Source organism: Ammospiza nelsoni, chromosome 14 (genome assembly GCF_027579445.1).
Source record: "Ammospiza nelsoni isolate bAmmNel1 chromosome 14, bAmmNel1.pri, whole genome shotgun sequence".
Lineage (NCBI taxonomy): Eukaryota > Metazoa > Chordata > Aves > Passeriformes > Passerellidae > Ammospiza > Ammospiza nelsoni.
This window is the reverse complement of record NC_080646.1, coordinates 4,710,519-4,781,178: the sequence shown is the minus strand read 5'-3', so window position 1 is coordinate 4,781,178 and position 70,660 is coordinate 4,710,519. Positions and strand designations below refer to the sequence as shown.

The following is a 70,660-nucleotide window of genomic DNA, read 5'->3' as shown; positions in this document are numbered from 1 at the left end:
CCAAAGAAAGTAAAGCATCTCTCCCAGCTCATCTTCCTGATTTCTCTTAGAGGATAGAACAGCTCCAAAGTAGATGAGAGCTGTCACCATCCATGACCCCTTGGGGTGAGAACTGTATGAAAACATAGAAAAGGTGTTCTTAATGCAGAATGACATAAACTACAGATGAAGTACGTGTGAATACTTTTGTGTAAGGTGACTGTATGAATGTACTCTGCAAAATGCATTTTGGATGTCGTTGAGAATAGTAGTGCACACAATTCAAAGTTACCAGGAATATTAAAACAGGTGGGAAAGGCACAGAATAGACAAAGGAAATTGTAGATAAAGGCAGGAAAAAGGGAAAGATGATAGATGTGGAGACAGCTAAGAGGATGACAGGTGAGACAGGCAGGATGAGGTAGGACAAACCCAAATGGTTCATTAGATGGAAAAATGTCTCTCTGGCATTGTACCTTTAGTTTGTTTTTCCACAGTGGTGTTACAGTTCTGTTTCTACTGCTACTACAAGTGCAGCACTGAAGTTCTCCTGATTAGTTTTTCCCCCCTGTGTAAGATGTCCTTTATGCTGTGATGAGATCATTTGTGTATTAGTTCATTTTAATCTTTTCAGAAGGAATCCAGGAACTGCGGTGAGGTCATGACTGCAGTAATGTCAAAAAGGATGGTTTTATACAGGAGGGGAGGAATATTCCTCTCATTTAGCAAAACTCTAACAGAATTTGTGGCTCTCAAGTGTGTTGGACAAGTTAAGGTTTGGGATTTTTTCTGTTGTGTGTGTTTGCAAAGGACAGGCTGCTTCATACTCTTGTTTTTCCCTAAGTATTGCATAAATCTAATAAATTGTGCAGACAAAGTACCCTGTTAGAACTTCACCTGAATAATCCTCTAGCATCATCCCGACCTATGGCACCTCCCAGTTTTACAGTTGAGAGCATGGTAAATAAACCCAGACTCCTCTGGTGGCCTGAGTGTCCTCACATCAGACCTTCTGTACCACTGAGAAGGCAGCTGCCTCACTGAGAGCATCCTTGTTCCCATCTCAAGGTGAAGAATCCTTGGGGCATGCCCCAGGGCCATGGTATCACTCTTTAATATGATATATCTGTGCCTCATGGGTCAACTGAGCAATGTCAGGCATGAATTTGGACTGTGACATTTCAGGCAATGACCCAAAAATAAAAGTGCCAAAATTTCACTGTTACTCTGATTTTCACCTCCAGTCTTTCTCACTCTCTGTGGAAGTGACAAGACTTAATGATACAATTCTGAAAGGTCTCTGGATGGATTTAATACTGGAAAGAGACATGTAGACAGATGGAATCACGTGCCTTGCTTTGCCATGGCCAATGTATTATATTTTAAGGTGTTCTAATGAACTTTAAAATTATTCCCCAGCATGCACTGGTCAGAGGGGTTCTTCTGAGTGTGCCATCTTCCTGGATCCTTGAGATCATTCCCTCTGGATCTGTTGGATCAACAGCAGAGTGGTGATAACAAATACAGTGCTGCTTTAACTGTGCTTTCCCCCTCTTTGCTAAATGGATTTGTGCATACCAAGAATTGCACTGCTCCTCTTTTAGCAACTTCAGGGCATCAGTCATGTGCTCAAAACCAGTTCCCCTCTCATATCTAGAGACCAAATGTCTTGGATGATCCATGGGACACAGAAGACGCCACAGGCTTAGTTTTGCTCCAGGGGTTTGAGAGATTTAGTTACCCAGAGAGGAGTGGGAGATTAATGGTGCTCGTTGATGGTGACAGGGACCTGAGTGCTCTAAATCCCATCACAGGCAGAGAAGAACCCACCTCTACACACTCCTAATATGCATAACTATGGAAAGCCTTTTAAATAAAAAAGACTAATTAATAATGCCTAGTGGTCTAGGTGTCTAAGTATGAATTGTCAGGGATTTCTGCAGGCTCAGGGAGGTGGGGAAATGGGTTAACATTGCATTGTTTCAAATTACAGGGTTTTAGATTGTTTCAAACGAGAAGCAGAGAGGGTTTCCACGCCAGATTTGAGACTTTTATTCTCTTTTATTTGTACTCAAATTTCGGCTTCAGCTCACATTGTCATTCTGCCCAGGCTGCTTCCCAGACCAGCTAATTTGTCTACCTGTGTTCCATTTTAGGCCTTGGTTTTAATTTGAGGATGATTCCTGCTAATACCAAAGACTGGATAGGACATCCATTAAAAGTCTACACAGCAATTGAAATGGAAAATTCCAAAAGAAACCCTATTAGAGTTTTTCTCCATCAAATCAACATTACAGACTTCTTATGCATTTCTTAATTAGACATTGATATTAACTGGACTGTTGCATGATTTAAATCTAGCTCTTAATCTCAGCTATTCTATGCTGCTGTAGTTTTTATGACATCCAACCAGCGACTGCTTTATGCATTAATCTATCTGGAAAACCACCTTCACATTTTTTTTGTCTTTTTTTAGAAGAATAAAGGCCCCAAGAAGGAAATGAAAGCTTTTGGGTTCAGCCATTAGTAATTTTCTGCTTAGTATTTGAAAAATTGCTTATTTTAATTGCTTCATAGAAGAAAAAGATATCAAAGCTAACGTTCTTTCTCTCCAAACTTTGTAATTATTTCTCTCAGACTCTTATTTGAAATGCCTTGAAAGGATTTTCATTGAAATGTAGATTTCTTCTCTTTCAAAAGTACTTTTATTCCCCTGTGCTTCTTTCCCCTTTTTTTTTTTTTCCTATTGACTTCCTCTCTAGATTTAGAGCAAAAACATAGTCTCCAATGTCTGGACACTGCAGCATGTGTCACACAGATGTCCCCAAAGTGACATCTTCTTTAAACCTAACCTTCCCATGGCCTACAGACTGTGCTGACAATTTGCCTTAGGTCTTAGTCTGGTACCCTTGGGCTTCCTCCAGGGATAGTAAGGAAAAGTCATAGGTATTATAGGGGCTTGCTCTGTCTACTCATGCTGAAAATTATTGTGTGATTTGCTAATTAATATCACCACCAAAATTAGGAATCTAATGGAAAAATTCTGTAAATATGAATGAGGGTGTCAGTGAGCTGAGGCCAAGGCAGATGTAAGCCTTGTATAGTTTTGGGTTCTGTTTCCAGCAGCATAAATCCTGAATATCCTAATCCAGAAGGGAATTTACCAACCAAACCCTGTAGTTAATTCTGCATTGTATTTAAATGTCAGTAGCACAAAGCCTGAGGATCATGTCGGCCTCCACAGTAATCCTTGATACCAATACAGCAATAGTAGCAAGAAGTTCTGTATTTCACCTATACATTTTCAGAGAGCATTATTTACTAATAGATTATGATCTGGTCAAAGTGATCTATACATTCATTACATCTGGAGTGGGCTTTCATAACTCACAGGACCTGAGAATGAGGCAAAACTCACACTTGTTTATGGTGCTGCAGCTCTGCTCAGCAAGAAAAGGTGCAGAGAAAACACTGTCCTAAGCACTTGTGGTCTGCTCTGGGTCCCAGGTGATTTCTCATGCCAGCTCACAAATATCTTTAAGAGCCTCAGAAGAGTGGGGACGTGGCTGCCCCAGAGCCACCTCAAAATGCAGCTTTGCAAATCAGTCACCCCACAAGCCTCGTGCAGCCACGGCTGGGGTTATCTCCCAGGGGAAATCTTCCCAGTGGAACAAAACATTTTGAGAATAGAAGATGGAAATGAAGCTAAAGCATTCTCAATATCAGATTTTGCACACATTTTTTTTTTGCAATAACACAGAGGGAAGAAAGAGAATAAGAAAATGAGTTAGAGGGAGATGGAGAGAGAGATGGTCTATTAAGCAAAGCTACTTTTTTACTCTCTGAATTTACAGTCCTGATAGACATCTCTTTTCAAAATTACTCATTTTTTATATTCAGATACTACAGCTTTCAGGACTAGGTCCTAGATTTGTCTGGACAGATTACCCTCTTATTTCCACAATGAAACTTAATTATCCTTTTTATGTCTTCAGATACTTCCAGTTATTTCCTGAACTGTTTCTGGGGACAGAGAGCAGCTGATGGGTCAGTCAGTAAAGTAAATACTGTGCATCCCTACTGTTTTTAAGGCAAAAGCCCTTTGGCCCCATGTCTTTTTAGAATATTTTGAGGGCTAGCACATATAATTTGCTCAGATCTACTTTCCTGAGCTTTTCTTCTTTTTGTGACTAGGCAGAGACTCATCATTTTCTCACCACCTTTCTGTGTATTACTTGGAAGCATCTAAATGTGACTAACTCACCTGGAATCCGTAGAGGGATATTTGAATGCGTCATCCCTGAGACAAGAATAACTCCTCCTGAAATCCAGGGTGGAATTGACTGCGTGGCTTCAAACACCCCTTCCTGCACCCCTGCTGCTGCAGCAAGAAGGAATGCATCCGAGTGCTCAGAGCCCAAATGAATAAATAAACTGGCTCAAAGCAATGGCAGGAGCACACAGGGGTGTGGAAGTTGCTGGTATTGAGTAGTTTCTGGATTTTAGGACACTCAAGGTTTCATCTGTAAAGAAAACTATAACACATAATCCACTGTCACTGCATTCTGTCTGAGCAGAGCTAACACAGAGCAGTCAACATGAAAATATCACCTGAAATAACCCAGGACCTGCAAATACTGAACAGAAAATTATAATGAGTATCCATTCAGACTTTGAGAGTTATTTTTTAGCTTTTTTCTTTATTTTTGAAGTCTCAGTTGTTCAAATTAGAAAGTAAAGAAGCGTTACAACTAATTAAAATATAAATTGGCTAGAGAAAATCACCCAAACCATCAGGAAGTAGAGAGAGAGCACAACTGAGCATGTGTTATAGAATCCTTTATGAATTAAATGCTAAATTCTAAAGGGCTGACCTGGCAAAATAATATTAATATAAATAGAGCAAGTGTTGCTGTGGTACCCAGGTATATTTTACTGGGTTGAACAAGTGGTGGTCAAATGCAGTTTAGCTAGGCTGGGATGAACAACAGACTTTGTATGGACTTTACATATTGTATTCACCCCGAATTAAACAAAATTTCTCTTACCCTGGCACAGTATTCACACTGCAGTCACATCTCTGCATGGAAGTTCCTTCTTCCAAGTCAAACTTGTGACCCCAGCCTGAAAGCAGGAACCAGCATGGTTCAGTATCACTGAGTCTGTCATACCAAAACCAGAAATTAAGATGTCACTGAGGTATAAAACACAAGTTTCTCTGTCACACCCAACCTACATTTTCTCCAGATGAGCTCATCGTCCTCAGTTTCCACTATCCTCAGAGAACAGATAATCTGTTTCCTATAAATACAATAAAGAGTGCTTCAAATGACATGACATTTTTTCAATTCATCATTTCGGTGATTCAAAATAAGTGTGAAGGGAAAAGATGCTGAAAGCAACAAGCAGCAGGAGCCCAGGACTGAGGAGCTCAGGAGGCTGAGTCCCCATTTTTGCTGGGTTTTGATGGATTCTCCCATCTCAGACCTGTCACCTGAACCTTCAGCCTGGGTGCATTTACCTCCACAGGGTCCTGCAGCCCTGTGTGCTGCACAATGATCTGGTCCTGATCTCATCTCTGCCCTCACTCCCTGCAACTGGAAAAACAGTGATAAAAAAATAATAATAAGCCCAGAATAATTATGTATTGTCTTTTTAGTGAAACAGGCCTTGAGCACTGAGAGCTCTCCACTGGGAGAAGTCCCATTTAAAAAATCTCCCTGGCATAAAAATGAATCAGATCCTGTTACATGAATGGCCTGTGTTTACTATTCTATTCACTTACCTTCTAGTCGTTCATTTTCTGAGCTGACTTGTGCCTCTTCCTCTGTTGCCAGCAGGAATTGGGTAACAAGAACTTGCTGGAAATGGAGTGGTAAACAAATAAACAAACACAGAGAAGGACCTGCTGACTTGGCAGATGCACTATTACAACCATGATGTAAAACTATCAAACAACAAATGCAACTTCTGAAAGTCTCATGACTCACATCACAAACAGCGAAGGGGAAACTGAAAGAGAATTAATGAATTTGGAACAACACTGGATTTTCAGATCATAGGAAAATCAGGACAAGTCTGGGTTGAATTCTTGGTCTGAATCAAATATTCTTCTTCCTGTAGCCATCAATCACTACATCCATTATCTGTAAAAAAGGCATCACTTGGACTACCCCAATAGCAACGACCACTCTACTATAACCAAGAAAATCAGTCAGCATCTTTGCTCTAGGGTAAGGAAAATATTTGGACACTTCAGGAGTGCTCATTTCTCCTCCCAAGAGCCCAAAACCTCTAAGTGTGTTACCAGGGCTCCTTGCTTCATCTGTTTCAATTTTGAAGCTCTTGGAAAAGGTAACAGTTCACAACTGCTGCAATGGTCTTGCCCCAGGGAGATGGACAAAGCAGCAGGGCAGAGGCAGAAACACCACAAGGAACCCAACGGATGTTTTCTTGGGAAAAAGGGGAGATTAATTAAAGGGGAAAATCTGCTGGCCATTAAGTGTCCTGGAGCAACTATTGTGACACTGAAGCAGTGAGTTTCTGTGTGGCTTTAAGACATCTGCCCTGAGGAAACATTTGCAATTGAAACTGTGTCCTCTTTTTCCCAAGTCTCGGATTCCCATGGGCCAGCAGTTGCCCTGCTAAATGAAATGCTTCTTTAGGGAGACTGGCTGGCCCCAGGGATTGGTAATGCAATATAGAGCCTTTCATCTCTCACCCATGAACCCAAGTCAAACAGAGTTTGGTAAATGGCCAATAACCCCTACCATTCCAGGGCTGTTTGGTGACCTGTGCGAAATGAGGAGGGTCATCTCTGTGTCTGTTTACTAGAAGGCAAGTGTCAACTTCACCATAAAAAAGGACACAGTTACTACTCATTATCACCCAATTTAACATTCTGAAGACAAGAGAACGAGCCTGGAAAACTCAGCCATCTTCTGACCCAACCATGGCGGTCCCAGTACATCAGGGCTTGAGGAACATTAATGAGGACAGCTGCATTGTAGCAAACCAGGCTGTGCCTCTCCTGCCAACCAGAAATCCAAGTCTGAGCTACTCTCAGCTGCGTGTGATTACAGTCCTTCCCAGATCCACATGGAAATCCACAGGACTCTGTCCAGTTTTTGGGTGCATCGGGCACTAAAACACAACCATGAAGTTACACAATGCTGCAGGCTTCTGCAAATCTGCATTTATGGTCTTAAAAAGGCACAGGCAACTTGCACAGGGACCCAGAATCCAGCACTGAGAGAGTTAATGTGCTGAGGAGCCCTGCACTGAAAGGCTCTGTTCCCTCACCCATGGTGAATATAGTGTTCTGGTTACCAAAATAGCTGTATTTGGAAGGGTTGAAGGCCAGAAGCTCATTGCAGTACCCACTCTTGCCCTATGCACCGCTTATTTTAAGGTCAGACCTTTAGCATCAGGAATCTGTTAGAAGAAAGAGGAATCGCTTTAAAAGTTGTTGCCACTCTGGGGATTACCCTGGAAGGTCTGAGAGGGTAAAGGAAAGGGCAGGGGCAGATAAACACTTGGCCACATGAAAAATCAGCTGCCCCTAAATTTCAATACATCTGCATAAACCTCCCAAAACTGCAGCCAGCTTGTTCTTCCTCACAGTGTTCCCAGTCACCAGCCTCATTTTGCAGCCCTTCTCATGCCACAGCAATGCTAACTCTGTCATTGTCAGCTGAGTTACTGTTTAATCCCTCCTATCTTGATTAATTGCATTAAATTGGTATACCTATGTTAATTAAACAGAAGACGGCAGAGGCAGCTTTTACTTCTTGTTCTTTTGTGTAGATCATTTCCCAGGGCTTCACAGGTTGTGGAAAAATAACAATACAGACACACCACACATCATATTTCAGCACAGCTGATAAAGCTATTTTACCCATACAGTGGTCCATGATTCTTTTTGCATATCACAGTACAGGTTTAATTACCACGCTGCTGCTGCATGGCAGCTCTTCTTGCTTTTTCTTTTTTTTATTTGTATTATTTGCAAGTCATAATCATGTTTTCCTGTCATCCCCGAGCAATGTGCATGCGTGCGTACAGGCAAATGCCAAGCCTGGAAAGGAAATTTGATGCGTGTCCATGAATTAGAGTTTTCAAACTTTGGCTGAAGATTAGTACATGTAAACATAGCTCTGCCCCCTTCATCTTGGATAATTGGTCACAAATGCTACTTGACACTTCTCAAATCAGACACTTTACATACTTCTGAGCATAGCTGAACTTTTTTGGCAGGAATTAATTTGCTTTGCAACTTAGCTGCTCGTTCCTGGCCCGATCCCTGATGCAGTGATTTCAGGGCAATGTTCTGCCCGTGTGAGGCAGGACCAGATCTGTTTGCCAGCGCCGACGAGCCCAGCTCTGCTGACTCCCTCACAAAAACAATTACTGCAGCTAATGTTCTGCCCTTTGCCAGCCTTGATTAACACTGGGATTTTTACCTTCAGGCCCCTCTTTCTCTCCCAATGACTGAGCAAGTTATAATGCATCAGGGGACGTCTCAAAAGAATGGGGAAGGCGATGTAGCATCCCCAGAAAATGCAACTTTTGACACACCAAAACCCTTCCACAGCTTTATGGGAGATGGTCCCAGACACCATCCAAGGAAACTCTCTCACTTTTTTTTCCTGCCCTTCCTGCAAACAGTGCACGCTCCAGCAGAGAGGGGAAATCCATTTCTGGAGTAGTGATGGAGTTTGAAGCAGGCACAGAATTTCATGCTATTAAAGAGCCCCCTGTTTGCTCTGACAGTTCAGTGTGTTTACTCACCCTGCACCAGCACTGAGAGAGCTGAGCAGACCATATGCTCACTTAGAAGGGCTGCCAGGTCTCAGGGAGCATTGCTGTGCCTGTTCCAGGAGGGGTTTGGGACAAGAACACATTCCATAAAGGATTTCACTAGGAATATTGCATTTTATCTGGTGATTTATTTCTGTCCAGTCTCTGCACTAAATGGCAGATTATCAGCATCTCCATGTAGATCTATGAATAACCAGTGGAAAATCTCATTTGCCCTTTATTCACTGGGGTGTTGATAAGCTGCAGCATATTAAAAATATTTGTCAGTTTGTTCTTCTCAGCTATCAAGTAGGGTCTGTTCCAGCATGGCTGCTTCACCCAGAAAATGGAGAGAAAATGACGAAAAAATGTCAGTTCTAGAAGAGGGTGACCATTTGCATGAGTTATTTTAGGATTATTGCCTTGCTTCTAACTAAAACCTAAATCTGTAAATTATATTGAGCTCCTACCTGCAGAAGCAAAGGGTGGAACTTTGTGCTGTGCTTCAGGTGTAGAGAGGAGCAAATCCCTGGTGGTGCGCTCGTGTTTCCTTGGTTCTCAGGGCTTCCTGCAGCTCAAAGCACTGATGAGGAGTAGCCAGGACAGAAAGAGTCCCCACCTCTGGCCTCTGGTGCTTGTGCCATGACCAAGAGCTGAGCCCAGGGCCAGGGAACCAGCTGCATCAGCCACCTTTGAGGGCTTGGTCCCCCTGCTTTCCAATCATGGTCTTGTGATGGTTCATCCCTAGAAAAGAAGGGTAACTCCTGTTACCAGAAATATGGCAGATTCACTGTGGAGAAGCAATAATTTCCCCAGAATTCAAAAAAATACATGGCATGTTAGTACGTCTTGAGCTTTTATAGGTTCATACTTTAAAATAAACAAATTGATATGTATTTTGCTCTCTTCAGTTTAACTCTGATGTTTGAATCACTGTGGGAGGGGTGGGTATGGTATTTCTAGGAGAACAAGGCAACAATTGGCCAAGAGACAGCACAGCTCTAAAGTCTGAGCTAAGGAGGATGCTTGGTTTCCATTACTATTATCTATCACTATAAATTTAGCTTTCAGGTCCTAGACATTTTAAAATAACATGTCTAGTGTTGGAATAGGAGACTATCAGAAAAAGTGAATTACAGGTTACAGGCTTCCAGGATTTGCAGTAAAAGAACTATTACTGTAATTACACCTGTGGAGTCCTCATTTATGTTGTTATTAGGGGAAAGGGATGGGAGAATTAGGATGTATGGAAAGAAAACATTGCAGAAGGGGAGCTAAATAGTTTAGCTGGGACAAAGAACTATGATGGCTCCTGGTCACACTTGTGTTTTCAGCATGTGAAGTCACCATGTGCATGTGGACCTGAATTGTCCAGGGATTTAGGTGAAACCACTATGGATCACCAGTATCTGGTACAAATGGACACAAACCTCAGCCCCCAGAAAGGCCCAGCCTCACACTCAGCACCCAGACTGGGAGCTGATACCTTTTTGTACCATTGAGCATCTCCATGATCTCTGCTGGGTGCAAATGGGGATTGACCAAGTGACTCCATGAGCTCCGTTCTTCAGAGACAAAAGTCCTTCCCATCTTCAAAGAAGATCAAACCCAGATCCTTGAACATTTGAAATGAGACTAGAATAGGGAAAAACAAAATCTTTCTTTTTAGGGGAGAGGTGAATCTGCATTTTGTCTCGTTATTTTGTCAGGGCTGAGTGGCCATTATTAGTCCATGGGTACTTGCTGGTGTAAATCCACTGTGTCATCTCCTGGATATTTTTACTTAAAGTCAGCAAACTTGTGCTTCAGTGGCCAAAGATTTGCTTGCTTAATGCCTGGTTTCATCAACAAATTCAGGCTGGCAATGACATCCTACTTGTCTAAGTTAATATACAGCTTTGCACTGTCCTTTTTTTCCTTCCCATTCAAACTTATGGCTCTGTGTTGGTGTCTACCAAAAACCAACATCACAGCTGAAGAGAATAAAGTGATGAACGAACATGAGGTTTGCATGTACATAATTAGAAGTCCGGCTGGGTAGATCACATTATTTAATGTATCATCATTATGTTTGTATTTTAAAAGCATTTTAAATATATTATTTCTTCTAATACTCCATCTCTTCAGTGCTCTGACAGCAGGGATGAATCGTGCTGTGTTTTTTGGTGGAGATTTGTTTTCTAAACATGATGGAACTATGTGGATCCACTGTAATAAGTGAGTTGTCCCTGCTTGAGGAAACTCTTGTGTCAAGAGTAAAATCCTTGTTTGGCTGTGCTGCAAGAAGCAGGATGATATTTAATTATGACAGCTGAAACTCATCTCCAAGTGCAGACAATATTGATTTGTTCTAATATAGAACAGGTGGAATTAAAAAGCTGGTTTATTTAGAAATTTACGTATTCCTAAAATGTCTGTTCAGCTCATTTTTAAATTTGATTTCTTATCCCAGGTGAATTCCACTGCATTTCTGAATCTCAAGAACTGCCTGTGCCTGATAACAGCTGATCGAAGTATACCAGCATAATTCAGTTGTTTTGATTGTGAGATTTTTGTTTGCTGCTTTATTGGACAATGGTGTTTGCAAAAGAGAGGTGAAGAGAACCAGAGATGGAATTACAGCCCACAGTTGGTGCATGAGACTTAATATTAGGATAGGACCACAGTCTATAAGGTCAGTGGCACATGATACCAAGCTAGCAGGCAAAATCAATGCCTGGTTCTGTAAAAAAAAACAGCAAGGAGAATCTGTGCCAGCGTCCCAGCATGACAAATGAACTTGGGCAAGTTGAAGATAATCATGATTATTTAATATTCCACAGCTCTACAACTTGATACTCTGTGGACAAAAGATCAGAAGTCTGCTGAATCCAAAGTTTTGAATCTTTGGGTCAATATACTTCTCATGTCTTCAACATTGTTTAATTTAGGAGGAAACAGTTCTGAGCTAAGATAAGATCTCAGACAAAATTGACGTGGACTCACAACATGGCCTAACATAACAATTTAATCTATCCTGTGCTTCCCCTGAAAGAAGGCTTAATAACTGTGGTATGATTTCACCTGCTGCTTCTAACATTTGCTCATTCTTTTTTCCTGAGCAAATTTGGATTATCAGATGGCGAGCAGCTTTGTTCATAGTAGACAAACTTGAATTCATTTAGGATTAATAACAATAGGTTCAATCTTGGATTCAATGGCAGTTCTTAATGAATGGAGTCTTTGGAAGATAAATGTTTGTTTGTGTGAAAAGAGAAATAATTAATTCTCCATTTTTCTGGGTATGAGGTGATTATAGTGCATATCACAAAATGTTTTCCCTGTGTTTCCAGCCCTGGGTGTAAGAACTGCAGGAATGTTCCCCAAGCCCCAGCATTGCAGATATGAGCCATTTTGACCTTGTCATTTCAAAATCTGAAGTTTTGCAAGGAATTGCTTGTGTGAGAAAAAAAAAAAAATGTATCTCTTACTCACAGTGCTCTCAGGTGCTCCTGGTGATCTGATGCAGGGCAGCGAGGAGGGAGGAAGGGAGGGAGGGAGGGAGGAAGGTCCACATCACTGCGATCCATCAGCAGCCATGGGTCAGCACAGGGTCACTTGCATGAAGGAATCAAGGCTGGATTTTGGCCCAATCCTCACCATTGTCTTAGACATGGGCGTCTTCCAAATTCCTGTGGGAAATCCCACGTTCTTCATCACTGTCCCTGTCTCTTGGGAAGCAGCCAGAGCCCACCGTGCCCGGCCAGGAGAGGCTGTGCTGCCCGGCACCCGGTACCCACTGACCTCAGGAGGAATTAACAGGCTTCAGCAAACGTACCCTGCAGGCAATTTTACCCTGCAAAAACATCACCCACATTGCTAGAGTTTAGGACAACAAATTAGAGCTTTTAATATGCACTGGCCGCTTTTTTTTTTCACCCCCCCCCCCCCCCCATCCCCACACCACCACCATCCCCCCTCCCAGCCCAGTAACATCCAGTTGCTTAATTCCATTTGAAATCACCCGGGTTAGGCACCTAAATAATCTTGTCCTTCATGCCTGTCAACATCTTGAGGCACCTAACCACCTTTAGAGATGTGGTGTGAAAGCTTGTGAACGATGCAATCGAGGAGGGAAACAAAAGACAAGTATCCCTATTTGCTGCCCAAGAATCCACAAAGAATGCTGCTTCAGCTCTGCTCTGATTTCTAATTAGATTATGAGTGATGTAGGACTCTGAAGCCAAGCTGGAGTTTGTGCTAGCACTTTGCATGTATGAATGACAAAGGGACACCACTTTCATATTGATTTAAGCAAGCCAGTGGAAGAATGTTTAAACATCAAGTGCTTGATGTCCCAGTTTGCCAGAGCACCTGGAAATATCAAATTAATTCCAGGTGTTCTGCCATTAAGACGGGCTTGCTGCTTTTACAGCCACACATACAAAATGTGGCTCCCAGTTCCACAAATAAAAACGGAATGGTTTCTGCTCCTAATGCCTCGATAACTCCGACATATTGCAAGTTCTGGAAAGAATTTTAATCTACATAGTTTTTTTTTTAAATGGGGAGGGGAGCGAGGGGGGAAAGATTTTAAATATGCTGCATACAATTTGTGATGGTCATCTCTAAAATGCAGCTCCATTATCCTTTTCCATTTGGAATGAATGAGGCTAATTAATTTCAGGCCATACTTGATGAGGTCAGCACCATACGAAGGGTGCGTGCTAGACATTGCTAATCTCTTTCAGCTGAGAGTGATGAATTAAAGATGAAGCATTCCTTTGCAGGCCTAATTTAGAATGTATATCAAAAACCTACAGCAAATAATACTATACCCTACAACAAAGGAAAACTTGTTCTCTCAGGCTCCCATGTAGGGTTGATTTTAAAGGCATTTTCATTTCGCTTTGGAATTCCAGCTGTGGATGGGTGAAACAGTTCAGAAAATTCAAGCTTTCTCTCTTTCTATTGCTTTTATGGACAAAAGTAGGCAAGGGGGGGCTAAGGGGAGAGAGAAACTGGTCCGTGTTTGATCCTGTATGTCCTGTGATTCTGACTGTATGCTCGGCATTTGGGAAACCAAGCACCTGTGACGTGACACCCCCCAGGGCCACACTCACATCTTGCTGTTGGGGATTTCTAGGTCTGAGGGGAAAGCAGCCAAGGGTCCCCTCTGGTTCAGCATCATCCCAAGAATGTTTTGTTGGACATTGCTGGGTCACCCAAAAAGGACAGGATCTTCCAAGCCTTACAGAGCTGTCCTTCTCCCCAGGGATAAACACCTCCCTATGCAAAAAGGTCCCATCACATCTAGAAGTGCAGATAGCAAAACTGAACGGAACAAATCACTGTGAAAGCAGCCAGCTCTGGGAGCAGGACAAATTGCTACACAGCTCCCAAACTTGGCTGGAGTTGAGGCTCAGCCAAGCTTTGCCACCTTTCCCTCAAGGCAAAGCCACCCACAAAGTCCATAGGGGTTTCCCCCAAGCAAGGGACTGCAGGATTTGTCCCTGTGGGCAGCAAGAAGCTGAATTGTCATTCTGGTAAAACAGAGACTTATGAAATCTTAACCCAGCCTCACAAGGAGGCTGCAAACAATAGACCAGCATCCTCCCCAGCACTTCTCTGTTCAGTACCTGGCAGTTCCTTGGAATTCTTGACAGGTTGCTGCAGCGCGTGGAAGTTCCCAACTGGTGGCCATAAGCGGCTGCTGTCTTTGTATCCCAGTAGTCCTCATTAGAACAAAGCTGCTTCGAATTAAATCCAATCTACATGCCGAATCAATCTTTCAACCCTTTGATTGCTTCTGAAAATATTTATACTTCTTAATAATGCACATTTTGTCCCAAAGCCTGTGATTAAACCCAGACAAGGTCCGGAGAAGCCTGAAGTATATGGGGAAGGGGTTATTTTGGACAGGAAAAGAAAGATAAAGACACAGGTTTTTCCTATTGTGAAATCATTAGAGTGTATAAATCTAGCAATTGCAGTTGTATAAGCATCAGAGTGGGGTTGTAATAAATACAGATTGGAGTATTATAGTAACCAAATGGAGTTTATGGATTATGTTCACTAGTTCATATTTCTCAGCTACTACAACCTAACTAGCTTCATGCTGCACTCACCTCTGTTAATATTCTCTATTAATATTCTCTTTACGTGTTTGTGGGGGGAAAAAAAAGTTAGGATTCAACTGCTGCTCTGTGTAAAACAAATATGTTTAAAGAATCATGCCCTCCAAAGAAAAAAAATAAACACAGGGATGCTGCAAAGCGACCGTGTTCGAAGGGCACAGGCTGTGTCTGGCTGAAATCGCCCCATTCTGCTGGAAGTTAATAACTTCCATCTGAGTGGGATCTGCTCCTAATGCAGGGCATTTGCTGTGAGAAAATTGGGGTGTAAAAACGAGGAAAATAACTTCTGCTATCCCTTACCCTGGTGGATTTTTAGGGTGGTAAATAATAAGCTTTGGCTGGAGATGAGAAGCACACAAAGGCTTTGAAACCGGGCTGTGTGGTAAACAGTGCGTTATTCCCTTCTCAAAAAACAAAGTGAATCACAGGTGAGACATGAGGAGATGAAGGGAAGGAAACATTCCCTGGCTAAGAAATAACCCAGACAGGGCCAGATCCTCCAGAGTGGGGGTCTGCCGTCGATTAAGAAGGTGCTGGTGGCTGGGGACGCAGATCAGATAAAGGCTCTGTACCTGTCTCCCTCCCTAAACACAAATGACTGCCCTTGTCTCTAAAAAAAGGGAAAAATTGACTTTGGAAAACACACCATGATAAATCTCCTTGGATATAGTATGCAGTGTCTGTGTGAGTGGGAAAGAAATCCTAGAAACTAAAAATATGCGGTGCTTATTTAATATCATTGTCATCAGCAGCATCAGATGGTAAATGCAGGTAATATTCTTCAGGAGTGGGCTGATAAATGCTTGTGGTAGTTTTGCTCATGACAGTTTCCCCTTTCATAAAGGAGAGAAAGAAATATTCTCAGCTAAAATATTATTCATTGACTCTTTCATCACATAGTTCATTATATTAAGTTGTTATTTCCTAAATATGTTAGGGGGTGGTAATATTATTATACATATATCCTGAGTCGTGATGGCTGTTTTGCATTAATGTATGATTTGGATGCTCAGTCTTTAAGGTAGAGAGAAGGGGTGTGTTTATCATGACCATAAATAAGGGGAGAGCAGAGATTGTAAAAAACCTCTCATAAATAGGGATGGATCCAAAATCTAATGACACGCATGAAAATCCATTTTGGATCAGACCCCCATCAGAACTCTGTATTATATAACCAGCATTTTCTGAGTATCTTCTATTGTTTGACAGCCCTGATTTCACACTGAACTTGGAGTTCATTTCTGAACAGAAGCTTTTTCTATAGAAACTTTTAATCATATCTTTTTTTGTGAACACACACATACCATCGAGGATATTGTCTTATTAAAGAGTTTAAGCCTAAAGGTGTATGCCTACTTTTAAAAGAAATTTTCTGATTGTAGATAACTGCTCAATTTGATTTAGTGTCCAATGATAGTGATGGGGTTGATAACTGAGCATTCATCGGTAATTCATCTTGTGCTAGTAGAAATTTACAGCAAAGCAGTGCTTTCCCAACACTGACAAGTCCTATTAATCTTCTTCAGACACATTTCAATAGGTGTCTCCATCTGTGCCCAACATCTAAACACTCTGGCATCACTGGGGACTTGGAGACACCTTCATTTCAGGTTACACTTGTGAAAATGTGATACTAGATTGTACTCTATTTTTAACCTAATTCTCTCTTTTCATTCAATTAGCCTTTCTTGCCTGCATTTTTCTACTCATGTGTAACATCCTTTTCCCAGGAATAGCTTAAAAATGAGATTTAGTTACTTAAAGAGACAGAATCTGCCAGGGCAAGAGCAACCAGGAGCTTAGCACAGAAAAGCAGAATAACAAAGCTCAGGGACACAGCGTGGAGACTGAATTGCCACTCACCAAACACGTCCCGAGCAGCATTCCCACAATATTCCCCTCCTGATGCACCTCTTGCAGGCACCACAGGGTTAGGACAGGTCTGAAACCAGAACTCAAAACAATTGCAGGATGTTTGGGTGTTGAAATCCCAAAGAGCTCTGTTTGTTCGTGCTGCACGGGGATCCCCACCATCCATCCCCACTTCGCTTTACATATACAACTAATGCATGAACAAACACAGAGCAGTCAAATTACAGCAATAACATTTATGGGTGGATTATGTTCCAACTTCCTCGCTTATTATTAAAAGCGAGTAAATTGCGAAGCACATGGAAGAGGTAGGGTGCAAATGCAGGCGAATTTCCACTCTGAACCAAATGTTGTTTTTTCACTTTCAAAGCTGCGATGAGTTTGCGAGCAGACGCAGCACAGCTTTAAAGCTTACTCATTCAAAAATGTGTGTTTGGGTTCCTCTTTTTTTTTTTTTTTTTTTTTTTTCCCTCTCTCTCCCCTCCTTACTCCATTTACGTTTTGCCTTTCAAAGAGGAGCAGATGCACACCATTTGGGTTTGGGTGGCTCCTACTTGCTCTGAACTTTCTTCTGAAAAGAGCAAACCGTGAGCCGTGCGTCTGCTCCGCGCCGCAGAGGCAGCCTCAAACTTTGCTTCTGGCTTTATGAAGTTCTCTCGTGAGTCGTATTATAGATCTAAATGACCTTATTGTAGGTGGCAAGTTTAAATGTGCCATATTAATAACTTGTTATCCAAGACAAATTAAGTCCTTATGTGTCAAAAGCACTCTGTTCTGGATTACCTACAAGACAAGTATTTATTGAATAAACGTTGGATCCAATTTCATTTTAATGTGACTGACTGTATGCTGCAGCCCCTTAGAACGAGATAAAAACACTGAAACCTACAACTGTGTTGCAACATTACACCTAACTTGTCTATTTCTATTATTGTCTTTTTAACATGGGATCTCAAAAGTGTTTGGGGGGGTTTAAGGATTTATTATTATTATTATTATTGTTATTATTTTTTCTGAAGAGCAAGGAGAGAGATAGAAAAAAAAAAAGACTGGCATTCAGCCTAAAGAGAAATCATTGAAACAAATTAATCCTATGCCGTTTAAATTGACATGGTAATCCATCATCAGCAAAGGGAAACTCTGAAAGCAATCTAGAATCTGCAGTGTTCTTTCACTGGCCCTCAGGCACAAAGACAGATAGTAAAAGAGGAAGGGGGGGAAAAAATCATAAAAGTTAGCAGCACCTTAGCATAGGGAAGGGCTAGAGAAAGCAGCTTTCACTTTTTCCTGCTTTCAAGCAGCCAGCTCAGAAAGCAGCGCTGATTAACCTTCAGTCACTGCCTGCTAAGGTTTGCTTGTGTGTCTGATCATCTTCAGCTGCTGGGATGGGAGTTATTTCAAATAGTGCAGAGCCCCCGTCCTGTATAAACTCCACCATTGAAAACTCTGCCAAACATCAACTTGGGCATTTCTGCTTACAGAGGGCCTTTTATTAGCCTAAACTTGATCATTCCAAATGGACAATAAATTCTATCTGCAGAGCCCTGCAGAAAATAGCTGCACTATCCTTGGGAGTTTAATAGGCAGGATTTTCATAGAGCTAGCATGAAAAAAACTGGGGGGGTTTATTTGGGTTTGGACTCAGGGTATTTTTTTGTCTATCCCCTGCTTTCTCAGTGGGGCTAGCCACTATAATATATGTTTCCCAAGAGATTTTTCAAACTAGTTTTAAATATCTAAAGTGATGAGACTTTGTGCACCTTTAAAATTTTATTAGACTTATGGTCAGAAGAAAACATAAACCTCTTGGGCCTTGAAAGCCCATTGCAATACAGCCATTATCCCTATAATGTCAACAGAGCTACAAAATTCTCTAGAAATAAACCTTTTAAGAACAGCTTTCCCTGCTTCATGTTTTCTTTTAAGGTCAGTGGTGCATCACTTTTTTGGAAAGCGTTTCTCCTCTCTGGCCAGGTTTAGCAATGTGAAATAGAATGTATATTACTAAATGAATAGGTTTAATTTTAGACACTGAAAAAATAAATAGAAGAAGAGAGCCAGGGCAGGAATAATACCTTTCAGTTAGAAACAGACATAGTAGAAAGAAAAAGTCAGAACTTTAGTGCCAGGGGCAAAGGGGTGAAAGGCTGGCTAATATGAACCATATCCAACATCTGCCCTATTTTAATTTAGCAGGGATAAAGTTTCTTCTTTTTTTATTATTAAGAAAACTTTATGTGGCAGAGAAACCCATGAGCTATGTTATCAAAACTGTTTTATTGTCACACTGAAACTTAGAACTATTAAGAATTGGCGGGGCAAAGAGATAAAAACTCCCCTTCTCTCTCCTTTTATACTCTGTGACAAGCCTGGGCTCGGGTCCTGCTGACTGGGATGTCCTTTTCGTGTCTTTATGAAGTACTGCACTTGGGGCTCTAATATAAAGGGGAGGTTAATTGTTCAGGATGGGTCCAGATGATTGATTCTCCAGGTTTAAAAAAATAAATTAATAAATTTTTAAAAATCTGAATATTTAAAACAAAATCCTGATGCGGTGGTCGCCCTCAGAGTGAGCGATGGTGCTGGGGCACAGCAAGTGTAAAGAAGGGCTGGGCTGAGGACCTGTATGAGAAACAGCCCAAATTGCCAGGCTGGAACATGATCTCATTCCACCTAAAAGTTTTTCACCTCAATAGTGCAAATTCCACTATAAAATAACAAAGTGTACCAAACCACATGTGAGTAGCTGTAGGAGTAAGAGAGCAAATTGGTTTCTGACAAAAGAGGGATGAATACCTTCGGATAATCTAAAGTTAAAATTTGATTGAAAGCATAACATTCCTCTAAGCATCAATATGCTTAGGATCCAAAATATGGTTATTTTATTACCAGTTAATACTTAGATCAAAGCAAAACACTGTAGCTGGAAGGGACATTCTCTCTGGAAATAAAGTTCCATGTAATTATTTCCTATTAAAAACTAAAACTGGTCTTAGATTCAAAAATTTGGGCTTCCTTACATATGATATAATGCAAGCTTGTCAAGAGAGAGCAGATGTACCATTTTTCACTGTTTGCAGGTATCTCTTTGATTTAAAGTTTTCGGTTTAGCTTTAACCCTTTGAATGTGAAAGATTCTCATCCAATTTACCTCGATCAGACCAGGGGGACTGTTTTGGATTATATAGACTCATTTCCTTATGATAAGAAATTAGGATTTGATATCAGCTAACATCATTTTAAATAAAGCCTGCAACTGTAAAGAGGTAAAATCTAAAGAAAATGATATGGCGATGGGTAGGCAGCTGAAAGTTAAATATTAAATTGTAAACAAAGGTTTTACTCTTGGGCAAAACAGCTCATCTTAATTCAGTTCGAGACATGGAGTTTAAAATATGCACTCAAAATACTTCCAAGAAAGCTGCAACCTTTCAGAGGAGAGAGATAAGAATGTATTTTAATTATGAGGTTATAAATATGCGATAGATTTAATTTTTTTTTTTACCAACTCCTAACGTGCTACGTAACATTGTTCAGATGCAGTTATATATTTATCTGTCTGTCTCTATTCCTGTCCAGGGTTTTGCTTTTATTTTATTCTTTCTCTTTTTTTTTTTTCTTCCCTCCTGATAGCTCAATCTCTATTTATGGCATCGTTGAGACAGGCCCTGGGAAAAAAAAAGAATCTATCCTTCTGTATTTATAAACCACCACAGAATAAATAGGGAATGGTTCCTTTTTACAGCTGAAGGGCTGGTATTATAAGTAGCAATATGAAATATTTAGACACATTATTTCAAGCTTCCCGGCTGCTTCTGATTCTGCTAATTATTTTTGATCTGTCAGTCAGAAATAAAAAAATAAATAAATAAAACTTTAAAGAGTTCATTAGGACTGCGGAAAGGAAGAAGAGTCAGATATAAGGCAGCAATTATAATTTGGTTTTAACATGTTTTTTTCATTTTTTGCTGACTCCTCAGCCACATTGTTTGGTAGAAGGATGGCTACAATATACTTCTACATTAAAGCCTGTTAAATAGGGAAGAAGCTGAGACATTCAGCTGGGATATTGTTTGCTAGCTCAATTAGTATCCCAAGAATTTGAAAGTACAATAAATGTATCTGAAGATCATATCTAAACATACTTACCAAAAAGTACCCACCTCTCTCAGCAGTTCACATATTTCTGCCTTCTAACTGGGAGGGGAGAAAAAAAAAAAAAGAAAAAGAAAAAAAAGGCAGTTCGATGTGTAGGTTAAGACTGGCGTGTGGTAAGGTTTGTGTGACATACAAAGAAATCTGTATTTCACTCAACAATTTCATTGCTTAAACATATAGTTTAGAAGCATCTTTTCCTTAAACATGTGGTTCAATAACATTTTCTTCAAAGGAACAACTCAGTGTGTTAAAAGATTTAAGAACAAAGAATGTGCTGCAAAATGCAAATTCCTCCAGTGTTACACTGTGTATGCAATTATGTATGTAGGCAGATAGATATAATTTGAGAGTTATTAACTTTCAACATCAATGATGTACCCTGAATCAATACAATGTAACTACCTATTAAAATATAAACCAGGTGTGTTCCCAGGCAAATATAGTCTCAGAAGCTTTTCTAGATTTTTTTTTTTCCTTTAAAGATTACAGCTCTACTGTGGACAAGAAGCTCAAGAGATTGGTGCTGGTCCTAAAGATGGAGATTGCTTTGCTTTTTGCTGATGGTTCTAGAATCTTTCATTCCCTCCACGTTTAGGAAAAAAAAATTAAATAATAAATAATACTGAAATGGTGTGAAGGGGATGAATTGTCTCACAAATATCCATATATTTATATATTTATACGTCTCCGGATGCATAGGAAAGAGAAAAGTTCCCTATTTCCATATTTCCTTTGGCTGCAGGGAGAGAATGAAGGGAGCAGAAATGATTTTTAAGCTTTGCCCTGCCGGCGGATCGACCCCTCTCGCAAATCCCTTTCTCCCGGCCGCCCTCCCTCGCTCACAGCCCCGCGCAGTTAACCTTGGAGCGGCGCCGGGCACGGAAGGGTTAATGAAACCCAGCTCTTTGCGACCTCCAGGGTCAGACTCTTCCTATCTGCAATCTAAGGAATTAGGTAAGGAGGTTATAAGATTATAGTGAAAGGAGTTATAGGCCCTCGTAGCCTCACACCTGAACATATTGGGCTAATCCACTGGGATTCTTAAAAATCGCTTCAGCTATGGAAAACTGTTAATTAGGCTGGGTCTGTCCCGAGGTTTCCTGTTGCATTACAGATCCAGCCGAGCTGCCTGCGCTCCATGGGCTCGCCTGAAACGTTCATAGTGTGCCCAGCTTTCTGTCCCTTCCCCACAGCTGAAATCACCACCAGCCCCTGATTTCGGGGTCAAAAAATAGCAAAGCTGGGGGAAAATTCAACCCGGGAGATGAACAAAAGTCACCCCCCTCCGGTCCCTGAGCCCTGGGTGCCCGGCAGGCTATTTGCAGCTGTTTCTAACTTCAGTGTTTGTTTACAGTAGCAAAATTAGCACTTGGAGGAGAAGTGAAAAGCTGTTTTCACATCAGTTTTACTCCTCGGTTCCTAGCTTGAGATGCCTTTCCTCCCTCCCAGCAATCAGCATCATTTAAAGTGCGGTACAAACTTTCTCTCGCTACTTTGGCTTAGTTCTCTGCAGTCGCATCCTATTTTCTGCTAAAGAAAAACACGCGGGGAGAAGGTAGCATGTGAACACGGGCCAAACATCACCGATTCGAGGCAAAAAAATTATAATCATAATCCCGAGCATCCCCCCAGAACGTATTTCAATGTGGCATGGCAGAGCCCTGCCCTAGTCCCAGCTTTCTGCCCTTTGGCACTCAGATATTTGCTTGTGTCCAGCAAAGTTTTCTTTAATCCGCCGAGACACCCCAGGGCTGTACCTGAGCCACGGCTAAATTGCTCCCTACAGCCGATAAAATCCCGCAGCAGCAACTCCCCAACTTCAATGCTTAAAGCAAGAGCTGGTTTTAGCCATTTTGTCATTTGCAGAAATGCTGAAATTTTTAATTTTTTTAATTTTTCTTTTTCCTATGCCACTTGTGGTCACTCTCGAATGGCAGTAATCTGTAGATTACATATTACGAGCCTTGTCATTACGTGGATAAAATGAGGTGGTTAAACGCTAAAATCCATTTTACTCACCACATTTGCTTGTGGGGAGGGAGGGGGGCGGGAAGGAGAGGGGAGGACAAACTTGTAGGAGAAGGGCTGAAACCCCTCGGATGGGAGCTGGATGTGCTGTCAGAGCCCTCTCTGCCTGTGGGTACACGGGCTGGGCACCCCTCAACTTCACCTCCAAGGCAGGCAGGCGCCCGATCACTGCAGCCCTTCTCCCTCGCTCCTGAGCCTTTTGTCCCCATTTTCGTGGTATCTCAGCTTTGCTCCACAGAGGCGACTTTTCTCTGCCTCTCCTGGATTTGCTCTGTAGCATTTCTAGGCTCCTACTCTCCAGCTCTCCCCCCGTTCGCCTCTTTCATCTGTGTCCCTGATCCCTCTCCAGCTGATGTGATTCTTTAGAAATGTGGGTCTTATCCCGTCCCTACCTTTGCCGGCTCTGATTAGATATTATTTTTTCATTGGCTCTGCTACAATGGGTTCCTCCCTTTAATCTTTCGGTATATTTTCCCCCTCCCGGTATAACCAAATCCATGAAATTCACAGCCTCTCTCTTTGACACGACTGGTTCGTCTAATCACTCCATATCGATTTCCCTAACTCTTTTCATCCAGCTGAAGACACATTTTAAAACACTCCAAGCCAGAGTGTGCTCTTTGCTTTATACACACTAATAAAATGATTTACCCTTCTCTCTCTGCTCTCCTCACAGGAGAAAATCGTTCAAGTCGCGGCTATTTGTGTGTGATCAGTAAATATTTAGTGTGGCGACATCCTCAGCTCCTCTCCTGATCAATACGCAACCCAACAGGAGGCGGACTATTGTCCGGGTAGTGACTTGCTGAGATCTCCTTTAGATGAATCCTTTGCCCCCCATACTGTCTGTTATGATTTATCCTCGAAGGTGACCAATAAAGCAAAACCGAGTCTTTAAACCCGTCTGTTTCTAACCTGTTTACCGTGCCATTAAAGCACCTAAGCGAGGAATGGCTTCTTCATCCCCGTCTCCCACATCCCTGGCATGGGCTGGCACACGCAGGGCGCTGCTGGAAAACGGGGATCAGAGCGGGCAGCTCTGCACCCCTGAACCTCTGTTCCCCTTGTTCCCCTGCAGGAAAAGCCCGGCCGCTCTCTGCGCTGCGGTGTCACGGCTCTGAGAGGGCGATTCCCCGCTCGCAGCCACCCTGCAGCACCCCCGGGCACAGCTCAGCCCCAGCCGGTGCCAACGGTGTGCCCAGGGATGGAGGGTGCCCCAGCAACTTCCAGCCCGCCTCCCTCCTCCTCCTCACCGCATCCCGCGGCTCTGCTGCCCCAGGAGCAGGCTGGGGCAGGGCTGCTGGGGGCTCAGTGGTTTGTTGGTTTGTTTGTTTGTCTGGGGTTTTTTGGTTTGGGGTGGTTTTGTTGGTTTTTTTTTGTTTTTTTTTTGTTTTTTTTGAACGACATGGAAAAGCTGCAGTGAAGGAAAATAATAATAATAATAATAATGGAGAAGAGCTTTAAAGCACGTTTCCTGTGGTTAACCATAACGAGAGCTTTCCCAGAGTGATAAAATGGGCAGCAGGAGAAGTTCGCGTGTGGATGTGTGTGTGCTTTATCCTGATGTGCTCTTTCACTGCTGGCAAAGCCAATGCCTCCCCTTGGAACACCCCAGGAGCTGCTGCGCCCGCCTTGGTGTCCGAGGCAGCAGTGGTGCCTGCCTGATGCAGCCTGGGCGCCTCCACACAATGGCCACGCAGTGATCTCTGCATCGCCTCTGTGTGCTCGCTCGCACCATGCCCTGCAGCCCACAGAGGTGCCCAGATATTTATTTTATCCCCGTGCGTGTGCCTTTGCACCTCAGCTCTGGGTCGGAGGCGTTCATCTCTGCAAATGGACATTGCCTGCACAGGCGCCGCATAAATCCAGGGCTGTGTATTACAGATGTGCGACTGTTATTCAAATGTAAAACCAGCTACATCCACCTGTTAACTTTGTTTAGAAACCACTTTCACTAATGGCTTTTCTCTAACTTATTCAGCCCGTTACTCGAGTATAGGAGGCAATGGAGGGGAAAAATCCATATGAAACCCTGCTCACAGGCTCTCTTCGAGAGGACACTTTCCACACCTTGCCTAGACAGGGCTCCTATAGAGCGCTTATCTCTCGAATATATCTTTATACTAATGCATACTTAATTGGTCTGTCTTGACTGTCCATATAAAACAATTTAATTAGGGTGCTTTCTGCTTTGGAAAGAAAGAAAAAAAAAAATCTGCCCAGCATTTATTGTATTTAGCACCAATACAGGCAGAAAATGTTGCACAAGTTTTTGGTTGAAAGAGCACCTATGTGTCCATTGAAGGGCGTTGATCCGAAAAGACAGAGAGGACAAGTAAAATCGATTTGAAGCAACCCTCTCTGTCCCTTTCACACCATTCAGACACTCCATTCCTTCTAAGACAAAGACCCAGCGCCTTGGGAATGCTGGCAAGGCGGGGGGGGAGGGGGGGGGAAGGAGGAAAAAAGGAAAAAAAGAGGGGAGAAAGAAAAAAAAAAAAAAAGGAAAAATGAGCTTCAGAGCTTCAATCCCCCCAAGCGAAAGGGAGAGCTCTGAAATTCCTTCATATTGCTGTTATTTACCCCCGAAGATATGTTCAACTCCAGGATTTTCTTCAATTCGGCGTCTAACACTGCTGCTGCGAGGAATGTCCCTGGAAGGGGAGGAGGTAATTATGGCTATTAGTGCTGCGAGCCCAGCCGCAACCTTGGTCACTCGCAGGCTTTTAGGGTTAAAATAGCCCTCACCTCTGACCCCTGCGGAGCAAAGTTGTAGCTATTGCCACAAGTTGGGCCAAAGTTTTCAAATCCAGGGCTGGGCAACACCGGAGGGGGCAAACTTCTCCCTGGAATTATTTTTGGTTGGGATTTAAATCATCTTTAGTCTATTTAATTGCCTTTCCCTCCTCCTTTGGCCAAATAATCCCTTTCGGAGAGGTGGGGGGGATTTCAAAACGCCCTGCTCTCGCTACCTTTCCCACTGCTCTTTCCATTTAGGTTTAATTTGGCAGATTGTTTTCAAGCATGAAAATGGTTATCATCAAACTGAATTACTGGGTCAGCCTTCCATTCAGAGATCTCAAGAATAAAAGGGGGGACTGGGGGGGATGGTCGGGCAGGGGTGTCCCCCCCTTTAGGCTTTCCCCGCCATGACCCGTTCAGCTTTACAAAAAAAAATATATATATTAAAAGGAGCATTTGGAAAAATGAAGAAAGGACAAAAAGCTTGGATTTGTCTCCTGTGCTTTCTGCACACCTTCACGATCCTCCCCTGCAAGGGGGGATTTTGGAAGGGGGGGCGAGGGGGTGCTCAAATTGAGGAGGGGAGGGAGCCCACAGATGCAAGTACCCCTCTGGCAATAATAAAAATTCATTCAAGTGGGCTATGTCTCCATCTTCCATGTACTGATTAGACTTAACAAGAGTGGAAACTTGTGTAGACCATATTTATGGTATTAACAAGCAGTTAAAAGATTTATCCTTCTTCTGATCAATATTGTTCGTGGCCGGTCCTTCCCCCCCACCCCCCGGGCCCTCCCCGAAGGCTGCAATGACAATCGCCTTCATACTTTTTCATCACCGATCGAGGTGGCAAAACCCTTTTGTAATTTTCATTAGCCCAGTAAACATGCAATTAACATGCAGCACTGTGGTTAACTTAATTCCTGTTTTAAGGCAAGGACAAGCAAGAAATGGAAGAGCGTTTGTTCCATTTGTCAAGTATGACACACTCCCTACCCTAACAGTTTCTTAAAATAAAAGCTCGGCTCCCCACCACCACGACCACCACCCCTCTTTCCAGAAACCCCCCACACTGATACACACACACACACAAAAAGGAGCAGGAATCCATTAGTTGGAGAGTATTCTCCTGCCAAAGGCGGTATAATGTATTCCAAATTTTCCCAAGCCCTCACTGTACCGGGGTCCCGTTCCCCCCACTCCCCCCTCCCATCCTGGGGAAGGGGGCTGACTCGCTGATATTTCTCGTGGGTGAAAGATTCAGCCTTTTCCTAACCGTATTTTTTTTTAATTTAAATAAAATAAAACTAAACGTGCTTCCCATGACTAAAAGTTGCCATGTTTGTGAAGGGGGTGGGGAAAAATGTCTCCAAGGGTTTCAATTAGCAACAAATGATTATTGCAACGGATTTTTGGTAATGAAAAAATGTGGAGTACCTCTTTCGAGCTGGGATCTCAGGGGCAGTGAGAGAGAGAGAGAGAGAGAGAGAGGGGGAGAGGGAGAGAAGGAGAGAGAGAGAAAGAGATTGCTGATTAGCTCGGATTCTTTCCCAACTTGCTTTAGCGTGTGCTTGCGTTCCCTGCCGACCCTACACAGGACACTATATATTTTTTCCCCTTCGGTGCATGTGTTGATAGTCCAGCCTGTAGTTGTTTGCGGTTGGCTTTTTCTTTTCCTTTTCGTTTTTTTTTTTTTTTTTTTCTGCCGGGGAGGGGGGAGGTGGGAAAGGGGGGGAGGGGGGGCTGAAATCCGTCGCATCCATCCTACCCCCACAGTCATTAACTTAGGAGATTTCCCTCTCTTATTTTTTTTTTTTCCTCCCCAATTGGAAGGGTGGGTTGTGAATATTTTTCCCCTTATTTTTTTTCCCTATTTTTTTTTTATTTTTTTAAGTCTCGCCTTTCCAGCTCCAAACAAGGTGTAGCGAGACGCTCTTCCTTCTAAGGAATGAAATGAGACAAGGATCACTCAAAGACATCTCCTACCTTGGGCTTGGGGATTTTTTCTTAAAGGCAAGGCGCACATTCCTAAGCAGCTGTGTACAAAGCCCCCCCTGAAATCTTGTCTGTGTAAAGTTAGAGTGTGTTCAGGGTGTTTTTTTTTTTTCCTCTCTCTCCCAAGGCTGATCGCTAATAATACATCGAAAGCACTTCCCTTTAGGTTGTGGGAAATCTATTCCCTTCACCTTGCTTCCTTTTTTCCCCCCCTGAAGGCTGTAACTTTACTTTTTTTTTTCTCTCTCTCTCTTTTTTTTTTTTTTAATCAGTTTGCACAATCGCTTAGATAAACACCAAGAAGGAGACTTCTCTTTAATTACCCAACGCACATCTTTCTGGGGGGCAAACAGCGGTCTGAATTTTTTTTTTATTTGTTTGTTTCACCTGCCAAACTAAAGGAGAGGTAGAAAAAGGAAGATGCAAGCGATTTGGGACCTTGAACAAGGCAAATATGGTTTTGGTATGTTTACTTATAGTTTTTTTTCTTCTTCTTTGACACTTTTTTCGGGCAATGTGTTGTGATTCTTGTGTTTCTCTTTTAAGGAAAACAAAAAATCCAAAAAAGCAAATGTTAGCTAACGTGCGTCTTAAACGATCGTTTCTAAGGTTACGTGGGTTGCTCTAAGGAGGGGAAGAGGGGAGGGGGGCAGACCCAAGTATGTGTAATTGCAGCACCATCAGTTTAGCACGTCCTTTAAGCTAAATAAAGCAAAAGCAGCAAACAAACAAACAAGCGAACAAACCCAAGGACCGGAGCCGCTTTCCAGGTCCGAGGCAAAGCGCCTGCGAGTCATTTCCCCGGGAGCAGCGCCCGCTGCCCTGCCCGGCGCCGGGAACGCTCGGGCGGAGCGCGGACCGACCTGCTCCGGAGGGTGGGAGGGCAGGACAGGGGCTCTGAACTTAAGTGATAGCTGTTAAACTGCCCGCGATCGCGCCGCTCCGTGCAGCTGGCAGCGTTTATTTGGGGTGGGGGGAGATGGGGAAAAAAAGAAAAAAAAAAAAAAAAAAAAAAAAAAAAAAAAAAGGAAAAAAAAAAAAAAAAAAAAAAGAGGTTGTGGTGAAGGTAAAGCGCCGAGATCCCCTCTCCCCCTCCGGTCGCTTCCCTGGCTAAGCAAGTACAATGGAAAGAAGCTGGAATATACTCACCATCCGAAGGTGTGGTTGGCAGTTCGGCTGAGGCTTTAAGGCAATTATTTATCCTTCTTATTTTTTTTTTTAAGTATTATTGCAAAAGACGTAGATCTGACTTTAAGCGGCAGAAGTGTTTTGCTCTGACAACAGCAAGCGAGGCTCGGATCCTCGTTAAAAAAAAAAAAAAATCACAAAACAGGATCTCCCCCCCCCCCCAACCCAATCCCTTACCACTATCCTTTAAAAATACCTATTCGGCACAGCTCTCGCAGAAACCCTGATGCAGAAATCTTATAGTCCGGTCTAGAAGTGCCCAAGCCAATTAATTTTAAATCCTTAGGAATTAATCAGATTAAAATGTACAGAAGTTTCATTCTCGTATGCATACGTGAGCCAAAAGTCGTTTCCCTTTAAGAGATCCTTTTCTTTTAAAGTTGAATTTTAGGCAGATAAGAGACTTACACTAGGGGGCAGCCAGATACTGTACTTGCTCCAATCTTAAGCAATTTTTTTTCCTCTCTCACAGCATATGCTCTGATTTAGCACTGTAAATTTTTCAGAGGACCCAACTCTGACAGCCCCTGGTGATTTTCAAAGTACCACAAGCCAGTGGTTAAAAATTGCATTGACTTGGAAGTTCAGAGGCACACAATAGGAGCCACTTTCCCTATTCATGGAACTTCAGTGTGGTGGAAGAGAAAAACACACACATACTACATTGAGGGAGAAGAGGAATTCATTGAATTCTGTTAGACGTAACTGCTTTCCACTGAGTTCAGAGCGAAACTCGGTATTTGTTCGATGCTGTATTCATATTGCGATTTAATCTAGAAAGAATTAGAGGACTGTTAGGCAGCTTTCTGCCAGGAAAGCAGCTTCCCCCTCCTTCCTCCTCTCTTTTTGAAACCTAAAGATTTACACCGGCTCTATCCCCAACTCAATTTTAGCAAAATAAATCCTTCCACTCCCTCTCATTAAAATAAATTTACATCTGCAGTAAAATGGCAGGAGGGATGCGTTTGTTTATTTGGAAAACCAACACGGTCTCACTTTTAAACCAGAGCATTTCTATTGTCATTAAGCCTCGGAGAAGGACAGTGGAGAATCTCCCCCTTCCTTGCGAAGCGCTCAGGTTTCGAGGATTATTTAGCGAAATTAGCTGCAGTTCATTTTTACATTCATCTCCTCTGTCTCAACCCACTCGCAGGGGTGTTTTCAAATAAATAGCAAAGCATCTAATGGTGCTAATAGATAGTTATATCGCTGCATCCCTCGAAGAGCAAATAGTTAATCTGGGGCATTCTTCATTAATGCTTGAGCAATCAGCGTATACGGCGGCTTTTAAGCGTATATCAATGGTTTTTCATTTTTACGATCATACGTTCAAACTATTAATATTGTGCGTCCTGTTAAAACCGCTTTCTCTTGTGATTTCTGCATTTGTTAGGACGGCGTTTATGTTTTTTCATATGGTGAATTAATCCTGTTTACTTTGTCAGATTCGAGACAGGAAAGGTTGGTGTTGGGTTGTGCTTTGGGTTTTGGCTTTTATTTTTTTCCTCAGGAAATCCAACATCAGCAACAATCTGTGGCTATTCTGTATTTTGAACCCCCACCTTCTCCTACCCTCCCCGAAAGGTCACCTCCTCAGCTCTGGCTTGTTTGGAAACCATAAGGCAGTTCCGCACATTTTAACCTGGAAAGATTCCTTCCCCACTTTCTGTCTTCCCAGTCCCTCCTGGTCACTGTTTCGGGTAAAGGTTATTTTTTGCTCCGTGAGGATCAATGGGAACGCTGCAGCCTTGTCTTTGAAATTGAGTCGCAAAAACCTCTTCGCCCGTGGGGTCTGAAACCCGCCAGGTTTCCCGGCAGGACACCCTCAAGTCGAGGTGCTTTTTACAACTTTCCAACCATCTCCGCACCTGCGGCTTTAGCCACACGTTTTATTTCTGCGGCACAAGTGTGTGGGCATGTGGCAACATGAAAAAGTGTGTGTGAGCAGGTGAGGGGCAATGAATCCCTGACAGAGTTGTGCCCAGGTCTGTGTCCCCGCGGCCGTGCTTGGTGACCGGCTGGGATGCGAGCGCTCACAGACGCGTGTGTTCGCAGAGGAGGAACGGTCCGGCCGGGCATTTATCTGTCTGTGCTAACATGTTTTCTATTTTATCTCTCCGTCCCTTCGCTTGTTCGAGTGTCTTTTGGCCATTTTCACCGGCAGACGGACTCGAGTCCCCGCTCCGCTGGCCGGTAGCTCCATTCAGCGGGAAATAAACACGTCCCCGTGCTTAGCTCTGTTACCTGCTCGTGGTACAGAACGGAGGTCGCGTTACAGTGTCGGGGTACGTGCGGTCACCAAACCCCCGAACCCGCAAAACCCCGAAATAAAGTTAAAGGGGTCGAGGCGAGCCACGCCGTGGCGATGCCGTGCGGAAGGCTCGGCTGTCACGCTCTGCGGAGCGCCGTGCCGGGCTCCGGAGCTGCTGCAGCGGAGCCGCGCTCCCCTCGCTCCGGGGCGAGCGGGACCCGGGAGCGCTCGAGCGGAGCCCCCGCGCCCCGCCGGGGCCGGGCGGTGCGAGCGGCCGCTCCCGGAGCGCGGGGCACGGGCGCGCTCGGCTCAGCGCAGCCCGGCCCGGCTCGGCGCGGCTCCGCGGGCGGCCGGGGCTCGGCTCGGCTCGGGCGGGCGGGACACGGGGCGGCCGCGCCGAGCGCAGGTGCCCGGAGCGGGGCCGAGGGGCTCTGCTGTGAGACCCCCGGCGGGCTCCAGCCCGCACCGCGCTCCCCGAGCGCTTTCGGACAACCCGCGGCCGCCCCTTCCCCGCAGCGGCGGCGGCGGCAGCGCCGGGGCTCGGCTTTACTTTATTCCGTGGAGTTTTACCTCGGTGTAGCGCCTGCTTGCCGCTTTGCACCCGGCCGCCCCCTCCGACCCCCGGGGCCGTGCCCCGGCGGGCAGCCCCAGGTGAGGCGGCGGCGGTGCCGCGCTCCGCACGCCGGGCTCGCCCTCACCCCTGGCCCCGGCGGGGCGTGAGGGCGCGGGGCGGCGGGCGCGGGGCGGCGGGCGGCGCTAGGACCGCGCGGGCGGCGGCGGCGGCCATGGCGGGCCGCGCAAGGGCGGCGCGGGCCAATGAGGGCCGGGGGGCGGGGCGCGCGCTCCTGGCCACTCAGGCGCCGGCCCGGTTGCCTTATAAGGCGCGCGGTCGCCATGGCGACGCGCGCTGAGTTGCAGCAGCCGTGTCAAAGTTCACTCTCCCGCCAGCGGGGCGAGCGGCCGGCGGGGAGCGCGCTCGCCGCTCCTCGGCCCACACGCCGCCCGCACCGCCCGCCCCGCCCCGCGCCGCCCCTCCCCGCCGCCGCCAGGGGAGGGGAGCGGGGGGGAGCCCCTGCTTCTTTTTATTTTGGGGCGGGGGGGGGGGGGGGAAGCGCTGGCGCGCTCTCCCCGTGGTGATTTTTTTCCCCTCCTCCCTCCCTCCCCGGCTGAGGAGCGATGCTGCGCGCTGGGTTATGATCCTTCCCTCTCTCTCTCTCTCTCTCTCTCTCTCTCTCCCTCTCCCTCCTCCTCCTCCTCCTCCTCTCCTCCTCCTCCTCCTCCTCCTCCTCCTCCTCCTCCTCCCGCTCCCCTCTTTTATCATCCTGGCTGGCTGGGCGCTGCTGCGCTGGCGAGTTGACTCCTTCCCTCCCCCCCGCCCCGCGGCCCCCCTCCCCCTGCCCGCGCCGTGAGCACCGGCGGCGCGGAGGCGAGAGCCCACTTGCGAGGCGGCAGAAGCAGCATAAGGCAGCGCGGCGGCGGCGGCAGCGGCGGCGGGAGCGGCGGCGGCGGGAGCGGCGGCAGCGGCACCCGAGCGGCGGCGGGAGCGGGAGCGGCGGCGGGGACGCGGCGCGGCGGGAGCGGCGAACCGGCGGAACGGGGCAGAGCGGAGCAGAGCGGCGGCGCCGGAGAGGAGGAGGAGGAACAAATAAACAATCATAATAATAATTCATAATAATCGTAATCGTAACGATCATAAGAATTTTTTTATAAAACAAAAAAAAAAAAAAAAAGAGAGAGAGCGAGGAGGAGGAAAAAAAAAAAGCCAACAGCCCCCCCACACCCCCGAGCCCAAAAGAGGGAGCGAGAGAGAGCAAGAGCGCAGCGGCCGGGCGGAGCGGCGGAGAGGAAGAATTAAAGCGAGCGAAGGAGGGAGGAGAGACAGAGCAGAGAGAGAGGAGGAAAGAGGAGGAGGAGGAAAAAAAAAAAGCCCACAAAAACAAAGCGATCGCAGTTGATGTTGCTGCTGCAAGCTGGACTTCCAAAAACTACGGCGAGACCGACCGCTCTCCGCGCCGAGAAGAGTCTCCTCCGCTGTGCGTGTTTTTTTCCGCTGTGTGTGTAATCTTTAACCTTTTATTCATTCTTATTTTGATGGCTTTCCTGAATGGCTGACTGCGAGCTTCCCTGGACCTGGCCCCCAGACACCCGCCTCTCCTCCTTCAACTACTCTGCTGCAGATCAGCTCTAAGAGAGAGAGAGGGAGATCTTTGAAGAGATTTTTTTTTTTTTTTCTCCTCTCTCTCTCTCTCTCTCTCCCCCTCTCTCCCCCACCCCCACCACCCCTTTACTTTGCTCTCCTGGAGCCCAGACAATCGACTCGCACCTCGCCCCCCCGCACACACACCTCCATCGCCCCGTGCTTCTGCACCTTCGCCGGTACCGGGAGATCCCCCCCACCCCGACCCTCCTGAAAAAAAAAAAAAAAAAAAAAAAAAAAAGGCAAAACAACAAAAGAGAGAGAGGGAAAAAGAGAGAGAGAGAGAGAGGGGAGGACAAAAAAATAAAAAGACTGCTGCAAAGCTGATCTGAAAAGCAAAGCAAACAAACTTTGAAAATAAAGGGGGAACAGGAAGTTTGGCAACGGTGTCCAATAGATATGGCAATGGTAGTCGGTGCGTGGCGAGACCCCCAGGACGATGTGCCCGGAGCTCAGGGAACGCAGCCTTCGCAAGCCCCGCCGGTGCAGGGACCCCCGGCCGGGGCCCCGCACACCCCACAGACCCCGGGGCCCGGGGGCCCTCCCAGTACGCCAGCCCAGACCAACCCGCCGAGCCAGCAGAACCAAGGAGACAAGCAGCAGCAGCAGCAGCACATTGAATGTGTGGTTTGTGGGGACAAGTCTAGTGGCAAACATTATGGCCAGTTTACCTGCGAGGGTTGCAAGAGTTTCTTCAAGCGGAGTGTAAGGAGGAATCTCAGCTACACTTGTCGTGCCAACAGGAACTGTCCCATTGACCAGCACCACCGCAATCAGTGTCAGTACTGCCGCCTCAAAAAATGCCTCAAAGTTGGCATGAGACGGGAAGGTATTGGGATTTCATTTGTTTTGCAATTTTTTTTTCACTCGCTGCGTTTTGGGGTTTGTTTGGTTTTCCTTTTTTTATTATTTTTAAATAATATATATAATTGCTCTTAGCATTTTTAACTTTCCTCTCCAAACCCCAAACCCAACCAGAACCTTTCCTTCCCCCCCACCCACCCCCCTCGAATAAAGCAGCCAGAAACTTTCTCGTAATGAAAGAAAGCGGTGTTGGGGAGGGTGGGCAGGGAGGCAGGGGCTCTCGCATGCTTTCTCCTGCACTCGTAATTGATTTGTGTTTGTTTTGATTTTGCTGATGGAGGTTTATTGAAAGTGGATTTTTAGTTTCACGCTGCTTAGGAGCGAGATGATGATTCTGACGTGTGGTTACTTTTCCTTCGTGTTTCCTCCTGCATGCTCAGCCTTAGCCCCCGTGCCCCGAGCAGCCCTGTGTGTGTGTGTGTGTGTCTGTGCGTGTGTGTACACACACACACGGAGCCTCCCGAGATGCACACACACACATACACATACACACACGCATATATATATCCTCCAGCACCCTGCCTTAGATTGCAATTTTACACAGGCGGTTCAAATTACTATTACAATGGGACTCACCCTACCGAGGCTCTACAGCACTCCACTGTGGATTCCCGGCCGGATTTTTCCTCCTTTAAAAATATATATACACACACACACATATCTCCACGAGTGTGTGTGTATACACACACTGCCGTGTGCCTGCCTTTCCTGGTTGTTATTTCCTCACTTTTCTCTTCTTCCTCTTATTTTCTTGCTCCTCCGGGAGAGGCAGGAGGGGGTAGAAGGGATGGGGTGGGGGGTGTAAGGAGCAGTCCAGAAGTAAGTGTGGGGTGCTCGGATCTCTGCAAGTGGAGTCTTTGTGATATAAAATTAGACGGGAAATGTGAGCCTGCAGTTTTCCAGTGCGTGCTCTGTGTCTGGACGCTGCTATGTAGGTTAAGGGTGAGGGGGCTTGGGACTCGCCGGGCTCCTCTCTTTGTGTTTCTGCAAGAGTAACTAACCTTGGAATACAGGCGATAACAAATATAAATCAAGCACATTTTTAGGCGTTCTCCCTTCTTGTCGTCTCTCTGCCTCTGAGCCCTTTTTCTCTCTCCTTTTTCTCTCGCTGTCACCGTGTAAATTTATTAACAAAATGAAAGGCCCACTTTCCATGGGCAGCGGGGGAAGGTGCCTTTGGATAATGCCCTCAGCCTCACCAGGGGACCTGCCGGGGATGTTGTGGGGTGATTTCGCCTCCTTTGGTATTTTTTTACGAGAGGGGGGGGATGTATAATACCAGCAGCAACAATGTATTCAGTGGGCGAGAAACGCGTGTGGGACCAGAGCCGGGGATTTCGAACTGAAGTGTTTCTTCCTTCTCCCCTCCTCCTTCCCCATCCCGCTCCCCCAGCCTCAAACCAACGAGCTGGTTTAGGTGTAACGGAGGAAAAAAACACACAAAGACGTATCCTGCATCTCTGGAAGGAGGGGGTGGCGGTGCAGGGGAGGGGGAGATAACCGGACTGTGGTGTGTTTTGGGAAGTGAGGAGCCGGGCTCCCACGGCAGCCCTGGCCGAGCCCACAGCGTCCCTCAGCTTTTGTTGTTGCTTGACTTGACCCGAGAACTGCGGAGCCTTAGAGCGGGGCCGGGGCTGAACTCTGGCGGGGAAAATGCACGCTTCCCCCCGAAGCTGGCCGGGTGCGGGGTCACACAGGCACGCACAAGCACACAAAGCAGGCTGTATTGGAACCGATGGTCGCAATTCAGATATTAATAGCTGTAGTTTCTTCTCTATTTACTGCAGCGGTCCAGAGGGGCAGAATGCCACCCACACAGCCAACTCATGGTCAGTTCGCCTTGACAAATGGGGACCCTCTCAACTGCCATTCCTACCTATCCGGATATATCTCCCTTCTTCTGAGAGCAGAGCCCTACCCCACCTCCCGCTTTGGCAGTCAGTGCATGCAACCCAACAACATCATGGGCATCGAGAACATTTGTGAACTGGCAGCTAGGATGCTCTTCAGCGCGGTGGAGTGGGCCAGGAATATCCCCTTCTTCCCAGACCTCCAGATCACAGACCAGGTGGCCCTCCTGAGGCTGACCTGGAGCGAGTTATTTGTCCTCAACGCTGCCCAGTGCTCCATGCCCCTCCACGTAGCTCCGCTCCTGGCAGCTGCTGGCCTCCACGCTTCGCCAATGTCTGCTGACCGAGTGGTCGCCTTTATGGACCACATACGAATCTTCCAAGAGCAAGTAGAAAAACTGAAAGCATTGCATGTCGACTCTGCAGAATATAGCTGTTTAAAGGCCATAGTCCTCTTCACCTCAGGTAGGCGGCATTTCTTTGCTCCTTTTTTTTGTTGTTTTTTTTTTTTTTTTTCTTTTTCCTCTCCTCCTTCCCCAGGCCCCCCTTGAGAAGTGTTTGCTCTTGCAAAGTGTTATTGCCTGCACCCCATGCCCGCTCCCTGCCCCCCGAGAGCCAGCGCGGTCTCTTCTCCTTTTAGGAAGCGGTGCCCTGTGCTCTGCCCTGCAGGGCCTCGGATCCGAGCATCCCATCTTCTAGGGAGTGCAAATCAGAGAAAAAAATAAAATAAAAATAAAATACACTCACCCCATTCATTTTAATTTTTTTTTAAAGAAAAAAGCAGGCAGCCAAAATACACCCCAAGCCTAGCTGAATAATGCTGGGGACTGGGAAAGAAGGGGCCCGGGAAGAGGCACCCATTCGCCACGAGAGACTGCGCTCTTCCCATTGAAAATAATATTTTATTTAACAGTATAGCTCTGGGTTGTTGCATTTAATGACACGCATCCGAACAGCAGCAAAATCTGTTTGATGTTGTTAAATACAAGTCGTCCTATCAGTGAAACCACTTTAAAAAGAGGATCATTTTATGGGCAGCCAGGAAGGGAAAAAAGCCCTGCAGGATTAAAAATTGAATTAAAAAAAAAAAAAAAGTTAAATGCGCAAATCTGAGTTTAAAATATGTTCCCTGCCATCTCATAAAATAAAATAAATCAACTTTGCAAAGAGCTGTCTCTGATTTAAACAGAATGTGGCAGTGAGCAGTTCTGTGTCATTTAAGCTAAGGGGAAAAGTTTGCATTTGTACCCAGCAGGAACTGCATAGTCCAAAGCGAGTAGCGGGTGCGAAAAGATCATTACCATAAGTAGACAGGGATAGTATGGAAAAGTAAGAGGAGGCTGAAGCTGCCGCTCCGCAGTGTAATTCCGGGGTGGCACAAGCATGACTCTCCCGAGGAAAAGACCTCGAGGTGTTTCTTAGATAATCAAAGAGGGGAGGGGGGGAAATATGTGTCAACTTTTGCTGCCTAGAAATAGTGCATGAGTTATAAAGCAATAATTGAGTGCGTTGTGAAATCTAATTAGCTTGCACTAGAGTTTAACCTGGGTGAGTAATAATCCTGATATTAACTCTGGAGGCTAAATTTTTTTTTTTTTTTCTTCTGAGGGGAAAAAAAAAAAAATCTGCTCGCTAATTTGTGCAATACGTTATCTCAGATCACTAACTTTGAGGCTGCACCGGCAACCCAGTGTGCTGGAGCCCTGGAAGTTTGGGGATTAAATTTAAAAATACATATATTTCGCCTGTAACTCATTCGGACGCTTGGGAAAGTGGCCACGCGATAAACATATGAATGGAAGCAGGACCTGCAAAATAATTACTCATCAGAGTTTTTTAAAGCCTGATATCAGGAAACAGGAAAAAAATGTAGTTTATGTGGGAAAAGAAGGGCTCACAATCCGTTCCTTGTTGTGTTAAAGGGGGTCTGGGGAACGAAGTCATTTTCTGGACTTTGTCCAGGTTCTGGGTCGTGACCTAAACTTCCTTTTATATATTATTGCTTTACACATAAAAAACTTCTCCTTTTTTTTTTTCCTCCCCCCCCAATTACTGGTGTTAAATCCTGAGGTGATCAATGAGCAGGGTGCATCTAGCCACAGGGAGACAGGGATCCCGAGTGGGAAGGGGTGTCCGTGGGGTGCTTATTTTATTTTTTTATCGTTTTTCTAGGATGCATTTTCCTCTCCCTCGCTCAGCCGCTCAGCGAGGATCCCACACACGCTCACATCCCTCCCCAGCCCCTGCCCAGCTCACACCCACACCAAGGAGTTTATTTCCAATCCCCAATCCTGCCTTTTCTCCCAAATCACTTTTTTTTTTTTTTACTTTTTTTTTTTTTTTTTTTTTTTTTAGCCTTCTGAGAAAACAATCGTCCGATCCTGTCGTAACTGTTTAATTTATGACTATTTTCAAAATGGGAGGCCTGGCGTGTAAATTGCCTCCCAACTAGATAAACGTTTCTTGTTATCTGATTCTGGGGAAGACAGCCGCATGCAAAAAAATATAGGGTGATGCTTGCAGCTTCTGCAGCACCCCAATAACCCTCCCTGATGTAAAGCAGACGCACATAGATGCATATAATGTTTGCTGCAGCCTCTTTTAAGAGGGAGGGGGGAAAAATCTGGGTTCTAATGACTCGCAGAATATGCATGTGTTAGCCCTGTGCCTAGGAAAGCCACAGGGAGGTCAGGTCACAACCTGTGCTCTTTCAGCACAGACGTCTCTGATTTAAAGGGAACTTATTGTATTTTAGCGTATCAGGGAAAAAAAAAAAAAAAAAAAAAAAGGAAAAAAAAAAAAAAAAAGAAAAAAAATGTCCAGACCCTATCAGGGAGTTTTCTTCTTGTAAGGGCCTTTAGGTTTAAAAAGAAGAAGAAGAGGAAAAAAAAAAAAAGAGGGGGGAGTGGAGGGGGGGGAAGAAAGAAAGAGAAAAGAAAAGAGGGGGGAAAAGAAACAGCTCAAATGAACAGAGAGATCACAGTTTGCATGGCTGCCTCTGAATAGGCTAAACTGACAAGATCAGTTTTAAAGGGCCACTTAAATCAGTTTCAAAGACTGAAGAAAAACGCGTTGTCTTCTTTGGGGGAGAATCTGTTGCTGGATCCGGGGCGCCATTATCTTTGGCTGGGCCAGTTTTTTATTATTATTATGATTTCTATCACTGGGAGTAGTAGTCCTTCTCATCACAGGGTTAGGCTCCCCCCAATTATTTTCCAAGAAGGGGGGGGAGTGGAGAAATAGTGGCTCCCTTTCCCCCTTTTTGACTCGAGGCTTCCCCGCCCCCCCAGCCTTTCCCCCAAAAACCACAGAGATATGACATTAGGCTTGGCCAGCACCTCCTTGCCACCCCTCAGGTCTGTCGTGCCATTAGAAATCTCGACCCTGGGAGCTGTGCTCTGTCCTAAAGGAGACCCTCTAGAAGAGAGAGAAATGCAGACACACACACACACATGCACAGAGAGATTGTCCCTTTTGGTGAAACCCACTTAAACTCTGGGGGGCGAGGTGATGGCGCACCATCTACTCTTAAACCTAGACATTTGGAGGAAAAAAAAAATCAAATTAAAAAATTAAAAAAAAAAAAAAAAACACAAACCGCCAAAACCTTTTTAATCTGATGATTGCTTTCTTTTTTTTTTTTTTTTTTAATCTTTTCTTTCTTTTTTTTTTTTTTTTTTTTTTTTTTTTAATACACTTTCTTCTAGATGCCTGTGGTCTCTCTGATGTAGCCCATGTTGAAAGTTTACAGGAGAAGTCACAGTGTGCTTTGGAAGAGTATGTTAGGAGCCAGTATCCCAACCAGCCAACACGATTCGGGAAGCTATTACTACGTCTCCCCTCCCTTCGCACTGTCTCCTCTTCTGTCATAGAGCAATTGTTTTTCGTCCGTTTGGTAGGTAAAACCCCCATAGAAACCCTAATCAGGGATATGTTACTGTCTGGCAGCAGTTTTAACTGGCCTTACATGTCCATTCAATAAAACATCCAAGAGAGAGAGAGAGAGAGAGAGAGAGAAAATAAAAGGAAAAAAAAAAAAAAAAAACAAAAACAACAACAACACCGAGACAAAAATTTAAAAAAAATAAATAAAAATTCAAAATTGAGAAGGGAGATGTGAGTGAAAGGAAAGCAAATGACATTTGGGTTCTGGTTGTTTCTTAAATTTCCTTCTGCTAAGAAAGGATGTAAAAGGATGTTACAAGTTTGCTAAGAGAAGACAGGAAAAAATTAATGGACTGTGAATTAAAAAAAGAGACTGTCAAATGAACTTTTACAGAATGCATTAAAAACTCCCGTGTCGTTCAGAAAAAAACTTGCTACTTTTCATTTTTTTTGTAAAAAATAAAAAAGAGGGAAAGAAAAAAAGAAAGAAGAAGAAAAGAAACGATGGTGGGCTTTTTCTTTTTTTCTTTTTTCTTCTTTTTTTTTCTTTTTTTTTGGGGTAAACTTTTTAAAAAATCTCGCTTAAAGTGCATTTAAAGGAAATTTGGAGAAAATTAGCAGAACGGAAGAAAGTAAGTCTTTTTTTTCCAAATTATTAATTGTCCTATGTGTCTATGTACCTATAGCTGTTCTTTTTTGTATTTTTCTGGTTTCAAACCAGTTTATTCTGTGGTTCTATAATAATTTTTGATATAACCTTGGCTTCTTTAAAAAAAAAAAATAAACTGTGTATCCTTAAAATATATGTTCTGAAAGAATTAAAACTGAGTCCACGAAAGTATCATAGGAAGAAAGGAAAAGAGAAAAAAAAAAAAACCCTCAACAACACAATGATGGAAGCGCACTTAAGGTGGTGACCCAAAATCTAGCTTGAAGCTGAGAGAGCTATAATTATATAGACCCGAATGAACCACACGTGTCATATAACTCCCCCCAAATCTAGGTTTTTTTGATATTTCGGACAGAAAATGAACTGTGGGGATTTATTATAGGTAGAAGGATTTTGTGTCCAAGACACACTACGGTTTTGATTTAAAAGGAAAAAAAAAAAAACAAAAACAAACAAGCAAACGAGCAAAGTGAACTTTTGTAATTTGAATTGGGTTCCACATAGTTCATCATGAATTGTTATTAAACTCCTCTATCTGTTTGTATATTTGCAAGCCCTTTGTATTATAATAATTGTTGATATTTTCCCTTTTTAAAAAATACCATTGAAATCAGCATGACAAAATAACACTGTTGGCACTTATAGATAACGTGATTGATTCAGTATCTTAGAGTTTACAGTTTTGTGTTTAAAAAAACTGAAGGTTTTTTTTTTTTTTTAAGTGCAACATTTCTGTATACTGTAAAAGTTATAATAACTGAACTGTTTGGTCGAGTCTTTGTGTGTTATATTCCAAGGAAAATTGAAAGTATTCAGAAATTAAAATATTATTTGATATCTGAAACTTGTTTGGCTGTCATAAATGTCTTTCAGAAACCACATTACTTCTCTATAGTTTGCAGTCATTTAAGTCCATAGGCGATTGATTTGTTTACTTGTCACAGTAAGTTTGTAGCAGATGTATTGTAGTGTATTTACCTGTTTAATTCCGGGATGGGGGTGGAGGACTTAAGTTCGTGGTTTATCTATGGTTTTAGGAAGTACTATGCTGAAATGGTAAACCATCAACCCCCATTCATCTAATCCTCCTGTTAATTAAAAATGGATTTTCTGGAAAAAAAAAAAAAAAGGCCCTTATTTTTGTCACACTTAAGTGCCTGCGTAGGAAAGGTATTGTTGTGAAAAAGTATTAGAAATCTGGAGATCAGTATCTATTTTATGATCAGAATGGGGCGAAAAATCTTTTGTAAATGTCTGACATACGCGCACAAGATCATTCAAGCAAGGTAATAGCAGTATTGTAAATATAGGTCAGTTGTTTGCAATGAGTTTTCTTTAAGTATGTGTGATTTTTTATAATACTCCGTAGTTGCCATCTATCGTTGTCATTGAGAGGTCTTCAAATGGAGTGGCTTTAGCTTCTAGCACTGAGGAGTCGGTTTTTAATGTATATATACTCTCAAGTGGATTTCATTTTTTTTTTTTTTTTTAATTTTTTTAAATTTTTTAACCTTTAGACTGTGAAAGCATGACCACAGGTCATCTCTCTCTTTTCCATATGGGCTCAGTGTCTGTGTGTATGCTGGCACACAGGCAGGCGTGGGCGTCCCTGGATGTGCCCAGTGTGTGGAGGCACAGGGCCCTCTCCTGCAGCTCCCAGGGACCTGCCTGGGCGGGTGGCACAGCCCCGGACACACCATGGGCAATTGGAAAAAAAAACCCACCAAATAACCCAACCCAAACATGAAGGAAGGCAAGATGATGTGGTTTTTGCAATGGGTTGATATTTTATTTCGTGTGTGTGCGTGTCATTTATTTTTTTTTTTTTCTCTCTTTTCTTTCTCTCTCCCCCCGCCCGCCCTCCCCTTGGTCTATAGCAGATGCTTTGTATGTGAAAGCTTGCAATTTTGTTCTTGTCTGAGGCTTCCCCCTCTCCCTTTTTACCACACGTAACTACACCATGTTGTGGTTTCACAAAAAGAGAGAGAGGGAGGGAGAGAGATCATTCTGTAAAGTCGATTAAACCCTGATCTTTAGTGTGTTCCAGTTAGACACATCTGTACTGGGGGCTGAGGGGCGTATGACTGTGAATTTGAGCAGAGTTTTACATCTGAATCATGGCTCCTTTTCTATAAATATATAAATATATATAAATATATAAATATACTATTATTGCAGGGGAATTGCTGACCTCTAGATTTAGCTTTTTCTATTGCAAGTGCTATCCATGTGAGTGTGTGTGTGTGAAGTTTTTATGCTTACTAAGAACACAGGATCTTGACTTGTTTGTTTTGTGTTAGTTTATTGTAAACAACCATTTGTTGTAAATTGTTATTGGCATTAAATTATAATTTATGATTTTCAAATCCAAAACATTCTCTGCTTTTTATGTTTTAAAGCCTGTAAGCTATCTCTGTATTTATAAGTTTCTTGCAGCGAGCTTTGGTTCACAGAGAATAATAGTAAACAGAAAATGCACCAGGGTTAAATAAAAACACACACACACACGCACGCACACACACAAGCCCCGTGTATATATGTTTGGAATGCTCAGAGGAGGATTTGTTTAGGGACTTCAGTTAGTTTTAAGTTTATAGCATTTAAAGAAAGTTTTTCTTTTCATGCTGAGTTAGAACAAAAGATCTATCCAAAGATTGAATTGGACAAAAGAGGAGGGTTGGGATGGAGAAGCTTGTTCTATGTTGAATTGAGGAGATCCTTTTTTTTTTTTTTTTTTTTTAAGAAAAGGAAAAAAAAAAAAAAAAAAAAGCTGTTAAACATGGCGACTCTTTCCCTCTAAGTGTCTAATTTATTTTTTTTCCTTGCGGTTCCCCCACTTCCCAACCCTCCCTTTTATTATATTTTCTGCTTTCATCTGATCTCAGCTCGCTCTATTCCTTCCCCCCCTCCCCACGCCATTCCTGACACCGGGACTGGCGGGGAAAGACCCAAAGGCGACCCGGAACGACAGCGAGAGCTGCGGAGCCGCCCGCGGTGCAACCCACAGCTCGGGAAAGGTCTTCTTCACCCCCCCTTCCCCTTCCTCCTCCTCCTCTCTGCGCTCTGCCCTCCCCGCCGCCGCTCTCCCGAACCGGCCCGGCCCCGCCGGGGGGGCGGCGGCCCCGCGGGGCGCGGAGGGGGCGCGGGAGGAGGCGGCTCCCCAAGTTCAGACAAAAGCGGGGGCTGGGGCCGGAGGAGGCGCCGGGCGGGCGGTGCCAGCCCGCGCGTGTGAGCGTGTCCGTGTGTCTGTCCGCGCGTGTGTCTGTCTGCGCGTGTGGCAACCGCGCGTATCTCCGTGCGCGGGGCCGGCCCGGTGGGAGGCGGTTTTTTTTTTTTTTTGTTTTGTTTTTCTTTTTTTTTCCTTTTTGTTAATTTATTTTCTGGAGGTTTTCTTTCGGAGGTTCGGAGGAGGAGCGGGGGGCTGCGCGGCCGCGGGGGCGACGCGTGGGAAAGTGCGCGGTGGGCGGCGGAGCGGAGCCAACATGGCGGCCCCAGGCCGGGCGCTCGCCCCGCGCAGCCGGGGGGGCCCCGCGGCCCCGCTCCGCGCCCCGCGCAGCGCCCCGAGAGCCGGGAGCGGCCGCGGCCGCGGGCGGCGCTTCCCCCGCCGCCCGTATCCCGTCCGCACGTCAATGACCTGTGGAAGCATCTCCCCCGTGCGAGCGCGGCGCGGAGCAGCGGGGTCACGCCGACCCCGGGCGGGATAGCGGGGTCTGCGCCCGCAGCGAGAGCGCCGCATCCTCGGGATGGGCCCGAAAGGGGAAAAATAATAAAAAAGGGGGGAGAAAGCGATAGGGATAGCGAGGAAAAGGCAAGGATGTTTCGAGGCGCTCCTTAACCGCCGCTGATAACGAGCGGGATGTGGGAATGGAGATGGGTTTTATTTTTATTTCCTTCTCCTCTTCTTCTTTTTTTTCTTCTTCTTCTTCTTCTTTTTTTTTTTTTTTTTTTTTTTTTTTTTTTTAATTAAAACTTTAGTGGGTCCTGGGGATCGCGCTCGCTTCGCTTTGCTTTGTAGAATGGAAAGAGATACACGGAGAAATGCAGGCCTTGTCAGGATTTATTGAAGTTGGGTTTAAAAAACGTGCTTCAGATGATTTTTCCCATTTTCTCAGATTTCAAAGGCTCCCCGCAGTGCGGCTGCCTAATTAATGGTGAAATTCAACTAAATCTAATTATGCAGTAATTTTAAAGCAGTTAGTCCTGGGCGCTGCTTTGTAATAGGAACCCAGTTTTTAAAGTTTGCTTAATGTGTTGGTTTAGGGAGCTGGGGAGGAGAAGGGTGTAAGGGACAGAGCTGTGGGGTTGTTTTTTTTTCATTTCCCCCTTCTCCCCTTTTTCTCCCCCTGTTTTGTAAAGCAAAGAAATGCAAAATATAAACCCAAAACAGGCAGCGAAAGGCAAGGAGAGAGGCTGTCTTATCCCCTCGTATGCGATAGGGGTATTGAGTGAGAAGCACCAGCGAAAGTGTAAATAACACAGTAGTTAATAGGGACCATAAAGGTATTCCTGGCCTGTGGATTTCCAAGTGCCGAGCTGTTTTAGAGAGGATCTTGAATCCTGCGGTAATAAAGGGGCAACGGAGACACACAGCGTCTCTTCTTGGGAAATAGAAACCAGATTTCAGCTATTGAACATCTATTGTCATTAAGAGGAGAGGCTTGTGCTCGCGAAGTTATAAATCTTATCACCCTTTTGATAACACAGTTGTAATCAGTTAGCATCGCATTCAAACCCAATTGTAAAACTGCCTAATTTCATATGTCATACATGTCATTAAAACTTTATTTTTCCCACTTCTCTTTTTTTCCTCCCCTCTCTCTACCCATCCCCCCCCCCCACGTAAAATGTCAACAGATCTGGCTGTAACGTGCAGCAGGGAGAGCCCGAGGTGGCTGCGCTGCTCCGGGGGCGAGCCCGGTGCTATGATGAAGAGGGTTTGCTTTCTTCCCATCTAGGTAATCGGAAGCGTTTCTATCATATTAGAAGTATAGGAGGGGGAAAAAAACCCCACCCCATAATAATAAAAATAGAGGGGGGTGGGAGGCAAGGGAGAGAGGAAAATGAAATCCTTCTCCTTCCTTCGGAATTGCCATCGCTCAATGAAGTTCTTTGAAAGAAACTTGTCTTATGATTAGCTAAGCAAACACATCTGCTTTCCTAGTTTGGGCTTAGCTAATTATCAAAACAAAGGGGCCGTTTCTTCTTCTACCTTGCTGGAAAGAAGATGTTATTTCAGGAGTCCTGTCCCTCCTCCCCCTCCCTGATCCACACACACACGCAGCCCCCGTCCCAGCCCTTCCCAGCGAAGCACCACGCTCCTTTTATTGGGATTACCGATGGGGAAATGAGTTTGCGCACTCCTCTTCCTAATGTTAAGCTTTATCATTACCTTCCTTGGAACAATATTTTTCCAACCAAATGTCCCTGCGGCAGGGCGGAGGGTGGAGGTGGGAAGGGGAAGGGAGGAGGGGGAAGGTGGTTTTGAATTGCGGACCAACTTCGCAGCTATTTGAATCAAGGCTGCACTCGGTTGATTTTAGTTGACAGAGCGTGTGTTGAAGCTGAACTCTATAATTTGCACTTCTGTTCTTTTATTAGACTTGGACAACGAACTAATGAGCTTTCCCCCACCAGTGTGTCACTTGTATTTATTTTCTTTCGGAAACTTTTAGATAGAAGAAGTGTTCTCGCAGAAGGGCAGAGGTGGAGGGAAGGTTTCGCGCGGCGCTTATTTATATATTTATTTTCCTGGAGGTGCAGGGATCAGCTCTGTGCTGGTGCGGATGTGTCTGTGCGTGTGTGCGTGTGTCCCTGTCCCCGGTGAAAGGCGACCCACGCGGTGTTAGAGGAGGAGAAGCTCCGAGCTCCATGTGTTATCCGGGCGATGCTGCCCTTGCAGTGACTCGGGTGGTGGGAAGTTAACGCGGAGGCGAGCCTTGCGAGACGCCCGAAAACAAAATAAATACATTAATTCGCGTCTAAAGCCTTGGTCCTGAAGGCAGAGGCTCCGCGGTGCGGGCGCGCTGTGGAGCGGAGGGCAGTGAGCGGCGTGAACCCGAATTTGATCAGATCTCTGCAGGAGCGGGTTAACTTCATAAAAGCGAGAGGCGGCTTTAAACATGTACCTGAGAGACGCTGGAAGAAAAGGGTTTGAAAGCAAATAGAAAGGTTTTTAATATACATGTATATTTTAAAAAGGGAGAAAAAGCCCAAAGGAAGGGTTTCCATACACAAAAAAAAAAAAAAATAAAAATAAAAAGGGGGCGAAACGTTTGTCACTACATGACCACCAACGCACGAAGCCGTATCCATCGCTCGCAGCCTGCTCCATCCGTGCGAGTCGTGAGATATTTTGAATTTTGATTCCAGCGTGTTTTCTTTGAACTGGGCCTTTCGGTTTATTAAGGCAGGAAGAGGAACTCAGCAATCCTCTTTGAAACACGCTTGGTTTAACTATTTTACACAAGTTTGCCCAGGTCCCTGGAGATTCTCCAGTTGAAGAAGATTGAAATTAGAGTTAAAAGCTGGCGGGGGGGTGGTGTGTGTGCTGGGAGGGGGTGTAAGAGGGGTAAGGGGGTGGAGGGCGAGTGTGGAAGAGGGTGATGAATCCATTGTAAATGCTCTCCTGTATTCCTGTGTGTTGGGGAATGGAACAGAAATCTGCGTCGCCTTGTTTGATCCATACGCGCGCATCTGCGGGTGCGAGTGCGTGGCTCGTACTCTGCATGGAGACACGCACACACATCTCTAGGCCACGATTAATATTCCCAGAAATGCAGGAGAAAAAAGCTGGCATTTAGCGGCCATACGGAGAGGAGCACGCTGCCTGCTTCCCAGCAGCTTCGCTCCCAAACTTTGCCTTTTCTTTTGTTTTCTTTTCTTTATTCTTTTTTTTTCCCCCTCCTTCTTGTAAATTGCTGTTAACGTGTGTCTTTATGTTCTGTCTATAACTAGGATGTAATCAGGCGCCCCATGTCTCTCTCTGAAAGCATTTAATAAATGTCTATTAAAGCGCTACAAATGTAAGATAAATTTAGTGGCGCTGCTGTCTCCCTGTATCCAAACGGTAATGATGGATTTATCAACAGGGATTCGCCTTCAGCGCGGTGAGAGAGATTTACTCAACAAATAAGTCGGAAAAGCACCCACCCAAATACAATCATTTATACGGAAACTGATTTCTTTACAGCACCACAGATTCGAGGGAACATACAGCTTATTGCCTTTTTTTTCCCTTCGCTTTTACTCTTTTTTTCCTTTTTTCACCCGTCCTCCTTTTATTTCCCTCCTTTTTAACATAATCAGTGGAGCTGAGAGCGTGTGTTTGTCTCTGTTTTGGGAGTGTTTGCCTGCTTATTGCTGGTGGAAGCTCCCAGACTCGATCAAACCCGGATCAATGCCTAATTTCTCGGCATCACCCTCTCCCTTCTCCCCCCTACTCTCACGTAATTTTTTTTTTCCTTCAGCCCCAAAATATCGAACATACGCGTGTTCGGTACCAAAACCCGTCGAGTTTCGAAGACCAGGATGAATAATAAAAGGGGGGGGAATTGTCCCTGAATTATCTGCGTGTCGCTCCATAAATGCTTGCGAGCGGCTCTCAGGAACCACAGCACCTCGCAGAGATGCTGCCTACCTCTGCTGAAATTTCTCTCTCCTTTTTCTCAGCCTTTGCTTTGAACCCTACCCAACACCCTTGCACGCGTATAAAAGGAATGAACTCAGAAAGAAGCACCATTCATTGTTGGATTCAAGCACTGTCAAAAAAAAAAAAAAAAAAAAATTACTGAAATGCAGCCACAGAGCGCCCTTAAGATTATTTCCCTTTCCTAGAAAGTAGCTCCCAACCTCAGATTTCTCCCCCCTCCCCCTTCTTCCCTGGTTTTATTCCCCCCCTCCCCCCCCACGCACACACACCCTTGACCACATCTTTCTCCGATTCGCCTTGGAAAAAAAAAAAATTGCATGTGCTGATGTGATGGAGCCCTTTAAACAACGGGCATGTGAGAGCTGTATTCACTCTGAAACATTACCCCTATTTTCTGAATTTCCTTCCTTTCAAATAGCTGCTCGTATCTTACCATCCTGGATCTCCTGATTTAAACATCCTCAGTTCTGGGAGCTTGTTAGATACATCTACGTTTTAATTTAATTTAATTTCGGTATTGTACTTAAAACAACAATAAATAAACCCGAGAACTTGTGTTTTCCTTTGCAGAGAGTTTTTTATTCTTCTCTAGAAATTTCATTGAGATGTCTCTGTACTTTGTTTGTCAGTTATCTTTGTTCCTTTTAAATAAAGGGCTTTTAAATGGACTTATTGCTCCCAGCGTGGGTTCTTCTCTCTAAATGTTAGAAAATTGTGCCATCTACCCGCTATTCTAAGTACTGTCACACTCGGAGACCTCCAAGGACCTTCCAGCCCCAACTTCAATACAACTGTGTCAAAGGGTGCCTAGTAGCGAGAGGAGAAAGGTTTGCGTGGATTTTACAGATTTCCAGCCTGAATCGCTCTCTGAAGGGCCAGAATGATCTGCAAAGATGCAGTTGGCTCCCTTTGATGGCTGGCGCTCCGGCCCCAGCTCCAGCCCAAGCCTTTGCAGGAACTAATGAAGCCTCCCTGCCTTTAGCTACATCGCACTTTCTCTCCAGTGCATAGTTTTTCCTGCTAATTTTAGACACGAAAAGTGTGGGTGTGCAGGGAAAGGGGAGGGGGGGGGGAGGGAGAGGGGGCAGTCAGTCTTCTGTCGTAATTTTTTTTTTTTTTCTTTCTTTAAGAGAAATAGTCAGATATTTATAGCCATGGCCTCTAATGCTGAAAATATAGTGTCGTTAATTGAAAAACAAAAGTTCGCTCGCTGAGGTTGGTTCTGGCTGATTAGCTGGGGATGCTGCTGGCTGTGTTTCCAAGGGCGGGATGAGCAAAACAGAAATGTATATAAACTTTACAGGCCTTTTTATCTCCACCCCAATACTTTGCACAGTAACCCAGTTCTACCTCATTAGCCCAACTGGAACATTAGTGCTCAGGTTTAAAATTAGATTTCAAAACCTTTCTTGCTCGTGGGTAAGTAGAAATAGTTGGGAAGGTGTCTCAATCTTATTTTTTTTTCTTTTCCCACTAAAACTTAAAATCAGAAGCGCCTTCTAAATCAGTTTAAATGGATTACCAATTTCCAGGTTTCTGTAATGGTGTAGTTACATGTCTTCGAAATTATTTTCGCACCTCTTATGAGTATCAAGAGAAGATTGAGGGTGCTGGACGAGTATTTATGTGCGGGGAAAAAACAGTGATACGCTTTATGACTTTTATGACTTGTTTCACACTGTTCGAGAAATGGAGTTTTAAGCAATGTACAATTAAAACTATATTGCTCTTTGGACAAATTCCAAGAAACTTCAGAATCAATTAGTTTAGATCCTTGAATACTTGTTGCTAATACGTTTATAAATGTATATATATATATATATATATATATATATATGATATCAAAGAACAAGAACGACTTGCCAAGGACAGCTCTGCTCCAGATGTAATTTTTAAGTCCCTGCCATATAGCTGCACAGAATCCCTTCTCCGATTTCTCATTTTTCATTCATTCCTGTCGGAATATCCAGGCATCACAGAATAATTTTTCTCTCCCTTTTTTCCACCCCCCTCCCCCGCCCAATCCCCTCTTTTCGTGCCCTTTCGAGCTTTCCGGGAAGTTTCGCCATTTGTTTTTGTTTGTTTGTTTGTTTGTTTGTTTTTCCGTTTGATACTTCCCAGCGTCTTTTTAACCATTCCCGTGATTATTCCTACTGGCCACGTACTGGGGTTAAAACTTTATTCCTCTCTACCCACAAACTCCCGCCCCGCAGGCGAAGCCACATTCAGCCCCTCTTAATTCCCAGGTTTAAAGATAATCCGAATTTTAAAAGCGGCTCCACCAGCCGCTCTCTTCCCTTGATCACAAACTGTTTTGTCATCTTAAGTGCGATTTTCCATCCTTCTCCAATATTTTTTTTTTTCCTTGCCCCAGAGCCTTTTTCAGACCACATTTCCACAATTCTGCTGCCTGAGCTTGGCGGTGGGAGCGGGGCTGCTGCCTTTGGGGCCGCAGCGGCTGGGGCTCAGCCCCGGGCATCCCAAATCCTCCCAAATCATCCCAAACCATCCCAGCGCTTTCCTTGGAGATCACTGTCCGTTCCTATTCTTTGCAAGGTTTATTTTTCTGGACAAGAAAGTCGTCCCCCGCTGCAGATGTAATGGATTCCACTCGCAGGTTTTCCTTCCTGCAGAATCTAATCTCAGCCAACAAGTTTCTGCCCTAAACTCCTGCATCGTTATTTGTGAACGACCCCTGGAAATTTGCTGGACAGTGACCTCAAATTTCATCCTCTCCGCAGACAGTTTCGCTTACCCTTAAAAAGAAGCTTATTTTTTTTAAGCTCACTAAAGTAAATAATAATAATAACAACATTAATAATAATAAACTCTGACAGAAGCATATGCAAAATATCTTGAGGATAAAGCCTTAAATGAGACATTGACATCCAGGCTAGTTTTTGCATTGACACTGCGTGAGGCTCAGAGGAGCAGTGAGAGGCAGGGCTGCCATCCAGCAAACTTTGCTGGACTTCATTCAGATAAAACTCGATCTTTCCCTCGCTGAAGCCAATGGCGAACTTGTACAATAGGAGGCAGGTCAGAGCACATCACACTGCCCATATTGTCTTCTGAAACATGGGAAGAACCCTGCCACCTTCCTCAGCTGCCTTTAAAAAAAATTATTTTTATTATGTTCCACGCCTGATAGACACCCCCTCCCCGCTCGTGTTTTGTGTTTCCTAGTCCCTTTATAGGAGGATGATTCATTTTGCACTGTCACTATTTTCAATTTTGTGGGTTTACTGATGTCTTACTAAAGGGAAAAAAAAAAAAAGTACACTTTTCCTACCCCAAAGGTCTCATTAGCCTCCTCTGGCTGCTTTTTAGACAGCAGCTCAGTCTCTCTCCTCCAGCTGAATTTGTCCAACCCCTTCATCTTCTCATGTTTTATTTCGAGGTCTCACTGAAATAAAACCATTAAATCCCCAAAAGGTCAGCCTGTCCCCGCTCTAACATCCCCGCAAACCGAGGTTCCGTCCGCGCTCCCGTTCGGATGCGCTGCGGGGATGCGGCGGGGCCGGGGCTCGGGGCGAGCCGGGCTCGGGGTCCGCAGGGTCCCCCGGGACAGCCCCGGCACCGCCAGCGCTGCTCCCAGCACCTTCCCCCTGCAGCTCCCCGCACGCTCTGGCCAGACCTTAACGCTGTTTATATTATTATTATTATTATTATTATTATTATTATTATTATTATTATTATTATTATTATTATTATTATTATTACTGATATTCAAATGGGTGCCCGCTTGTCCCCCGCCACCAGCGTGTTTCAGAGCGATTATCTCATATCTTTCCTGCAGCAGTAAGCTATCCTTCAGCCCCGGGTCAGGCATTGATCTCCCTGCAATGTAACAAACGGCCGGGTTAATTTTCCCTCATTACCATTTCCATAGCTCAGGCTCCACACGCAGGACGGAGCCCTCCAGCCCCGCCGCCGCTGTGTGCGGCTCGGGGCGCGCACACGGACGCACGGCCGGACAGACGGACGTGCGCGCCCCAAACGCGCGCAGCCCGCTCCGAGCACCCCCGAGCAGCGCGGGGCTGCTTTTCTCTCCCGTGTCACCTCGCCTGACCCCCCCTCTTTGTACGGATTTGGGGTTTTCTTTGGGGTTGTATTATTTTTTAAACGTTGTTCTGCTCGCTATAAATTAGAAGGATTTTTTCTTTTTTTTTTCTTTTTTTTTTTTGTTCACCCCGTTTACTTCTTAATCTTTTCTTCTTCTTCTTTTTTTTTTTTTTCTTTTTTTTTTTTTTTCTTCATCGAGTCTTTTCATTCACTGGTTGCAAAAGAAAAGGGGGTTGGTCAACACCAAAATGGCAAAGTTCAGCTTGGAGGAAAAAAAAAACAACAAAAAAAAAAAAAACCTCCAGCTACCTACAAAGGGGCTCAGGGCTTTGTAATGGCAGAAAGAAACAAAAATGAAAAGAAAATTGCAGTTGAGGCTAAAGTGTGAGAGTGTGTTTGTGTGTATGTATATCTGTGTGTATTTTTAAAGGTTTCTTTGAACTGCCTTTGTGCTGACTAGGCAAAGCTCCTTGCCAATGCTAGTCACGGTTTAAGGAACTTTGAGTTAACCTCTTATATCGAATGAATCTTTTCATTTGGAAACCAATAAATCTCAATCTCTAGCCACCTTTTGTAGAACAGGCTGGGGCTTACCAAGGCGAGGCTGAAGCTTATAATAAAGAAGAGATAAAGTTTGCCAAAGTTTGGGTTGCTTTTTTTTTTTTACTTTTTTTTTTTTTTTTTTTTTTTTTTTTGTAACCTTCCCCTCCTTCTTCTTCCTCTTCTTCTCTTGTAAATAAAAGTTTTGGAGATGGCAGCATTTGGAAGCAATCCGGAGAAGGACTTGGATCTATGCATTGTTTCACAGTAAGCCTATTTACTTAAATAGAGTCTTCAGGGATTGAAACACGAAAATGATTTATAGTTTTCCAACAAGTCATTATTTTGGTCAGTTGTTGAGGGTGGGGTTGTGGAAAAGGAGGGGGGGTCCACACAGTCTAATAATCAATGTGTGTCTATGGAAAGTGAAAAGGGAGGGGTGGGGAGGGGAGGGTTCTGTAGATAAGTAGGGTTAACACTATAAACATTGCAGACAATTGAGTTTTCCCATCTGAGCGGGAGTTGGGGAGAAAAGGGGTCTTCACATTTATCAGGCATGGGAGAGGGGGAGTGTGGGGGGACGAGAGAGAGGGGGAAAATACATTTCTCAAATCACTCCGGACTCACTCCTTTGGTTTCTGCCTTGCACTTTTGCATTTTGGGGATCATTTCTTTGAAGTACTTTGAAACCCAGCGTTTCATCTAATCTTTGGACGGGAGACGTGACCACGAGAATCAATGTTTTGATTTATTTTTTCAGTATTTATCTCCTGTCCAGTCTCCCTCGCTTGCTCGCCTGATTATTCCATATTTATACTCGTGTATACATAATGTACAGATTATATATATAATGCCCCCGTAGACATCTTTTAAAAAATCATTTGCAATTTCTCTTGCACGGAGGCGCAGTTCACTTCTCAACCCCTCTCTTTATCCTGTTTTATTTCAAGACGCTGTCTTCTTGCCGTCTCCAAATTGTTCCCATCCAGGAGTTATTAATTACTCTTACAAGGCGGGAGATTCTTAACTAATAACAAAGTTGTAAATTACCACCTTCCCTCAAATATTTCTCATTTGTCAACCCTGATTGATTTGATTAATATTCCACCGGCTGAGATCATTTCAAGTTGCACTATATAATCAGCAGCACCAGGCTGCTCAGCAGAGCTTCTGCTTGCGGAGAAGGATTTTCTCCAGCCCTTGAGCTGAAGTGTATTTTGCACTTGCTCCAGAGGAGGTATAAACGTGGACCTACCGCTCAAAGGACTTTAAGGTGCAGAGGCTGAATGCGGTGTCGGGAAATTAAATGAGCAGAGCGTATCTGTTTGGTTAAAAAAAAAAAAAAAAAAAAAAAAAGGGGAAAAAATGAAAAAAAAAAATCAGTAAAGAAAAAGAAACGAATGGTAAACCCTCGTGTAAGCCTGGAAGAAAAAGAAGATACGGGTTTCTGCCCTGCTTGCGGGGCCGGTTCAGCCCTCGCCTGAACTCTCCCACACTCCCTCCTCGCCTTGCATCCAGACTGTCACATCGCCTGCAATAAACACCCAGCACTGCGGTCTGTGCTTTGCTTGCGGCCTCGGACGCAGAGAAATAATACCAATAGCGCTTAAATTAACCCCCCATGCCTTGAAGTGACAGACAATAAACTTGGCTTCAGCCCCTCTCGCTCCGCCGCGAGTGGGACTGGGATTCTGGTTCGAAACCATCACATTGACTTAATTACGTGGCTGTAAATAACGGCCCAGAGATCATCTTTCTCTGCTTTTAAAAGGGGGGGAGAAAAAAGAAAAAGGTCATCTGGGTGAGTTTTCTGCCCTGTGCCAGAGCGGAACCTCCGCGCACCGCCGCGCGTATGCACCTAGAGAGCAGGGTGTAGGAAATAGGGTGGAAATGGCTAAATAGGAGTGACCCCTGCGTGCCTGAGCCGGGGCAGCAGGTCCCGCTGCTGTCCTTGCGACCCAGCGACACCCGCTCCCACCGCCAGCACTTCAGTTTTAATCTTAATTATATTAAGTGAAGTAGCGGGCTGGCCGTGGGGTTGGACGTGGTGCTGCCTGGCAAAGCATAGATCGTGACTATCGCCTTTCTATCGCCGGTCACGACCCACCTTGTCTGCGGCCGGGGTTGCTGGGGGGCTTTTTTTGCTTTTTTTTTCCTTCCCCTCCTTTTGGTGGTTGTTGTTGTTGTGGTTTTGGTGCGAGTGTAAATGCAAAAATGAGAGACACGAGTGAAATAACATTCCGCCCAGTCACCTGCAATTCAATATGCACACGAGAGACGCCGATGTATATGAGACGATTTTAATTATGATTAGAAGACACACTCTGAGCAAGAAAATAGATTTGGAGGGAGGGGAGGGCGGGGGGGGGGAAAAGAGGAGCTGGAGGAGCATTAATGAAATCTTTCCCCGCGATACTAAAAGAAACAAGTGGTTGATACAACGGAGGTGATTTGTCACCCAACTGCAGAGGGGGGTGGGCGATGGGATCTGAGCATCATTCCTTTCCTCCCCCCCATCTTTTGAAGCACATGATATGCCATGATGCCTGGCGGGCAGAGCCCGCTCCACGCCTGTGCCGGGCTCTCCCCGCCGAGCCCCCCCTGCCCGCCGGCCCCGGCTCCGAGCAGCGCCGTGCTCAGGCCTATCTGGAGGGGAGAGATGGTGTTTGTGCGCATGGAACCTTTTGTCTCGGCCCGCGGATCGCCGGCCTCTCCACAGACAGCGCCAACAGTTCGGGGTCACCGGCGATTCCCAGCCCCGCTGCCTGCAGGGTGGGGAGGGGGACACGGGCACAAGGTGACCCTGGCCGGTCCCCTCCCCGGGGACAGTTGTCGCCCTGGGAGCCGGAGCGGAGGCGGTGGCGGTGCGGGGATGCCGGGGGAGCGGCCAGGACCTGTTCTGCCCCCGGCTGCGCCCTCCCAGCCCCGGCGCAGCCCCCGCCCGCCCCGCGCCGCCGCTGTGCGAGAGCCGGCTATTTTTCTCAGGATGTGACTTCCAAGTGGCATAATCTGTGGGAGTGTGAATCTGTTCTCGTTATGTTTGTCCCCTTCGGTATTTCTACAGGCTCTTTTATTTTTTCCTTTCTTTCTTTCCCTTTTTTTTTTTTTTTTTTTTTTTTTCCTCATCTCTCTCTCTCTCTCTCTCTCTTTTTTTTTTTTTTTTCGGTATAAATTAACTCCGACTGAAACCACCAGATTGTTCCGAGGAGACTACCTCCCTAATGACTTCATCTCCAAAGTTGACTGACACTCTAGCGAACTGCCAACACCTGTTTCCCAGCACCCAGACTCCAGAACCCACCAGACCTCGTAAATTTAGCTTCTCCCTTCTCCCCCCCCCCACCCTCCCTTAATAGATGACGTGAATATCTGAAGGGAAAGGGGGAGGGGGAGATGGAAGTAGGTCACATTTGAAACTTTTTATTTTTCATCTCTTCTGAGCCAAAGCCGGAGATAAAAGGGCCGGACAGCTCCTGCCGCGGGGTGCCCGGGGCTGGTGGCAGCCCTGGGGTCGGGGTCGGCCTCCAGCGCTGGCAGCTGCCCGCTCAGGCGGGGTTCAGGGGCAAAGCTCACGCCTGCCCGGCAGATCTCAGGGGCTGTAACCATGACCCGAGCCCTCTCCTCGCCTCTGCCTTTTCCCGAGCATGCTGCAGGTCTGGGGCTCTTTGGTCCCACCTGGCCCCGCAGGTCTCTGATGCAGCCTCGCTGCCGGGGTGATGCCAAGCTGGGCCGAGGGGACAGCGGTGGGACAGGGCCAGGTGTCACTCCGGGGAGAGGGACACACCAGAGGGGCTGCCCCTGGGGAAGGAGGGGTAGGACGGCGGCCAGCATCGCCCCCGAGCCTGCGGGAAGGATGGAGAGGGCTCCAGCCCGAGGTGGCCGGGGCAGGGGTGGTGGCAGCGGTCCCCTCGCCAGGGTCCTGGGCTGTCTGGGCACTTCCCTGCTCCCCGTCGTTCTCTGCACGGTTTTCAGAGGTTCAGGAGAAAAATAAATAAAAAATTAAAAATTAAAAAAAAAAAAAACAAGGAAGGACAGAAATTAAAAAGAAAACTATCTTGTCAAATAGGGAAAATCCTTTCCAGCTGCAGCCTTGCTGGAGAGGCTGCGGGGAGCAGGCACCATGAGGCCGGAACGGGCACCCCGAGCCCGGCGGTGCCGCAGCCCCTGCCCCGGGCGGCCGAACCCCACCTGTCCGTGCCCCACCGTGCAGGAGAGCCCTGCTCTGCTCACATCCTCCCCCAAACCCCCCACCCTGCCCGGGACAGCCTTTGCCACCGGGCCTGGAGCCCAGCACGGGAGGAGGGCGAGCAAAGCCCCGCAGCGCCGGGTGGCATCTCGGCAGGGCGCTCCTTAATCCCGACATCTCCCCTTCCCACCCCTCTCCTCATCCCCCCGGGGGCCCGGGGACACCCCGAGAGGAGCCAGTCCGCTCCCCGAACAGCCGGGACAGAGATTTTGCACACCCTGGGCAGAGGGGAGAGCTTTTGGGGGGCACTGGTAGGGTGACTTTGGAGCGCTCTTCACCCCGAGCGGAAATGCCCAGCCCTCGGAGCATCCCGCCCCCCCACACGGATGAGAAGTTGGAAGTTGTCTCCTCTTGAAAAGAACCCCCTGAAATTAATAGTCTGCGAACATAATTAATAGGTGGAATATGCAAAACGTTTGCGGTGTTTAAAAGGCTCATGGCAGGTCCGCGTGTCTGTGCGAGATACTGAGATGTCGCAAGGGCTGGTTATTAATGGGCAGGTTTTACGTAGCTTAAGGAGAAAGGAAAAAAAAAAAAAAGAAAAAAAGAAACCAGGTTTTCTTTTTCTCACTTCTCGCTCTCCCTCTCTCTAATCCAGGAATCATTAGCAACCCCCTCTGGCTACATGTTTTGCATCAGTGAAACATTATGACATAGTTGTAATACAAACTCCGCTGACTTGCTCTGCATCTTGTGGTAGGAAGTGCAATAGCAATAAAAGCATTTTTTAAAAAAGGACTCACGGCATTAAGTTCTCTACCTGGAACACTCTTTTCTAAACAAAAAAAAAAAAAAAAAAAAAGAAAAAGAAAAAAAACCCCAAACCCCAACCCCCCCCCCCCCCCAAAAATAAAAACAAAACAAAACAAAAAACCAAACCAACAAAAAACCAAACAAACAAACAAGGTGGTGTTAGGACGGAAAACTTCTCAGCCTGAGGGATTCACCGTCCGCACTGGACAGGGGGAATTTCTTCCCTGTCTTTTCACCCCCCTGTTTTGTTGGGTTTTTTTCCCCTTTACCCTAATTCTGAGTGTTTTTCATAATTTCTGGGTGTTGTTGCATCCCCCGCACTGCCTGCTCGCATCCCCGGGCTCTTAACAAACCCCGAGCGGGGACATTATCTCCCCGCAATATTAATTGTCAAAAGCAGCCTTTGCTCAATTATCTCTCTTCCACCTGTCGCAGCTGTTGGGTTATATTGTTCCCCGTTGAAATTCTCGCTGGAATTAAAAAATAGAGCGATTTTCCCTCTTCTTTTCTGCTTTCTTTGAAAGAATCCAATTGTGCTGGGGCCGGCCGGGGGCCCGCCGCCCGCACCTCTCTATTTTCTCCATTACTCATTAACTAATATTCGCTACTTTCTGCTAAAGTCAAATGGCTCTTAATAGCTCTTTACATTCTCGGAATAACATGTGGATGCTCTTGATCAATACTTAATAGCACGTTTCATGCTAAACAACTGCCATGTGTGCTGCTGGGCAGGAGTTCTGTGCGAACGGGAGGGCGAAGAGGACCCGGGGGAATCTCTGCCCTCCGTTGTCACCCAAAGCCACCAAAACCTTGGGAATTGGGGTCTTTCCTCCCTGCCTCTGCCGCTGCTCCCTTCTCAGAAGGACCGAAAAGGATCCCCCCAAATCCTCCTTCCCGCTCAGCACCTGCCTGCGAGGAGAGATCCGCGGGGTGCTTTGAAACGCGCATGTGACACTGTCCCTATTGTGAGCCTGCAGGGGCCTTCCTCTTCGTTTTTTTTCTTTTCTTTTTCTTTTTAATAATTTCCCAAACGAGTCGTCCAAGTGCTGGAAGTATTTCGAGACTTTACGTTTTCATCATCTTCTTTACATTGCATTATTCACTGCTTCCTATTCCATTATTATTATGATTATTCCCTTAAGCGACGTGGGAATTTCGAACTATATCAGCGCTAATGCTGGTGTTTGGGGGGTTTTACCATTTAATTTATTTTTTTTTTCCTGGGGAAAACAAACAGATTAAAAAAATGTTAAATTATCTTGAGAAATAGCAGTGGTACGTGCTCCATAAGGAAATTACTCTGCCTTCTGAGTATCATTTTGATTTAAAGAACGTAGTTGATAGTAGTTAATGTGAGGGTTTTGGTTTTTTGGGGGGGTTTTGGTGCAGAAATTGCTGCCATAGCGGGCAGAGAGAACTCCTTCAATTCTGCTCTTTTTACTCGAATGTCCAGTCTTATCACAGCATTTTGTGCTCCAGGACAGTCCCGAGCTCGGTCTCCCTGCGAGGTCAGGCACCACCGTGCAGGAGGGCAAAAAAAGACATTTAAAAATCGCAGAGAAAGCGAGAAAAGCCTTTCTGTTCTTTTTGAGATTCGGCTGCAGGAGCTCCGCGAGTGCTGTCCCCTGGGTCTGTCCCTGGTGCTGTCCCTGGGTCTGTCCCTGGTGCTGTCCCCTCGCTCCGCGCCCCCGTGCGCGGCCCCGCAGGTGCGCGGTCCCTGCGCGGCTGCAGTTGCGCCCAGCGCAGCGAGGTGGCGCTGGGGAGCGCGGCGGGCGGCGGCGCGGGGCGGGACGCGGGCGCGCAGCGGGCGCGCAGCGGGGTCACCCCTCCAAAAAATACACCCTCCTAACCCATCTTACGTGGTTTTTATCAAAATCCAACCCTCCCGGTGGCAGCTCTGACTTCCCCGATTCCCCTCCGGAGCACACACCTTCCGCACCCGCGCTCTCCCTGCGGGCATCCCGCTTCCTGCGCGGCCGCGGAGCGGGGTCAGGCTCTGCCGGCACCTCTGCTGCACTTTTAGGGTGGTCAGTGTTATTTCAGCGCTCAGGCGTTAAGAGAGAGCAAAGGTAGGGAGCAACCTGTCTGCTTTGTTTAAAATAATTCCCCTCTCGCCCAGCTCTGCCCCCCTGCAAGCGGCTCTGGCGCGGGTTTATTAATAAACGCAGGTTATTGGCAATAGTTTTATAGAGCCAAACACGCTGCGGGAACCTGGCCGCGCGGGGAGGAGAACTCCCGCAAAGGTGAATTCCCAGCATGGGGAGCAAACACAGAGCCGCCAGTTCTTCTGTGGCCAGGGAAACTCCTGAGAGCTTTGACGCGTGCTGTCATTGAGGAGTGCATTTCTCTGATTTAGATCTTTTTGTTTACTCTTTTAAGGTCTCTAAAAAACGTGGGGGAAAAAAAAATTCCTTTATGGGTCTATCCTTTCCCTACAATACCTGCAACCTTCTGAGAGATGATCGCTTTTAAAGAAGTGTCTTAATAGTGTATGAAAATTACTCCGTGAGCTAAAAGGATCCGAGATACCTTTACTTTAATGGTTTTTAGAATATGATGATGATTACTATTATTATTCCCCCCTCACGCTCCCCCCATATATTAAACAGCCTCGACAGGAGTGTGAGGAAGAAACGGACACAAGAGAATTATTTACGGCTAACCCAGTGCTAACTTCCACATCCCCGTGCGTGGGCACATGTGTGATCATACATGATGCTTCCTCCCTGTGAGTGCAGCATCTCGGTGCTGCTCTTCCTCTGTCCCCACTTTTCGCCTTCCCTGTAACTTTTGGAGGCTGGTGGGTTGATGTTGATTTTCTTTTTATTATTGTTTTTAATCTCCGCGTTAGGCACGCAGGTTTCCCCATGCAGGTCAGGTCATTAGGAATGTTAACGTCGAGACAAAGAATTATAAACACGATCTCCAAGTCTCTCTCAATTCATTTCTTCAACCGTTTATTCGGTTTAAGTGATGAAAAGTGACAGTTCTGAAATAGACAGCTTTTAAAAGTAATGAAGTCAGATGACGCTTTAACCTGTCGATTGCTATAAATCAACTTTGAAAAAGATGAATGAACAATATTATTTGCTGGCTTAACTAGGAGTTAATACAGTGTCGCAGTAGGAGCTGCGGGAGCGCAGCGGCGTTGGGTGCTGCCGCCTTCCCCGAAGCCTCAACCCGCCGCCAAAAATAACAATGTTAAAGCAGCGAAACATTCCTCCTGGTGCGGAAACCAGTGTCATTGTCACCGCTTTTATTACGGACCCTCGAAGGGAAAAAGGGGTATTTAAACGATCCCCAACATCCAGCTGGGAAAGGGAGGAATCAGCTATTTTCTCCTTTTTTTTTTCTTTTTTCTTTTTTTCTTTTTTTTTTTCCCTTGTCGTTTTTAGAGGCCTTTCGAGCAAAAGTCTTGCCGCGTTACCGGTATATAAGGCCAAACTGATCGTGTACCTCCACCAGGAAGGTTTTCAAAATAAATATGGGCCATTTCCTCCCCTTTACCTGATTCCTTTACTACCTGCAAGCTTGTAGGCACAGCGTGGGAGAAAAAATAAAAAGGAAAATAAATGAAAAAAAGAAAATCGGAAGGAATAACAGGAGAGGGAAAAGTAGATTCTTTTCGGGGAGAAAAACATAATTTTCGTGGGTGAAACAAGTGCAAGCGTGATGGGGATATCGCCCGTTCCTCCCGTCCCTTCCCGGCCTCGCGTGTAACCCGAAAAGTACTGAAAAAGGAAGGAATTGAAAAAGAAGGAATTCCTTTCTAAGGGATGATCAGGAATGAATCAATGACTGGTTTATGTGCTGGGTTCGCTCCCGCAGCTCTCCTTGCGCCCTTCCCAAACCTCGCTCGGGGCCGCAGCCCCGGGACGGGGTGCGGAGGCTTCGCCTCTGCCCTTGGGAAATACAAATACCGCCCGGGGGTTGATAAACTTTTCCCTTTTTTAGTTCGTAAAACGGTTTTAAAATAAGCTATAAACAGAAAAACAAACCACGAGAACTCTGCTTGGGATTCAGGGCGGGATGGATTTTTTAACCGCCTTTTCCCCCCACTTTTTCTTTCCCGAGCACAATATAAATCAAAGCGCTGCTCATCCTTTCCCAGCACTGTTAACTGTCCTGGATTTTGGGTTTTTTTTTCTAGCCCTGGGTTGTTTTTTCCCCCCGGGGTGGCGAGGGGCAGAGGTGGCGAGGGGCAGAGGTGGCGAGGGGCAGAGGTGCGCGCCCCAGCGCGGAGCTCCGCGCACACCCGAGCGCGGCTGCGGGCGGAGCGCGGGAGCGGCGGCCACAAACGCGGGCCTCGGGCTGGGAATTGGGGCTGGGGGGGTGTCTGAGATGTTACCCGGGCTTCTTTCTACAAAGTGTTATCGATTTTAGGCGAGTCTTGGCGCCCTCACACCCCCCCCCCCCCCCCCCCCCCCGAGAAATGTCAGAGCAGAGAACTTGAGAGAGAAGTTTCTCTGCTGCTTTAAAGGTGACCTTTGGGAAAGTTTCCGCACTTTCTCTTTCACCGCTCAAGGACTTTATTTGAAGTTCCTTGTCTGACTACACTCTCTCCGAAGCCGAAGCTGTCTCTTACATTGCACTTCTCAAGTCTTTATCCTTGAAAAATACGGAGACGCAGATACATTTTTCTTCCTTTTTTTTTTTAAATTTTTTTTTTTTTTTAAATTTCCCTAAGAAAAACAACAGATCCTCCGCAGGGACCTCTTTCTCTCGGAGAAAGAAAATAGCCTCTCTGTTTAGAGAAGAGCTCGGGAGGAGGGAAAATGCCTTCTATACCTGTTGCAAGCGCAGGTTGCCCAGTGACTCCCCAGTGCCCCCAGTTTGAAGCAGCAGCTGCGGGGAGCGCGGGGTGGGGCGGGAACGGATCCGCGCTTGCCAGGGGGGGTCCGTGCGTGCCGACCCCGGCCCGTGCGGGGCTCAGTGTCCCCTGCCTGTCCCACAGCCCCGCCGCGCTGGGGGGACGCGCTTCCCTCGCCCCACACCCTGCGTGGAATTCCCAGGAGCTCCAGGGAGCTTTCCCCGAGGTTTATTCGCACGGAGGATGCGGAGAAAGCGGCAGGCGAAGATTTATGTTTACGGTAGGAGCCTATGGGGCGAGCTGGGCCCAGTTTGTGTCACAGCCCTCGGGCCGCAGCCCCGAGCTGGCCTCGCCTCGGGCGGGCGAGCGCCCGGCCCGGCCAGCGCCGGGGTGCCGGCATCGGGAAAAAGGCCACGGAAAGAAACTTTCCCCTCTCTGATTGTGTTACCTTTGGCTTGAACGTGTAATGAAAATCCTCGGAAAATGTTACACAACACGAGGATAGCCTTTTGGAGCGAAGCGTCCAGAAAAGCCTGGCCGCTTCCCTGGGGGCGAGCGGCGTTATCGCCCGGGAAGCACAAACGCATCCTCGGCGATCCCGCCGCGCTTCCCCCCTTCCCGGGCCACCGAAACCCGAGCCCGAAAATAATATAACCCGTCGGCGGCCGCAGACACGGCTCTCACCCGTACAGTGTTACAAAAAGCATTTAAATTAATCAGGGCGCTCCCCACGGCTGCTATTAGGCGGGGAGGGAAGGGAGGGCCGCCCGGGGCCGCCCGCGCCGCGCCGGGAGGAGCCCACGGGCGGCACCCCCGGGCCGGGCTGAGCGCTGGGGAGGGACCGGGGGGCTCTGCTCGGGCCCCGCGGGGCGGCTCGGGGCGCTGCCCGTGCCTGCGGAGCCGTGGGAGGGTGTATGGATGGATGGATGGATGGATGGATGGATGGATGGATGGATGGATGGATGGATGGGGAGGGTGGATGGAGCTTGGCGGCGCACGGGGACGCGCCACTTCCACCCAGCTGTCCCGGCTGACCGCGGGATTAGCGAGGACGCTGCAGCCAGGGAGCTGCACCCTCTTCCACCCCCTACACCTCCCTCCGTGCGCCTCCGCTAAGAACTAAAGAGCGGGTTCATAATATTTCTTTCAATTTCCATTTAATATTATTTTAATTGCCCAGATCTCGCGATAAGGCAAACCTGGCGAGAGCTGGATTCATCCCCCCCCCCCCCCCCATCCCCGCCCCCCTCCACCAAAGTTATGATGGAAAAAGCAGAATAAATCAGAATAAATCCATCTCTGCGCCCCATCTCCACTCAGTACCCGGGAGGCAAGTGGGGGGCTCATCCCTAAAGCTGCACTGAGAAGCTCCTGCCCGGGACAGGGCATGCTGGGGAGAGGCGAACAGCCCTCAGGAGACCCCCTTCTCCCAAAGTCCCGAGCTGGATCTTGCAATGTTTGCAATCCACACCCCCCTCATTTCACCACTCCTCGTAGGAACTTGTTCTATTCCCAACCAGCTGGGCTCGCAAAATCCAGCTCGGGGACTCACTTTAAAAAACTATTATTATTATTATTATTATTATTATTATTATTACTACTACTACTACTACTACTATTCCACCCTGCCAACGCCATCCACCACAAGCGAAGGGCTGCGGGGTTTGTGTTGTTGGGTTGCGGGGTTTGGGTTGTTGGGTTGCTGGGTATTTTTTTTTGCCCGTGGCACAAGGAGGGGCTCCAGGGCGAGGCTGGAGGGGCTCAGGTGAAGCCGCAGCCGGGCCGGGGCCGCTGCCCCGCTCGGCAGCGCCGGTGGCTCCGCGCTGCGCTGGGTGGGTGGGAAGCGGGGCAGGCAGGCAGGGAGGGAGGGCTTGGAAAACCGTCCAATTTTCCTGTGAAAGAAAAAAGAAAATAATCATGGAGGGGGGGGAAGAGGGACTGCGGTGAATCGGTGTGAAGGAAGTGGGATTATTGCCTTAATTTTGGACGTTGATAAGGGAATGAGGTAAAAACAAAACTCGCTTCATTATATACAACAAAATGTAATTTATACCCAGGGATGCCTGTCCACTGAGATTTACATCATTTGCTGATAGCGATCACACTTATTACTTTTCTTCAAAGACTTTTTTTTCCCCCTTAAAAAAAAAAAAAAAAAAAAAAAAAAGAGGGCATTTGTGCTAAATTGCCCAATGCTAGTGTGATAACTGTCAAAAGTTTGACATCAAAGGGAACTAATATTATTCAGTTACCAGAGGAGCTGTCTGTCCAAATAAGAATATCTTAATTACTGAATCACAACGGTAGAAAAGGGAACAGATCTGAAAAGGAGAGGGGCTGGCGGGGGGGGGCGGGCGGGGTTGGGGGGGAGCTTTCAGTCTGTTCCTTTTTGATGAACCATCTATATTAGGCCACTGTGCGATTCTTAATCATGTTTAGTGGTTTATACCCTTTCTCTCTCCCCACCGGTCCTCTGAACTTTATAACTATATGTAAACACGTTGTCAGTTTGAAAATAATCTTCTCTGGGTTCTTGTTAGAAGAAATTTCAATCTTCTTCAGTTCTAGATTAGGCAGTCTAGTTTTCTCTATCAGTGAATGGACTGGGTTTCTTGGACAATAATGTGCCAATTGTTGATGGTTTGTGACCCATAAAATGTGAGGGTGACTATTCTGGCTTTGGTATGTAATTATGCAAAACACTTTCTATAAAGGCTTGCCATCTGATCTAATGACAGTCCCTGCGGTCTATTTCAAAAAGGGAGGGTCTCTATACACAGCTCCTGAGAGAAAGAAAAGTAACATTTTGTTTTAATACAAGTTTTATGGGAAAAATGGATAAACACAGAAACAGCTGAACACATAGGCAAAGCGTTTTCGGGGCAAACTCAACCAAGGAGGAGATATTTTCATAAGTTCAGCAGAGCAACACCACAGGTCCACAGCATCGGGGTAGGGACAAATGATGTGAAATCCCCAGAGGGAGGAAAAAAAAAAAAAATTATCTTCAACTCCTAAGCACCTTGGAAGAGATGGGAGGTCGCCGGGGACGCCGGGGATCCCGCACAGCCTCCCACCTCTGCGGGCTTTTCCATGCCACAGGAATCATTGATTCCCCCTTTTTTAGCTGTAGAGCAAGGCGGGGTTCTGCCTTAGCCAGCCTGTGACAGCGAGCTGGGCACTCGGGATGGCACCCACCGTGCTTTCGATGGACGGCTGTTCCACCTGAGATTTTAATGCCAGCAATGTAAAATGCAATAAAAATAACCAGGATTGGCACCACCAGCTCCATCTCCCTCTCCAAAGAGCCTGGACAACAGAGGGTTTCTTAAAACAGGTGAACAGGAGGGCAGGAAAGAGACAAACCTCCCCTTAAAGAAAAGGGGGAAAGTTAGAGGTGTTTGGGGGTGTTTTGCTTAATACATTATTTGTATTTTCCCCATTCCTCCTTGCCCCCTCCCTTCCTGCTTTCCTGAAAGGAGGGACGCTAAAGGGCTCCGGCTGCTTTGGTTGCTATCAAATGACATTGCTGCTACGTCACGGGACAAAACATAAACACTGCTGCCAATTTAAACTGATGTATAAAGATTAATGGGAGATGAAGCATACTAACAACCTGGATTATAATGGCAGGAATAGTTATTATTTCTCCAGAGCACATCCATGTATACAGAGAGCCATAGGGAGCGAGCAGTCATGGCTGGAATTTTATCTCTCCACATAGGCATGATGTGTGTGTCCACTGTGACATGTTTAATTCCCCCGTGGACTAAAGTAATACGAAAAAAAAAGGAGAAAAAAAAAAGTAAGCAAGAAAGGCTGATTAAAAGGGAGAATCAACAAAATATCAACATGCCACAGAGAGGAAGGAGGAATAGATAATTAGAAGCAAAAGAGGAGCAGGTAATTATGATCTGAAATTAAACATGATGTTTAAGACGTCTCCTTTGTACTGCAGCGAAGATTTCAGATTCATACACATAATAAACACTCAGGTTGTCATCTGGAGGTGCAAATCTGAAAGATATTCCAACAAATGAAGTGCTGGCAGAGAGAGGTATAAAGAGATCTCCGCCTGTCAGGGGTCAGACAGCCTGAGATTGCTTCTAGAGATCTTTTGAAAATTTCACACGATTGAAGGCTTAGGGGCTTTGCTGTGTTCGCATTTCAAACTCAGATCAGCGGGATCACAATCAAAAATAGAGGTCTGGAAAATTTTGATGCAAAGATGGCCACAGGCTCCACTGATTTTTTTTTTTTCCTTCTTCTTCTTCTTCTCCCAGACAGACACTCTGACATGACTATGATCCCGGGGATGACAGAGTTGTCAGAAAAGAAAGGGAAAATAGCATCTTGTCTTGTAGCTTCCTATCAGTCAAAAGGAATTTAGGATCCTCTTTCCAATAAAAGAGAGGGAGAAGGAGCAAGAGGGGGAGCGGGGGAAGACGAGGCTTTCTTACCGAGCAAAGAAAAGTGAAGAGAGTTGCGTGTTTCATAATTAATATTCCACACCTAAACGTTTCTGATCTCTTCCCTTTGCAGTCCTCCCACCCCATCACCTTCCTCTTCTCTACAATTTCAATTTTAGATCAATCCAGGTCCTCTGAAACAGTGTGCACAAGTGATAAAATACTGGCTACATGGGTATCCGTGTCTAATACTGTATCACTCACCCTATATTCTTCCACGAGATATATTTTTTTACTCGAACTTAATGTAACTAGGTGATTTTTGCTACAAACATCTCCTACCGTTATTGTTTTATTAAAAACATTAAATCGTTCTAATAAAGTATGTTTAAAGTCTGAAAAAATAAGTTGTAAAAACGGAAAGAAATAGAAAATTTAGAAGCGTCCTGTGAGCCGAAGATCAGCAAAAGAAGGATTAAAGCAACGGGAATTGAGTTAAAACATATATTCAGTATATTCTATTTATAGCTCTTTTGGCAAGGTCAGGTGCAATAGGAAGTGTTTTATCATCTCAGCTATTTCAAATTAATTGCTATTGATTTGTTGACCAGGAGGAAGAGTAGTTAGCTCAGGTCTAATTATTGTGGTTTCTAAAAGAAATGCTGCGGGTAACTTTCCAAAGGAAACGAGCTGGGCTTGGAAACCGGACCTTGCCGGGATGCTCTGTCCTAATTAGCTCCGGGGCGAGTGCTTGGCACCTCGAACCGCCCCAAAGTTTCCCAGTTTGCATTTAATTCCTGGGTGCTCTGCAAGACAGGTCCTAAGAATTAGTGAAAAGTGCCCGGTACTGCTCATCCTGCATGGATTTTTGTGGGGTTGATATTTTAAAATCAATTTCTGTGGTGCCGTGGTGTGCTGCTTCAGGTAAAGAGAGGACAGGGAAGCAGCGAAAATGTGCTTTTGGTAATTGACCATTTATCCATATATATATATATATACATATATATATATAAATTTTTTTTCTTTATTAAGAAAAAAATATTTACAAGAAAGATGAATTTTTTTTTTTTGTCCTTGGAAAGGATGAAAAAGGATTCGGACTTCACTGAGTAACTGAAGTTTCACAATCTTTTCAGAAATAAAACATAACCACCCTTGCCATGCTGGGAGGCAGAAAATAACCTCTGCAAAATGCCTAAAATGAGGATATTTACATTGTTAAAGTTGTGATAAGAAAGTCTGTGTGTGAAACCGCCAAAGTTTCCCGTTCCCCCGCTCCTCCCCAAATGTGACAGTGGCAACTCTGGCAAATGACATCTCAATAATGAACAAAACATTCGTGGTTTTTTTTTTTTTCTTCCCCTTTTTTTCCCCTTGCCATCTGAAGCAGCCAGTTAATTAACAAATAACCCCCTCATTTTTCTTGGACCCCACTTTTTCTAAATAAATGAAGGACGAGAACTTTAAGAGGAAAAATTAACAACGAACTTGAGGGTGTGAAGAAAAATAAAACAAAAAAACTTTGGAGGGATGCGTTTGGGGTGTATTTTGCTCTGCTGGGAATATTTCAGAGCTATGTCACAAAAATAAACCTAAGCGGTAGTGGAAGCAATTTTTTGAAGATAATAAACAAGGCTAAAGAATTTAAAATAAAATAATTCGAACATACAGAAATGGGTTGTTTCAAAGGATTATTAGAAATATCTTTTGGGGGGAGCTTTTGTTTTTTCTCCCTGAAGAGATAAACCAGAATTAGGAGGATTCGGGGTTTTTGTGCCCCCGTGCCTGTACCTGGATGGTGACGTGTTTGCAATCCAGACTTTCGGGCGCAACTTTAGAAATGGGGGAATAAAGACAGAAAATCGGAGAAACACAATTAGAAAGAAGCACGATTAAAAACGTTCTACGGGGAGTGCGGAGAAACAGAAATAAGCCAATTTTTAAGAACCATTTCCCTACTTGAGGAAAGAAAAATCCTAGAATTTTCCACATGTACAACATAAATTCCAGCTTCTGTCGAATTCCCCGCTTTCAGCTGAACAAATTGAATTCTCGGAGGGAAAAAAAAAAGCCGAAAAAAATTACGAAAGTCCTAACTTTGCCACGGAGCTGCCCTGTAAACCAGCACGTTTGCGCTCGCATCTCGTGGATATTTTTTAATCTCTGGCAAGGTCCCGTCCCGCTGCGGGGAGCTCGTACCTGGTCAGAGGGGAGGAAGGGGAGGAAAAGCAGCAAACGAACTTGGCAGGAGGAAATCGTTGCCGTTCCGGGCAAGGACGTGGGGCAGGAGTTTAACTCTCAAAGTTTTACTTGGGAAGAGGAGGAAAACTGAAATATGAACGAGGCGGCTTGCGGGGAGGGCGGTGGGCGCAGGGTTGGAGCGGCGATGCCCCCTCCCGCGGGCTGAGGGAGAGGAGGGGGGAATTTGTGTTCCTTTCACCCTAGAGATGGACAAGATTGTCCTGACAACTGCAGAACGCGGGGGTTCGGACCTTTGTTCTGCGCTGCCGATTGCAATTTGGAAGCGGCGATTTGTGTTTTCTCCCTTTCTAAAGAAAAACAGGACGATCCGTGGAATGACTCCTTTTTTTTTTTTTTTTTTTTTTTCCTCCCAATAAAGTTTTCACAAACCGAGAGTGGATTTTGAGGGGGTTATTTTTTCTTTTTTTAAAATTTTTTTTCCCCCTGCTTTTCTTTTTGTTTTGAAGCGTGGCCAACAGCTCGCTGAGAAACATGGAAAATAATGGGAACTCTCCTGATGATTTGGTGAAAGAGTCCCTAAATCGGGGCAGGAGCTGGCGGACGGGCCCCATCCTGTCTCCTTTCCTCAGGGAAACCCACCTGCCTCTCATTCTGTCTCAATAACTCCGGGGGGGAGAGGGAAGTGTGTTAGCTTGAATTCCCCAAACCGGGACGCCCCATCCCATATTCATCCCGCCCCGCCTCCATCACCCATCCTCCCCTCCCGCTGCCCCACGGCCACGCAGGACAGCCCAGAGGGATCAATCCCAGCTGGGTCTGGGTGCTGGATGTGCCTCCCCTTGCCCCATCCCGGCTCCTCTCCGGGGGCATCCCTTGTTCCCCCTCCACGCGTGTTCCCAGCTCGGAGGTGAAACCACCCCAATTCCACGCGTCGGGCTGCAAACACCTCCCACGGCACACGGCACCTTTCCGTACACCCCCAAATCAATGAAATCCTCCTGAAATCTCCCCAGTTGCGGCGGGAGGTGGCAGCGGGTGGTGCCGAGAGTGGAAAGAGGAGCTGCGCTCGGATTTTCCCCGGGGTTTTTCACACTGAGGGGGGATTTGGGGTTTTTCTCGCACCCCTGTTCCTATGAGCACCTCGCAGCCTTGAGGTGAAAATCTCATTGCATCCTGCACGGGGTTAATCCCGGGCTGGCAGCGAGTGTTTAAGCAGAATCTATAGGTACGGCCTGTAATGTATAGAATGCCCCGAGTGTGTCCCCTTCACGGACACGCTGGAGGTGCCAGCGGGTGGCACACGCAGCCCCAGCCGCGGGTGGGTGTCCCATTGTGTCCCACTGAGGGTGCCAGCCGTGCCCCGAGCTGTTTGTAGAGGGCTCGGTGCCTCCCG

General features: G+C 45.8%; 1 protein-coding gene and 2 long non-coding RNA genes across 4 annotated transcripts; 1 reads left to right on the top strand and 2 right to left on the bottom strand.

The window, feature by feature from the left end:
* Window positions 1–4,211: 4,211 nt before the first annotated feature.
* On the bottom strand, window positions 4,212–5,350 carry LOC132079671 (uncharacterized). The gene is made up of 3 exons (XR_009419439.1): window positions 5,216–5,350; window positions 5,028–5,103; window positions 4,212–4,514 (listed from the first exon to the last, which is right to left on the bottom strand). It is a non-coding gene; the product is annotated as an uncharacterized LOC132079671 (long non-coding RNA).
* A 6,923-nt stretch (window positions 5,351–12,273) lies between these two features.
* LOC132079379 (uncharacterized) lies at window positions 12,274–17,722 on the bottom strand. Its single transcript, XR_009419396.1, has 3 exons — window positions 16,758–17,722; window positions 14,397–14,645; window positions 12,274–12,613 (listed from the first exon to the last, which is right to left on the bottom strand). It is a non-coding gene; the product is annotated as an uncharacterized LOC132079379 (long non-coding RNA).
* A 10,232-nt stretch (window positions 17,723–27,954) lies between these two features.
* NR2F2 (nuclear receptor subfamily 2 group F member 2) lies at window positions 27,955–40,142 on the top strand. Of its 2 annotated transcripts, none has more exons than XM_059481949.1 (3): window positions 27,955–28,152; window positions 35,977–36,504; window positions 39,747–40,142. In XM_059481949.1, exons 1-3 carry the CDS (start codon window positions 28,110–28,112, stop codon window positions 40,019–40,021), a joined length of 846 nt encoding a protein of 281 aa, XP_059337932.1. In that variant the 5' UTR covers window positions 27,955–28,109; the 3' UTR covers window positions 40,022–40,142. The 2 variants fall into 2 exon arrangements, with proteins under 2 accessions (XP_059337932.1, XP_059337931.1); XM_059481948.1 differs by lacking the exon at window positions 27,955–28,152 and adding an exon at window positions 32,484–34,154.
* The last annotated feature ends 30,518 nt before the right edge of the window (window positions 40,143–70,660 follow it).

Bases quoted from the DNA above. Each gene is read 5' to 3' on its own strand.
- NR2F2 (XM_059481948.1), top strand. From the start codon at position 33,725: ATGGCAATGGTAGTCGGTGCGTGGCGAGACCCCCAGGACGATGTGCCC. The intron at 34,155-35,976 runs GTATTGGGATTT...TATTTACTGCAG, and splicing joins AGTTGGCATGAGACGGGAAG to CGGTCCAGAGGGGCAGAATG. The intron at 36,505-39,746 runs GTAGGCGGCATT...ACTTTCTTCTAG, and splicing joins CATAGTCCTCTTCACCTCAG to ATGCCTGTGGTCTCTCTGAT.